At 38.1% G+C, this 71,765-nt stretch overlaps 3 protein-coding genes across 21 annotated transcripts; 1 reads left to right on the top strand and 2 right to left on the bottom strand.

Annotated features, from left to right (window-relative positions):
- Positions 1–11,584: 11,584 nt before the first annotated feature.
- MSANTD4 (Myb/SANT DNA binding domain containing 4 with coiled-coils) lies at positions 11,585–20,990 on the bottom strand. 3 transcript variants are annotated; one of them, XM_051779862.1, is made up of 3 exons: positions 20,891–20,990; positions 15,012–15,639; positions 11,585–13,532 (listed from the first exon to the last, which is right to left on the bottom strand). In XM_051779862.1, the coding sequence occupies exons 2-3, from the start codon at positions 15,471–15,473 to the stop codon at positions 12,957–12,959; spliced, it is 1,038 nt and encodes a 345-aa protein (XP_051635822.1). In that variant the 5' UTR covers positions 15,474–15,639; positions 20,891–20,990; the 3' UTR covers positions 11,585–12,956. The 3 variants fall into 3 exon arrangements, with proteins under 3 accessions (XP_051635822.1, XP_051635823.1, XP_051635824.1); XM_051779863.1 differs by lacking the exon at positions 20,891–20,990 and adding an exon at positions 16,291–20,861; XM_051779864.1 differs by lacking the exon at positions 20,891–20,990 and adding an exon at positions 17,834–20,861.
- A 5,071-nt stretch (positions 20,991–26,061) lies between these two features.
- Positions 26,062–39,766, bottom strand: KBTBD3 (kelch repeat and BTB domain containing 3). Of its 7 annotated transcripts, none has more exons than XM_051779835.1 (4): positions 39,643–39,766; positions 31,816–32,057; positions 27,999–29,073; positions 26,062–26,984 (listed from the first exon to the last, which is right to left on the bottom strand). In XM_051779835.1, the coding sequence occupies exons 2-4, from the start codon at positions 32,037–32,039 to the stop codon at positions 26,919–26,921; spliced, it is 1,365 nt and encodes a 454-aa protein (XP_051635795.1). In that variant the 5' UTR covers positions 32,040–32,057; positions 39,643–39,766; the 3' UTR covers positions 26,062–26,918. The 7 variants fall into 7 exon arrangements, with proteins under 7 accessions (XP_051635795.1, XP_051635789.1, XP_051635790.1 ...); XM_051779829.1 differs by adding an exon at positions 33,139–33,478 and having other exon boundaries at positions 26,062–29,073; positions 39,643–39,757; XM_051779830.1 differs by adding an exon at positions 33,347–33,478 and having other exon boundaries at positions 26,062–29,073; positions 39,643–39,757.
- A 160-nt stretch (positions 39,767–39,926) lies between these two features.
- AASDHPPT (aminoadipate-semialdehyde dehydrogenase-phosphopantetheinyl transferase) lies at positions 39,927–69,555 on the top strand. Of its 11 annotated transcripts, XR_007903240.1 has the most exons (9): positions 39,944–40,184; positions 41,024–41,249; positions 54,193–54,314; positions 55,015–55,176; positions 62,526–62,603; positions 66,521–66,741; positions 68,042–68,125; positions 68,246–68,290; positions 69,030–69,123. XR_007903240.1 is itself a non-coding variant. In XM_051779868.1 (7 exons), exons 1-7 carry the CDS (start codon positions 40,041–40,043, stop codon positions 69,188–69,190), a joined length of 963 nt encoding a protein of 320 aa, XP_051635828.1. In that variant the 5' UTR covers positions 39,938–40,040; the 3' UTR covers positions 69,191–69,549. The 11 variants fall into 11 exon arrangements, 6 of the variants coding, with proteins under 6 accessions (XP_051635831.1, XP_051635834.1, XP_051635828.1 ...); XR_007903239.1 differs by lacking the exon at positions 68,042–68,125 and having other exon boundaries at positions 69,030–69,132; XR_007903238.1 differs by having other exon boundaries at positions 66,521–68,125.
- Positions 69,556–71,765: the final 2,210 nt, after the last annotated feature.

Raw genomic sequence — 71,765 nt, 5'->3', positions numbered from 1 at the left:
TGCTCTTTTCAGAGACTCACAGGTCTACCACTGAGAAGGGAAAATTAGAAAAATCTCATCGGAGGGCACCTCCTGTGCTGGTGCTAGTGCTGGGCTTTAAATGCCACTCAGAACTGACTTAAAGATGTTGAGTGAAAGAAAATCTAGATCCCTTGATGTTTTGTTACAAGTTTTCAGGGGTAATACATGGCTTTTTACAAGGTTAAACACAGCTTTTTTCTGCATGCAGGAATTCAATTCTGTTGTTTTGCCTTCACGTGCTAGAACACTCTACCCTCTGAAATCTAATACAGACATTTCTAGACTTTAATCAAGCTATGTTGTCATGACGTTATCTCAGATAAATTAAACCGACTTATTATTTAAATATCTTTTTGTACAGAAAGGTTTTTTTCGATGTGGAGCCACTCTTGATACGTGTCCTTGGGCCATGTTAGCACGACGCTTTTGTCAGCCCTATTTTATACTCTTAAAAGCTTTGTCAAGCTGAGACCAATTTGGCAGGAAGTCGGGAAACCTCACTGCAGCTCTGTGAGACCCATTCAGATGTGTGCACTTGAAAAGAGAAAGCTCTGCCTTGCCTGTATTCAGCTGTGGATCTGCCTGCTTCTCTCTTTGAGGACGTGGCAGGTTTGCTGTCCCAGCAGCAATCCGAATGAAAAGATGCCCCCATCTGCTGCTACCTTTCCCTCAGAAAGCTGTCAATGAGGGCACCACCCAGACTCCACCATAGCCACCAGTTTTGGATGGACAGTCAGGGAAGAGAAGGATGAAGCTGAGTTCCCACCTGGGACCTCAGGAGAGGTTTTCCCCCCAGAGCTGATCCTGGAGCAACACGACTGGTCAAATCCCACAGACTGCTGGAGAGAGGGCAGCCACAGACTGTTGGAGAGAGGACAAGGTGGGATGAGAGCCCAACCACACTCGGCAGTGAGTTATTATCACATGCTGCAGTGAACATGTGGTGCCTTTTTCCCTGCCTACTCCTCGTGGGCCCACAACCTTGTTCTGTTAATTTCAGTGGGAAATGTGATGAGTAGGTGAATATGTCCTCTAAATTGGTATTTCAAGCAGAAAAGATTAATTTATGTATATTTGATAATTGCTGATGTGTTTCTTAATTTGATTTCTTTTGATGATGATTTCCTATATACCCACACATATACAAACACAAAATAAAGGATAAAAAGTTTTTTGGCTGCTGTGCTTTCTATACACTAGAAGCGTAGTACATAAGGGATTGGTGGGTTGGGTTTGGGTTTGGGGTTTTTTTGTCAAATACATGAGAACTCCTAAAACTTACCAAACAGCCTCTCTTTGAAACTAAAATTTCTTGTATAACCCTGGGAAAAATATTGCACAAGCACTAGCAGGCTGACCCCAGACCACACCAGTAAGTCTTGACATTGGCCTTTATTTACAGAGAATATTACATTTGTTATCATTCTCCTTCAGTCTTTTCATCCTCATTTGTGCTTCTGGAAATAACTGCCTGGTAGTTTGGTGACAAAGCTGTCTGTCCATTTGTAACCCTCTTGGGCAAGTTTGGTGATGTTGTCAAACTTGGGTGCTGATGTATGGGAAGCCACTGAAGAGGTGTGTGCTGAGAATTGATTTGAGTGCTTCTTTCCGCTGCTGACATAAATATTCTCAACTTTTGCAAACCTGTTTGTCCCTGAAGATCCCCATCACCTATGAAACAGCATCTCTCAGGGTTGCAAAGATTGACAGTAGTTCCATTGGAGGTCAAATGTCAATAAGGGAAAAGCTAAAAATGCTAAATCTAAAAACTTCGGAGGCATTTGGTTTTAGTTCTCACAAATACCTTGTTCAAATTTCATTTAATACCTGTTTAAAACAAGTTCCTACCATTTTTCCTCCCTTTGTTCTGCCCCTATTATTTCCCTTCTTCTCTAGCAAAAAAAAAATAAATCTGTATATTGGGCAAAAATTGTCCAGGCAGCCATTGTACCTGAGGTTTGGGAAACCTAAATAGGACACTTCAGTTCTACTCCTTGTGTTACTACACTGGTTTAAAAAAGAATTTAAAATTTCTGTTTGAATTCCAGGTTGATTGAATATAACGAAACAGAGATAAGTCTAGAAAAAATATCTCCAACAAAAATGCAGGATTAATAAGATCAGTGTGAAATTTACATTAGAAAAAACCAAAGACACTGACAGAAAAGAAGCTTGATGGGAAGATAGGAGTTCACCTGAAAATATAGTCTCAAAGCTCTCCATTTGTATCTGTTTGATTTCTGGTATACATTTTTAGCTAAAAAATTAAAATTAAACAATGCCATTAGAAACATGAATGGTAAATACATATATACATAAACTGTATTTGTTACAAATCTGGACCTGCTCACTCTTCTCAGACACTCATCTCCACAGAGCCCCGTAGCCCAGGCCTTTGACAAGAAATATTCTATGCAACCAACCTGAGCAGTTCCATCCCGCCCTTCCAGTTCTGTAATTTCCTTTTCCTTGAGTGCATCACTGATTGTCTGAAAGTCACATCACAAAAGTTCACCGTTAATTTTGGAGGAATGATTTCAGACTAAAATCCATTTGTCTCAGTATCATACAATCAGTTTAAATAACTCAGTACTGTCACTTCTTAACAATGGAACTTGCTTCTTCCTTTCTTTTTTTTCTGTCTCAAAGAGGTGCCATTTTTTTTTCCTTAGGAGACTTTGAATCAGTGCCCTTGATGTCCTCTTGGTCACTAGATAGGAAAAGTGCTTTAAATTTCCTTAGGAGTTACTAGTGTTGTTAATTTGGTCTCTTCCTGAGAGTATCTATGAATTCTCCAACTGTCCTTGCTCTCCACACTTTTCTTCTCTAGTTCCACTTACAGAAGCACAGCGATGGTGGGGAGGCTGTGCAGCAGATGCCAAATGCCCTGCCACAGGACCTGGACCACTTGTGTCACACTGGACAAGACTAATTAGGGAAAACAACCACCTCCTTCCCTCCCCCTGATGAACATCGCCCAACCCAAAAAGTCACGTGTGTCAGATTTGTAGCACGCACCTCAGTAGGTGCACACCCGTACGTACACGTGACAAGTGTTCAACTGCATCTCCCGTGGGCTGAGGGGCAGCTCTTATCCTAGGGACCATGGGGTCCATCTCCATCAGAACCTTTATTCTTCTAAACCTCCTTGGGGTTCTATGCACACGTGCACACACACACAGACACATTGCTGTTCAGGTGTCCATCAGCTGAAGGGCAGTAGAGACACTGTTGAGCTTCCCTTGATGCAGGCAACAGTGAGGAAATTAGCACAGTGCTTCCCAGGAGAAGGGCCACAGCCCCTGACACCATCAGTGCCATGTAGAAGGTTCTGCTGACCCCAAGGGATGGTGGCAGATCATGTCTGGAGGTTGTTCCACTCCCTTTGGCAGTGTCAGAGTTGGTTCAGGAGGAGGCTTTTCAAAGTCTGCTCCACTTGCACTATTTTTGTTTTTCCCCTAACCTCTTTCTGAACTCTTGGATGAAAAGCTCTGAACTGCAGCTCACAGAGATCAATTTCTTTTCCAAAACACTTTTTTTCTACAGGAAATAACTCCCTTCTACAAAAAGAATAAATATATTAACCACTCAGACTTAACAATGCTCATATATCAAAAGAGACAGTGTGAAGAGGGCACAAGGGACTTATTTTCTGAATGAATTTGCTCATCCTGAATAAAAGCTGGCATCTTCTAATAGGCTGAATTTTGTTTTCTGGCAAACAGTCCAGCTAAACTGACAAGCTTTGGAGTACAGCCTCTTAAATAAACAGCCTTGTCTTCTTCTTGTAGAAACATTGCAATTATTATAAACACTGCAGATGGGAAAACAATTTGAAGGAAGGGAAACTGGCAGGCTCCAGGAAGGAGGAGGAGCTGGCACATGCCCTTTGATTCACAGGAAGGGTCCTTTTGTGATAAAAATTAAGTAGGGCAAGTATTTGTGTTCATTTCTGCCTCTGAAAGAACTGATTTCAGAAAATATTTTGTTATCAGGATGATCTATGACAAAAAAATTAGATTATCTACATTGTATATATAAGGTCAGGTATAAATCAGTTCTTAGAAAAGTATGTGACAATGCATATTTGACTTGACAGAAATGCTGTTTCTTCGTCGTGAGACAGCTCAGAGGTTGACGATAACCCTTAGTTTGTCCTTTAAGAGTAAGAGCTTCCCTGGATACCATTTTGGATTATCCCACACTTTTTTCTCTATATTTCTGAGCCAAAAGATCTCTCCAGTCCCAAACTGTAAGAGACACAGTGCTAGTTCTTTTAGTTATAGCCTGCTCTGAGTGATTTAGTCTGCTCTTAGTGCATTATTGCACCAGCCACCAGCCCTAGAGTGGATGATGTGCCAGTGCTCTGGAAGATACCTGCAGGGAGATATGCATGTCTAAAAGCAACTGTACCCTTGCCCACACCCTGTGCAGATCTTGAAAAGCAGCACCCATACAGCAAAAACCAAAAACAGAGATTTTTTTTTTTTAATGTTTTCATTAGATTGGTCCATTATTGTCTCCTGCCCTTAGGTCTGAGATTTTTTTTCTCTACTAAAAGCGATATGAAAGAATAATAACACTTACTTATAGATTTTATTCCTTTCTGTCTTTTGTGCAATTCTTTAAGATTTTGGGCACTTGGAAGTGGACAGTCACACCTCAGTGGGATGCTGAACCTCTTCTCCTCCCCCAGCTGGCCCCTGGGATGCCAAGGTTACTGGACCCTCATACTCCCCATAGGTCTGTGCTGCCCCCAGACACCATCTTGGTTTCACCTCCTAGGCTCTCAGGTTCTCTCCAGAAATCCTGTGGCATGTTCCTCAGGGAGGGATCACCAAGCAGCCCTGTTCTGCAAGTGCTCAAGGCATCAGTGGGCTAAAGAGTTGTTCTTGTCCAGTATATCTGAACCTAGGCATGGTAAAATTAACAATTCATTTTTTCACTCTTGTATATGCAATTTCTCCACTTTTTCTGATGTGTTTTTCCTTTCTTAATGGCTATTTTGATGCAATAGTGCAAAAACATACATACCAGAAGTGAAGTGACTGATCAGTCAATCTGTCTTCATAACATTTCTCCTGAATCCTCTTGGGTGTAGCAGTTTGCTCTGCATGTAAGCAACACGAAGTCTTTCAACTAAAAGATCTTTGTGTTAGTATTAGCATGTGTATAAAATAGTAGTGAAGGTTCCATTTAAAAGGCAGTTGAATACCTGAATCGATAGAAAAGTATATTGGTCCTGGAGAGACAAAAGAGGTGAGGTGCTATTCAGTTCTGTAGCTGCCATTATTCTGGGCTTTCACCCATGTCCCTGGTATTCACTTGCTGACTCTACCTCTGTTCTCCAATTCCAGATCTGTTGCTTTTGTGTTGTTCTTTGATTATTACAGCTGGCCTTCCTTGCATGTCAGTTTTGCTCATCTGTCATGTAGGGGATGCTGGAGGGAACTGCTCTAATGGAAAACCCAAAGTAATGCTGTATTGTTTCTTGCTGAGGAAGGGGAAGAAGCAGTGGAGCCAGGCAGGCAGCCTCTGTCCACCCCGAATGCTCTGTCTGATGCCTAGTTTCCCCCATTCCTTCTCTCTCTACTTTTTAAGTATCAGGTGTTTTAATATCCATTGTCACAGCAGCGTGTACTACCTGTTTTACTAGTCTGGTGCTCCTGTTGGCCTCTGTCCTTGAACTATCTCTGACTAAATGCTGAACCTCAGACCTTTCCCAAAGTTTTAGATACAAAATGACCTTGACAGATTTTTCAGACACATTTGCCTCCTGTGCTTTGGTGAGATGACCAAACCCCCCTCAGGGTACTGGAGAGTGGGTTTCTGAAGTGTTTTTAACTCTTATTTCTGACTAGTGGGCTCTCACTGCTAGTCCATGGAGGAAGGATGATATACAAAAAGGACGGCAGATAGGAAGTCAGATGGGAAAGTCCGAGATGTGGCCCTGAGCAAAAGTCAAAGAGCAATGAAGACAAGGGAATTTTTATAACATAAATAGGAATATTTTCTATTTACGTTCAAAACCTTGGAATAGGTTTTGCCCTCACAGAGTGCAAGTCTATAAAATATGCAACAACATTAACATTGCTTTATTGAACCAAAGCAACAGTCTGTCTGGCCAGAAATTCTGTCCCTGAAATTGGGTCCTACCAGATCCTTCTCAGAAAAGTGTAAACATGTAAACTAGGATCAAGCTTTCCTCTGCTGTAACCTCAGGGCACTAGGATGTCCCTTGTCCCTAAAGGCTATAGCACTCTCAACTCTTACTTGGCGTGGCTGTCCTGGTTGTCTTTTTGACCCATGTTGCACTCTTGCACCCCACATTTGCAATTCCTCCCTTGTTAGAAAAAGGCACTACCTATGTCCTATGACTGTTTGAAAATTGTCCACCACTTCAGAAAATTGTTTGGCTCTAAACACTTCTATGACTGAGCTGAAAATCTTTGGAAATTTCTTTTTACAGGCCTAGTAGTGAGCAGTAATAGTAAGTAAGATCATCATATCATTTCACATAACCCTGGAATAGTTATGAGAAGCAGGCAATGGTTTTCTCCAGTACATTAAACAGGTGACTAAAAGATTTGCAATCCATTAACAGATTAACACACAATAGCTTTCTGTGGAACAATGTCTAATTTATATTCTTCCTGTTTTCCAACCCAAAACTTTAGAAAATGCTTTTCAAGCTTCAATTCTCTCTTTTAAGTTCTCATTTGTGTAATCTCTACCTATCTTGGTGAGATAAATATTAGTCTCAAAAGCAGTATCCAAGTAGCTAGATTGACAGAGGAACAAAATTAAAAATTTGCTTCTTCCTTTAACTCTTATACACTCTATGATGGGGCTATCCATCACAAGTGAGCTATCTCAGGATTGATCACGAATCTGGCACAATGTAATTACTGAACCAAAAGCATTGTATTATATAGCATGAAATGAAATAGCAGCTTTGCCTTCCACATTATGAACCTGTTGACTAATGATGGAGTGTTGCAATTAGAAAATATGGAAGTAGCAAGACAAGGTATTTCACAGTCTGCTAATGTATAGAATAAAACTACTGATAGTGTGAAGCAGGGAAATTAAAAACAATAAAACTGGAACAGAAAATAACAATGGTACTCTTAATAATCTGTAAAAGGAGAGAATGGAAGTGTCCTCTAAAGTAGGTCAAGTTTAAAAGGATTATGTGCAGTGTCTGAAAAGGGCTTCTTCTGGTCTTGTGCCAGTGGACCTATTTTTTTTCTAGTATGTTTTGTGATGGCTGAGAACTGTTGCATTCATTGGCATAGTAAGCATGACCTAGCATCAGGACACTTTGCTTTACGAGATCAGGAAGGAAAAATGAGCTACCTCAGCCCCATTGCCCTTCTTGACTCCCATTGCATGCTGCATGAGAGGCAAATGGCTAGATCGTTGTGTTGCTGCTACATCACCTGGTGATACCTAGCCAAAAGCACCGGTGGTGTAGCTAGTGGTTTGAAAAAATAATTGTTTTGATACAAATTGACTAAAAAAAAAAAAAAAAGAATGAGAGGAAAAGATGAAGTACTATAAGTTGCTCCAAGTCCTTATGGAAAGCGTTCTTCCCTGCCTTTTCCTATTTGCTTGGAGCAAGCATCTTCAAACAAGTTGATTATCTGAAAACAAACAAAGGGTGGGCATTTATTATAAAATGCAATATTTTTTATTTTATTCTCTCTTTAGTTAAAAAACAAACAAACAAACCTGGATTAAACTCTTTCTATAGTCCTAATACCAGCTACAAGCATTCTGAATCCTTGATGCAAAACACCATTGCATGTAGTAGTATTTTTTGACACTCTCTGGCTAATTCACTAATTGATTTTAGCAATAATGGAGAAAAATCAGTCTTTCCTCCTCCCTCTTCTCCCACCTAGCACTTCTGTCAAGGCTCCTGATTGACATGGAGTAGAATTTTTGAGGGTATTTTTGTGTTTGTCAAATATCAGCCCTAGGTCTGACTCCGTCTCCTTGGAGAACTCCACGCCTTTCTGAGGGGAGCTTCTGGGGGAGGATGAGCCAGAGAGGCAGCTGATATCGCTGATGCTTTTTTGTGGCAACTGCATCAACAGTTCTGTGAAAAGCTGAAGAAACACGAGTTGCTAGCTTCTGTTCCCACTTGCAAGGAGGATTTCAGAAACCCTTACTCTCCTGGCTGATGCCTCCCTGAATAGTAAAGACACCTTGAGGTGATGACAATACTAATTTTTAGTGTGAGAGCTTATGAAATCCTAAACATCCCTTATTTGTCTTAATGATAATTTAATAATTTATCTTAATAAATTATTTTATACCTTGTGTACACATTGCTTGCAGCATCTCTTTACATACAATGCAAATTGCTCAAAATGTCCCAGAAATAACAAGACTACTTACTCAAGGGAAAGAAGTTGCCTTTGAATCCTACTGTGCTTTGCCAGCTGTGTCCTGTTGGGAGCATGGCTGCTGTTCATCCTGGGCTGTTCTTGGGGACTGTATTTACAACCTTACCCTATGATCTCCTCTGGCTATCGGTAGAACACTGTTAAGCATTAGCCAGCCTGTCTCCAAACTGCATTGTGAAAACACCTGGATGCACACTGCTTCTTTTCATTAATGTCTTAGCCAGGCACAACTTGGTGGGACCCATGGTTAATAACAGACAGTGAGAAACTCTCTGAGGTAGCTTTTATTTTACCTTTGTTATTTAGTCTTCTGGCTTTAAAATTACAGGCTAGAAACCTCTTCATAGAGTCGTGGACATAATGGCATTTACAAAGGTCTCAGCACGTGTTCCCACTGCAGGACCAGAAATCAGATGGCACACATGGAGTCTGCGAACTGCCGCCTTTGGCAGCAGCTGTGAAGCTGCATGCTGGACCTCAGGCCACTCACCTTCCCTGTTCATAAATTCCCATGGGGGTCACAGAGCCATGAGATCTGACATCAGTGCACCAGAAAAAACCTCAATAAAGCAGCTTAAAATGAAAATGGGATACTTCTCTATCACCAGTTTCACCTGCCTCCCCTCTTACCAGATGTTTGATCTTCACTCCTCTCCTTTTTTTTCTCCAAATACTTTCCTCTTCCTTCAATAGGTGTGGTTTCCCCCTTGTCTTTAACCTCTTCCCAGTCTGGAAAAGTAACTCACTACTTAAAATCACAGGTCCTTATTTTAAGCAGGACTACAAATATCTCTCTCTATCAGAGAAATGAGTTTATTTGTATGTCCTATCTTTGGTAACATTTACATGGTTGAAATCTTGCCCTTAGGCTTTGCTGTCAGGATCCTATGTTGGTGAATCAAGCAATTGAGGTTTAAGAAATTGCAGATTAGTATTTAAAGATACAACATTTAAATTCAAATTATCAGAAAATGACTGCATTTTCATTATTTAAAAAGTAAGCTATAAAATTGATGTATAAAACTCTATAATTTTCTCTAAATTTTATGATGAAACCATATTTTCAATGATTTATCATGATACTTAATTTCATCATTCAGTATTTTCCAAGAGGTTTTCTATAACCAAAGGATGCATCATTTCCCTAGGAGGCTGAATAGTTGTTAGAAAATAATTGCTTATATACTGCACTATTAACATTTGGAGAAGTGTTCAAACTTCTGAAACAATTCAGGATTCAGAAATGGTTCAAGTTTATCTATATATTTTTCCCCGTAACCTTTAATGCTCTTGGGGTGTAACTCTGAAGGTGTCCAATGTAACATACAAACCATTATCCTAATGAATAATTCATACAGTTGGAATAAAACATGAAGACAGAAGTACTGGAATCAAGCAGCAGCTCAACCACCTGTCGAAACAGGAGCCAGATTTGCTCCCTCCAGGTCAGATACTTCTTACAGAGAAAACTGTAGGAAGGTTCTCTCTGTCCTGGTCTGGTATTTCTGGTCACTGCCTCTTGCAGAGCTGGGTATGATGCCCCTTGTTCCTACCCATCTTGTTTGGCAGTGAGAATAGTTATCTAGAAAATTGGTCATCCCAGGATAGAGCAATCATAAAATCCATGTTACCCCACTATCTTGGTCAATGCTCTACGCACTAGAAAATCCTGACAAACCTCCTGAATTCTGCTTCTCTCGTATTTTAAAAGCAAAAGATAAGTAATTTCTCCAAATCACAGAAAGCTATTTTAGTATCAATTTGCTTGATACGTATCAGGGAGCTAAAACTGTCACTTTCATTCAGTGTATTAGATTTCCATGGCAAGGTCTTGGTAGCAGGAGGTGCTACAGTGAGAAGCTGCCAGAAGCTTCCCTCACGTCCGACAGAGCCAATGCCAGCCGGTTCCAACACGGACCCGCCACTGGCCAACGCCGTGTCCATTGGCAACAGGGGTAGTAACTCTGGTATAACATTAATTAGAAACGGGAATAAGCTACCGAGAGAGGAGGGACAATATGTGAGATAAAAAGCCCTGTAGACACCAAGGGCAGTGAAGGCGGAGGAGCAGCAAGTGCTGCAGGCACTGGAATAGAGATTCCCCTGCAGCCTGTGGTGAGGCAGATGTGCCCCTGCAGCCCATAGAGGCACATCATAAAGCAGAGATTCAACTGGAGCCTGTGGAGGAACTCCAAAACAGAGCAGATAGAAGCACCTTAAGGAGGCTGTGACCCTGTGGGAAGCCCACACTGGAGTAGGCTGGCAGGTCCTCCTGGCAGGACCTGTGGCTCCATGTAGAAGAGAGCCCACTCTGGAACTGGTTTGCTGGTAGGACCCTCCAGGGGACCCACACTATAGCAGCCTGTTCCTAAAGGACTGGACCCTGTGAAAGGGACCCATACAGGAGCAGTTCATGAAGAACTGTAGCCTGTGGGAAGGACCCATGTTAGAAAAATTCGTGGAGGACTATCTCTTGTGGGAGGGACCCCATGCTGGAGCAGGGGGAACACTGTGGAGTCCTCCCCCTGAGGAGGAAGGAGTAGCAGAGACAGCATGTGATGAACTGACCAGAGCCCCCATTCCCCTGGACTGCTCAGGGGGAGGAGGTACAGAAAATCAGGTTAAGGCCCAGGAAGAAGGGAAGGCTGTGGAAAAGATGTTTAAAGATTTGGTTTTATTTCTCATTACCCTACTCTTATTTGATTGGTAATAAGCTAATTTCCCCAAGATGAATCTGTTTAGCCTGCAACAGTACTTGAGGAGTGCTCTCTCCCTGTGTTTATCTCAACCCAGGAGTGTTTTGTTATATTTTCTCTACCCTGCCCAGCTGAGGAGGGGAGAGATAGAGCAGTTCTGGGGGGGGGCACCCGGCATCAAGCCACCATCAGCCAACCACATTCAGGAAGAAAAATTTCAGATACACTTCCCCCTGGGGCATTTCTATCTAGCTGGTTGGTGTCTCCTTCCCTTTTCCTTTCTCAAGTAAGTGCTGGTTGATTTAAGTTCAACTCTGAGGGGTCTCATCTCTCTGATTTACTACACAGAGAATACAGGCACCAGCAACTTTGGGGTGCTGCAGTGCTGAGTACCCAGGTTTCTCTTCAGATGTAGCCTTCTCCCTCTGTTAAGAAAGACAGTCTCAAGAGCCATTTTGGAGTGTAGTAGTCAAATTTATTTCCACTGTAGAAGCACACTTGTTTCAGTAATAAAAAAATAACATTTTCTTTGCAGAATAAGAGTAAACCTGTAGTGGTATAAATATATTTACTTGCACAAGAATTCACATAAGTCACTCAACATATATTTAGACTTAGTATTCTCATAATCCTAAATTTCAAATGGAGTCAACAAAAGATAGCTACTTGGAGAAAGATGAGAAATGTGAAGTCTGGCTCAGTTTGGATTTAAACATATATGAAATAATGGAAAGCTTCCTTCCTTGATGTTTTTTCTGTTAAATGAATACATTTCTTATGAAAAATATCGACAGCCTTCAGCACGGATTATTTCTGTTTGTCTAATTAAAATATACTATATGGTGTCAGTCACAGAAGCCTCTTCTGGCTGCCTTGCAGACATGACCTCAGTGCTGGCCAGGTAGAACCAGCAACGAGCATGTCCATGTTCAAGCTCAGTGCTCCTTAGCCTCTGCTCAGCCTGTGTGTCTCCTCTCCTGAGACTCCCATCACCAGCTACTGTCTTTCAACGAACAAACCAGGTATTTCCTTCAGCAGGTCATCACAGACTCACCAGACAGTGATCAATCAGTAAATCCCTGTGCTACACTAAGACAGGTGCTATATTCCATATAGCATTATTAAGAACCTGGTGAAACCAAACATCTAGCTCATAGTAGGTATGGTTGATGTGTAACTTTATCTAGTATGAATACTTAATGCAAAAGAAACAATATTATATTCTGCACTCTCATTCAGTTCAAGCCATGGAACAACAGTACAAACAACTGCAACAAATTTAACTTGCACTTTAACTTCTATAAAACTCTTCAACTCTTTTTCCAATTGTGGGGGCAGGAAAAAAAAAAAAACAAAAAAGGGGAAACTAAGTTTAATGAATCAATCTCATCATGACTCTGTATTACTCTGTTCTGCCTAAATTATACTTCGTTACCATATGGGAAATTGTCAGCACCATGTCCTCACAACATATGTTGATTTATTCCCATCCTTCCTTACTGTTACTACAGTGAAAAACAGCATAAGGTTCAGCCCTGATTCTCCCCAACATGTCTACAAGAGGAGGACACCAAACTAATACAGCACAATACTGGAGACAAGAGAACATAACACTTAGTTCTGATACACTGAAAAGCAACTTCACACATTAACTCACTTATGCAGGCACACGGATATATTGAGCACCATTTTTTTTCAGTTTAACATAATGTTCAACTCTGAACAGAAAAATGTTTAGCCTCTAGGACAGTTTCAGTATTAAGAAAAGAACTACCTCTATTTTAGAAACATCAAACCACTAATGTTGACACTTTAGTTGAGAAGTTCACTGCAAGTGACCCTCTCTCTGAATTCGAAGGCGCTCCTTCTCCACTTGCAAGCGTTCCTTCTCAATCTGCAGCTTCTCTGACTCAAACTTGAGAAACTGCAGCCTCTCTTTCTCTAACTGTAAACGTTCTTTTTCAAGTTTTAACTTTTCAGTTTCTAGATCCAGAGGCTGTATGATAGGTTTTTCTGTTGGGGTGAGGTCATTTTCCAGGGCAGGTTTTTCGGATTGCAGAGTCTCCAGCCTGAGTTTCTCCCATTCAATCTGAAGTCGCTCCTTCTCAATCTGAAGCCTCTCGCGCTCCAAGTCAACGTGCCGCAACCGTTCCTTTTCAATTTGCAGGCGCTCCTTCTCCACTTGCAACCTTTCGGCTTCAATGTCTAGTCGCTGTTTCTCCAGATCCAGCTTTTGCTTCTCCAGATTTATAAGCAAATGAGAATCTTCATAGGCTAGCCTAGCTTGAGCAGAGCTTAGATTTCCAAACTCTTCAATGTGGGGGAAGTCTGGTAGGTCATTTTCCTTTTTTGAATCTGGTAAAACTGATGACAATATTTCTTCCTCTTCCTCAATAGGAAACTGCAGAGGAACATGACAGAAAAGAATTACTCTCCAGTCTTTATGCCGGAATAAATGTGTTACACATGACTGAAAAGAACATATTGTGTTTTTTCATCTTTAAAGCTACTCAGAACTGTTTAACTCGCATGTTGTGAAATAACCATTTTAAATCAGAAAATTTTTCTATCATTGCACAGGTAGAGAAACACACTTTATCTGCAAGTTAATACTTGGTAATGAAAAATGCAAAATCAGTTTGTCAGTGGACATGCAAGAACATACAGAAACACATGGCACAGTTATTACAGATCATTCAGAACTACTGATAGAAAAATGGATCTACGAGACCATATGTTGTTCTTACTTTTCATAGACCTGAGTGACATTTAGGGAAGCCACTAGGAATTTGTTGTGACTAATTATTTATCAGACCAGATGGATTCATAGGCTGTGTGGTAAGTAAGCCAACCCAACCTTCACTAAAGGATTCCATTTTTTATGAAACATTTAACACTGACATTTTTCACATGCTCTTAACCCTTCCAACTCCGTTAAGTGGGTCTATACACAGGACTTTAACCGTTCTGTGTTACCACATTTGCTGTAAAGCTATTTATGATGCAGATGATGAGATGGTTAGGATCACTGCTCTCAGCAGAAGATAGACACTGTTCTTCAGCACTGTCTGACAGTAGTCTCACTACCATTTAACAGCTTCTGCTGATTTTTTCCCAGCACATATACTGACGGAGCTAAGACAGGAGCTGCTTCCCCACCCTTCTCACTTGAGAAGAAAAAAAAAAAGGAAAACTGTTTGAATACCCCTTTTTGAAATGAGAACTATATATTTGTAGAGGCACAGCAAAACTATCCCAACATTTGACTTGACTCCAGCTGGCTGCCTTCCCCAGGACAGTCACAGTACTACTAGGAGTAACAACCTGTCCAGAGAATCCACAATTGCTTGTCAAATTCACACTAAAATTCTGAAAGAGAAGAATGGCCAACTGACTTATTCAAGTAATGGTTTCATCTCCTGGGGGTTCATTTTAAGATCATGCAAACAGTATCCTATTTCTTTCTGTACCTGCAGGTAACATATACTTCCATTTGTTAAAGAAGTGCACTTTTCTTCTCTGTTCATCCATCCAGACAGCCTGAATATTACAATAACCAGTTTCCTTAAAGAGCATATTTTCATTCTACTGACTGAACTAATTCTTATCTGTGACACATACAAATGGAAAATACATGTGCGAAGACATATTCCAGCTTTAGGTATATCAATTCAATAATCAACATCCCAGACCTACACCCAATTCCAAGTTGCTAGATTTGAATACCACCTCTCTGAAATATATTTGTTTCTACAGTTTCTTTAATTCATACATTCAGAAAAAAAAAACAGAAACAGACACTATAAAGAAACACAGTAGCCTTATGCTGAAATGAAACAAAGGCCATATTGCACACAGCTAATGCATGTCAGTCACTCACTTCGAAATTCTGCGGATCCTCCTCTTCCTCTTCTACTTTGATTTCTGTTAAAGATCCACCAGCTTCTCTGAAGTCAGTGATATTCTGCCATTCAAAACTAGATTCAATTGCAAATCCCATTTTCTCATCCATGTCTTCATTGAGAGAGTCATCTAAATTGGATGAAGGAAGGTGAAACCCAGCACCTACTACTTTGATGTTTGCATTCAGACGTTTTCTCTTCATGAGTGCTCTCCAGTCAAGGTATCGCCTTTTCACTTCTGTCCCTGTTCTTTGCTCTCCTTCACCTACAGCATTGACACACTCTGCTATTTCCTCCCAAGCTTTCCGTTTCATCTCATTAATTGTTGTATTAAGTTGCTTTGAAAAGAGTACTTCTCTCCTTTTTCTGATTTCCTTAAGGAGAGTTTGAGTTTCCTGAACACTAAAATTGCTTTTCCTTTTTCTTTTTAATTGTTTCATCTTTTCCAGCTTTAACCTAATAATTTCACCACAGTAGACCACAGAGATGATCTGACACTAGTCAGCTATTAATATAAATAAATTTAGAAGCCAATGAAAGCAGAGCTCAGTTCTCGTGAAGTGAATTTTCTCTTCACTTGTAGTATTTTTCTATTTGTCAGGCTTCCTAAGAGAAAAAGAGCAAACAACATAAATCTCCAAGGTATACACCATAAATTTTCATTTAGCAACTTGACTCCTAAGTCATCATTTAAGGAATACATATTTTGAGCTGACTGTTTATTTAATAAAAGAAAACCATTCTCTTAGACTCTGAATATAAAGTAGCCATAGATACCTTCTCTAATGTCCTATGAATTACACAACCATTAATATATCCATGTCATGAACTGTTATAGTTGATTTGATATTTCCATTACAAAAATACAACTATTTTCCTTCAACTCTTAAGAGTTTTGCCAGTCAGGATTTGCTTAGGACTGAAATTTGACATACACATTTCAGTTTGAATACTAGATTATTTCCAAAAGAAGCTGAAATTGTTATATCATTACTTCAAAATCATCAAGCGTGTAGGAGACTGAAATTTCTGAGACACATTTTAAATGAGACACCATTTCCATAAAAAAGTAGATTAATATGGAAAATGGAAATTTTAGAAGCTCTTCCGACTTATCTTAATCAGAAATAAAATAACTGAAGCAATCCTGTTTAATGTCATAAAATTACTAACTCAAACAAATGTCGTGCATGAGAGATATTTTAACAGTAAACAGATTTAAGAATAAGTCACTACATGCAGCTCTGTCCTTCTTACACTGTAAAACATGTCAGATGCGATGGCAGCTTTAAAGTTCATTCAGTTCTCTGCCCGCAGCAACAGCTGGTCCTGCCCCTGATGCTGAAGAGAACACTAAACCCCATAAATACACCTGACAAAAATGGTTCATGGTCACAGATTGCTTGGTAATGGGTCCAATTTAGGATTATTTTGAACAATCATTTGTACCGTCTTATCTACCACTGTACATAGGTTTAGAAGGCTTTAAACCAAGCAGACCAGGGACTTACCATACAGTCCATACAGTTTCAAGCTGCTGTGTTTGTTCACTGTTCATGCAGTATAGACATTTGTCCACCTGAAGGCAAATGGCTTGCAAACTATATATTCAATTGCTACTGACTGATGGACTTAACTCTTATCCCCCCCCCCAACCCCCTCCCCAAGCTACACAGGATTCTTAACTTACTAAGCATTTTTTCTCCTGTTATTCTCCCTAAACTTGGTTAAAACATACACATCAGCACAACACAACAACTCTCCATTTGGGGGATAATGTAGTGTAGATATTGTTATTCATCTCGTATGCATGGCTGACTGTCAGTAAGTGGCTCACTTGCAATTTTCCATGTCAAGCAACATCTTTTCATATCCAACATGCAAGCATGCTGCCGTCAAGTATTTTTTAAAATGCTGCATTTAGAAAACCGCTTTACTACTTTTCGTCATTACAATACTGTTCTCACTGTCAAGCCACTTACTTCCAATGATTACTAGCTAGCAAATATGCAAAACCAAGTCCCAAGAGGAAATCAATTGTATAGCATGAGCATGTATTAGCATACACCAGTCCCCAGTTCTGCTATGCAGCTACTCAGCACTTTGGACTCCTCAGACTCAAGCAGGAAGCTGCATGTTGCTGTTTAGGATGTGTGAAATATTCTACCCTTCTGAAAATAAAATTCTAGTTGGTTTTGAGAAAAGGGAATTGTTTAAAAAAATAATGTAATGTAGTGCTTTAATGCAGACCCCTAACTTGAAATGACCAGTAGTGAAAAAAATGTTGTCAATTTAGAAAATCAGATTCATACCAGAACACAGCACTGTACCTGCTAAAATTACATAATTTTTTTCTGAGACCTTTTATCTGATCTTTAAGCATATCCCTTAACCTTGATTATTATAAGCTTATCACAAAAAGATATCAAGAAGGCAGAATCATATTTACTTCTCTGTCAGTAAATCAATTTATTTGGTACTTGCTGAGCTTTTCAAATGCAAATTACAGCAGTAGTGCTTTACTGTTATTATTGTAACTGAATTTCTTGACTTATGCATGAAATTCTAAGTTTATCTTGTGTAAAGTCTTTGGCTGTGGGGTTTTTTTAAACCTTTTGATAAGTCACTGAGGAAGTAAATTCTTCAGGAAAGTTACCTGCACACAGAACAAATTTAGAACACTTTTATAATCTTCACCATTTACAAGGCAATTATTCTGGACTGATAAATATATAGTGATTCCTGGTTACTGGGGAATGATCTTCATACTGGCTTTAGAAACACATACATTTGCACTTACCTGTTTTCAAGGTGGGGAGTGTGTGTGAAAGATACAGAGGTATCCATCCTGAGTTGGTCTTCCAGGTATAAAGAATCACATAGAGTACTCAGGTACAACATAAGTTTCACAAGAATGACAGTATTTCTGACTTTAATTTCAGGACATTAAATCTCTGTTTACAAGGTCACACTTATCTCCACTGAAATCAGTAGAATTTCAGGTTTGGTTTTAAGTAATACTTAAGCAAACACTCAAGTACTTTGCTGACTATGGGAAAATGGGTCAAACTTTCCTAAGTACTCGCCAGTTGGGTACATCACACTAAACTCTTGAAAGTACCAGTAGATACTTAATTTTCTCTTAAGATACTTAAACAGCAGACTTTTAATCTCAAGGTATATACTGGCTAAGTCCTTTACTTAGCCCCAGCTATGTGGAAAAGGTTCTGGTCATTCCCAATAACAGGGAACCACAAGATTTTAGAGACTCATATGGTATCTCTAGTTACCTTGGCCCTCCCTAAATTTCTCAAAGTTAGTACAGCAGGCCAATATGGGCACAAACACAGGAAAAAAACCAACACCTCGGTTTTCAAATCAAATTTTCATCATCTTCTAAATATAGTTCTACATGAACACAGAAGATGCAGACAGGCAAGCTTTGTCCTTAGCCCCAGAGAAGGCTGAGAGTTAAAACACACAAATGTCAGGTTACCCTGTGGGTCAGCCTCACTGCTCCTTGTGCCAGTGCTTTCCACCACCTGACTGATCTCCCTAGCCACTCTTCGTGAAGTGTCTAATCTTGGTTTTGGATTTTATGCTATAAGCTAAAGACATGACCTTTAAGAACTACAATACTAACTTGGAAACTACTGGCATCCAATTCCTTTATTAGGTAAAGTTTTATTTTAGACTTTTTTTAATTTTTGCTTGAACAGGTCTGATACAAGCCCTGAATCTCCCAGTGAAACATCAGCAAAACCTATCTGTTTTAAAACACATAACTACTAACTTCCAATAGCAAAGGACATTTTGCCTTTTCTAACTCTTTCCTTTTTAAAAGTACATGGCCTCATTAAGGACAATTCCCATCTTATTAATATAAATGGGTGTTAGCAAATTGTTTTAACAGTGTACTTATTCCCAGGGATGGTTCAAATCCACTGTGGCACTGTGTACCTTTCTGATATATTAACTATAAAGCCTTATTATCTAACTAAACCTGAGGTTTGGGATATTCAATTTTCTGACACTGCTAGATAGTCTCCAGGATATTACTCTTTAATGCAGAAAAATGAACTATTACATGCTCGAAGTACAAAAGAAACAGGAATGGCAATAATCTAGGATTTGTACACATTCTAGATAGCTACCCTACCCCACTTCGAAAAGCTTGATTTACAAAAACATGACATACAGCACTGTCCTGGTTTCAGCTGGGATAGTGCTCTGTTTTGGATTTAGTGTGACAATAATGTTGATAACACATTGATGTGTTGGTTGTTGCTAAGCAGTGCTTAGGCTAAGTCAAGAACTTCTCAGTTTCCTGCGTTCTGCCACTAAGGAGAATTATAAGAAGCTGGGGGGAAACTGCAAATGCAAACTGCATATCTTTACAGTTTGTGCAGAAATGCAAAGTGATGACTAGGAAAAAAAAAAAGAAACAATTCTGATTATACAGTAACAAAGATTTCAAAGGTCTTCCAGAAAAGATGGCAACATGGAGCTACAAGTTTCAGAGTCCTGTCACGCCAGAAGCAGCCCAATGTCACAAAGGTCCTCATCGCTGGACTAAAGAAACATAAACTATTTGTCAGAGTTGAAATGAAACAAGTATTGTAAAACTAAGCTGCAAACTCCCTAAGCAGGCAGAACATACACATACTGAATATCTTTGACATACTTAATGGCAGAGGCATCCACATTCTGCCTCTGTCTTTTCTGTCTCCTTTGTTCACACCTTATTGTCTAAGTGCTAGACCAAAAAAAAAAATTAACCAACCCTCCCAAAATAAACAAGGAAACAAAGAAAAACATCCTTGCATTCACCAGGACCGAAGGACTGCTGCTAGCATCAACAGTCTTAGAAGTATTCTATAGGAAAATCATGACTTTTTTAAACACGATGTCTTGATAGTCCATTTATTTATTTATTTATTTATTTATTTATTTATTTATTTATTTATTTATTTAACTTTCAGGGCTTATGCTTGAATAAAAAAACCAAAGTTTAAATTAGGAGGACCTGCTACTTCTAAGTTTTTTTAAACAAATTCGAGAGTCTGAGTATCTTTGGATACTACAGCCTGGGGATTTCTAGAAAACTTTGTATGTGATTCCCAACAGATGGCTACGTTGACTTGGCGCAACTTAGGGTTTTTAACAGAGAGGCTGACTGCTGGCCAACACATACCCCCCTGCAAAAGCACGCGGTTTGCGCACACGAAAAGGCACGCAGGGGAGGGAACCAACACCACCTAAAAGGACCGTTTAACGAGGCTGAGAGGAGAGAGGCACAGAGAATGAGAGGCAGCTGTATATTCAGGCTAATGAATCCAGAAACTCATCAGGCTGACATTCCCCTTCCTCCGAACCAGTCGCGGCCACGAACGGCACAAAACCGCTCCCCGGCGGGGGGCGCGGTCCGGAGGGACCGGTGCGAGCACAGCCCCGGGTGAGGCGCCAGCTCCGGCCCGGTCCCACCCGAGCGCTGCGGGGAGTGAGGCGGCAACAAAAGAAGGTGGGGGCACGGCTGCCCCAGCCACTGAACCCTGGGGAGCAGCCGGGCCCGCGGCTCCCACCGCAGCCCAGGGTCCCTCAAGACGGCACGGCCGCGCGACTCTCCCGGGAGCAGGAGGAAGACGAGCGGAGCCTCCCCGCGGGGAGAGAAGGCGGAGGACAATCGCCTTGCCGCCCCCAGGGGCCCAGAGCGGCAGAGCCGCACCGCTCTACCCCTACCGAAGGTGCCAGGGCTTGCCCGCACACTGCTGAGGCAGCGGCCGCCCCATCCCCGCCCGGTGCCGCCGCCCGCACCGCCCGCACCGCCCGGTCCCCGGGGGACGTACTCCCCGCTCACCTGCGCCTGGCGCTCCCCGCCGGGCCGCCGGCCCTTTAACGGCCACTGCCCTCCCATTGGGCAAATCGCCTGTCTGTCAGTCTTCTCCGCGCTCCTATTGGCGGATCGTGCCCGCCGCTCTCCCCGCCCCGCCCCGCCGTGACGCGCCGGGCGGGCCGGGATCCCCCCACGTCCCTCCGCCCGCGGGGCCGCGCCGCGCGCCGCACCCGGGCAGCCATTGGCTATAGCCGCCGTCTGTCTTCCGCAGACCGGCTGGTGATTGGCTGCGAGAGGTCACGGCCCGCCTCTCCCCTCAGTTAGAGACCCTCCGCGGGGTCACGGTGAAGTCAGGTGGGCTTGGTTTGGTGTTCCCTCCGCTCCGTCTGAGGGCGTGGCACAGCGAGGGGCTGGCAAGGTGGGGGACGGGGCCTCTCCGCGGGATGTGCGAGGAAAGGAGAGGGTGCGGGTTTGTGTGGCTGGTTTGTGATGCTGCAGTAGTGAGCGAACGTGCAGCAGCCGGTGGTTCATCCCGAACTGCGCGGCTTGTGATTCAAACAGAGAAATAACATTTCTATAGATACTGTAATTAAAGAAGTGAAAATGTTTCGGAAGTGCTGCATATGTAAGCCGCCAGGTCACTGATGTGGCTGAATATACATGCAAAAGGCTTCTGTGGACCTTTCTGGCTTGGGGCTCCTCTGCCACACAAGATGTGTCTGGTCCTTGCCCTCTCTGTTGGATCCCGTTGCCTTGGTCACGTAACCTTCGTGCAGGCTTAAGGCACTACTTTTTGTCTAAAGTTTGCTGCCTTTATTCTGCCTGCTCTGATGTGTGCATGTATTATTTTGCATGTTTGTTAACAATTACTTTCCTCAGTCCTTTCAAACCCAAATATGGGTTGTAATGAGTATTTGGTCTTGTTTACTTTCACTGGAAAGATAGGTTATTTCCTTAATAAAGCTTCAAGTGATCAAAATTGTGATGAAACTACGAATCTCCTTTAAGATGGCATTTTCCAGTTTGTCAACAATTCTGGTATTGAACTTTCTGCAAAATATTTCATAGAAACTAAAGGCTATGAACTTATCAGTTTACTTAGGTAGTGATAGTTTTGCTGCCTTACTTGCCCATTGTGTACTGAAAATAATAAAAAATTAAAAAGGAAAACAGTAAGGAGTAGGGTAGCAAGCCTATGCTACATTGCTGGCATATATAATACAGGGACATTTCTTACTGAGGCCTATGTATGAACTAGGTTTTCATTTCCATTATTATCAGTATTTTGTCAGTGCTCAGAAATGAGATTCAAGTGTGCCCTAAAGGTCTTGCAAGCTACTTCAAACTAGTTTCAGGTGCAAGTATATGGAAAAATGATGGAAAGTGGAAGTCATTAACAATCTGAACCTCTGCCACGTTGCAAAAATAATTAGTCCTAATTACACCTCATTAAGTGTCCTTCTTTTATTGCGAAGCACAAAACCACTAAATATGATTAGTATCCACTAGAATAATTTTCACTAGGAAGCATATGATTTCCTAGAGTACCTATGCACATAATTCTAAATAGCTCTATTTCCTCCCTCTATTGTTACTCCACTATTATGGAGACTGTTGATCACTGGTGAAAAATCTTGATGTATGCTAGGTTCCTCCAACAAAAATCCTTGGACTTCCTTCATTCATGTAGGATATGTCTTGAATTTATGTATGATTTATGTGTACTTTATTCAATTACTAACTTTTGATGACAATAGGAGAAGCCCCACCATATGGCTTATAGTTCAGATGTGAATTGTTCAAGTCCATAGTGAATTCCCTAGTTCTGTAGAACATTCATATGCAATTGTCTTCTCATTGTCCACAGGGTTACACAATCAGAGCTCTCAAATTTGGTCTGTTTATTCCTTCGTTGTTCAATAGAAGCTTTTAACATTGTGAACGCTGTTGGAACACTTTGGAGGTAGCTCCAAATGGCTTTTGCTAGCTGTGGGGCAAAGGCCTTGGAGCACTGGAAGCTAATTTGTATTACTGTAAGTCTATTTTATCTATAGAGATTTGAGGCTTACAGAATTTTAAGTTTTGGAAGAATGCAAGACAACCTAGGGCTCCCTCTCTTTGTATTGATGCCATTTCTGCACCCTTTGCATGTGAATTTTAGACTAAGTAGCTTGTATTTTCCTTTTATTCCATACTTCTAATAGTATGGAAGTCTATTTCAGTAAAACTAAATACCTAATCATTTGCAATACTTAAACTGTTAAAAAGCCCCTGTATTATCAATCTGAGCTGTATGGATCTAATAAAAGAAAAAAACCAAACCCAATTTAAATGAGTACCTTACAATGCTAAACTTGGAACTTTTCAGCATGGGAACAACAACTCATGCAAATGATATACAAATACAAGGTCCAAGGATAATCACAAAACCCCCTCACTGCAGTTTTCATGCATGCTAACTGCATTTTTGCTTATAATCTAACATTCAAAATGTTCTCCATTGGAGAAAAAAAAAAGGGGAGGGAAAAAAAAGGAGTTAACCACATTAGAAACACTGCAGATTCTTAGTATTTTGAAACTGACTGAAAAAAAAAATCAGACTTGAGAAGGATTTGGTTGCTCAGTGCTTTTATTCACAAAAAAACGAACATCTTGGCAAACATGTAGTATCATACTTTCCACATATCAGCAGAGCCCAGGCAGCAGCAAAATAGTAGTGATCTCTATGCTTTATTGGATGTTAGAAGGAAAAAAAGTAAATTGAGCATAATGGTCAAGTATATATAATGTGAAATATATCCTTGTTTTCAGGCTGTTTTAATTAAAATAGATCTTATGCTGCCTCCTGTTGGTCACCTACAAACAGAAACATCTACAATTATACTCCACATTACAAACTGCAGTCAGCACGTTCTACAGCCTATACTTTGCCTACTACCTAATACTAACCAGAGGAGGTAAACAGCTTTCTTCATGGAGTAATACCGTAAATAAGTCTGACCTGGTAAATCTACTCCATTTAGTGCATATAATAAATTTTTAACAGCAATAAACTGACTTACTAAAAATGTATTTTGAATATAGAAAACCAAAAATTAGTAAATAAATAATAATCATCAGGTCTGTGCAAACATAATCAACACCTGAATAATTGATATTTATTTTAACAACTAAACCAGTGTGATAACATTATCAAAGTGCTAAATGTTTTGACAGCATTCTTTAAAAATTAAGATTATCCAATATAATCATCACTGGATATTAAAATCCCACATATAATATATATTATCTCCATGTATATTATACTGGTCATGCTTATAATGTGTTCTGTGACATAAAATAGAATACTATTAGAAATGTTTTGGTTACATCGTTTAAGTGCAAATAGTAGTTATAACTTTACATGCAATTTGTTTTAAACATCTTACTCTATTTCAGTGAGAACATTGGTAATCATTAGTCATCAACTATTTTTTAAGGAAGGTACTTTTTCATAAAGTACTGTGAGCTTTGAAAAGTCAGAAAAGATATAGAAAAACTCGCTTTGTACTGACTTTCTGACCTTTTTTAAATTGCATAACAGCTGTGTAAAGTAGAATTAAAAATCTATTTGATCCAGACCTACAGCAGTTATTCATGCAAATAATCCATATTAGTCAGTGTAGCTGAGTTCATTGAGATTTCTTACATCTTTAGCAATCAATCACAGGGTTTGGAATATAGGCTTTTAATTCTATCAGAAAGCCTTATTTTTAACCATAACTTTCTAATACAGCTTCTTCTGCATTCAATTCTGCTACCAGATTTAATACTTTGTCTGTGGAATTGTGGCAAATGACCTTCTTTCCTTTTGTGAGATCCTTTTGTAGTACAGGCTTCCTTGCCTAACTGAAGAAAACCAGTCTTATTTCACAGTAACTTTTCTGTAAGCAATGCTGGAAAGTAATTGACACTACTACTCTATTTCCTGATCACTGAGTAAAAAAGCTCAACTCCATGTGAAATCCATGAATGATCTGTCAAACTGGGAACTGACATTAGTTCCTGTGCAAGTGTAGTGTAGAATATTAAAGAAGCATGTCTATTTTCCATATTAAGCTTCATTCAGTTTTCACTATCTACACTAATTTATCTCATATGTCATTGCTCTGTCTGATGTCCTATGCTAGAGTCTTAATATATGTAGCAAGTAGCTGGATGGAAGACTGCCAAAAAAAGCTGCTGTAACAAAAAACTTGGGGGAAAGAGTATTACCTGAATTACTGACTGACTCACTTGCTGTTTATGTGATCCAGCAATTTGGTCATGACAGTGGCAATTAAAAAACCCTTGCAATTCTCTAGTCTCTTCCAATTTGCATAGCTATTTATACCCATGTACTATGGGTATAGTATGTTACTTCTGTCATTGCATAAACTGCATACTCACAATACTCAGGTATAAAACCAACACAAATAAACAAGCAAAAGAGAACTGGGCCTTATATTCCGATGTGACAAGCTGCAATAATTAATGGTCAATGAAGTCTCTAAGCTGTGCTGAGTAGCTTTTATTAATACTAACACTACTCTTCTCCTATGTGTCTTATTTTTCTCCTAGAGTTTCAGTAAGCAGGAATAGTATTCTTCCTCTCTCTACTCGATACTACTCAATACATTTGCTTTCTACTAATAAAAAGTTGTGTTCCAATATAAAAATATTTACATTTCCCTAAGATGATTGTAGAGGTTACCTAGCTAATTGTAGTTACAATATGATTTGGAGACTTACTATGCAAAAAGCAAAATAAATGTGGAAGTTGCCTGAAATATTGTAACAAGCAGCTATTTACTTCTACAGAACTGACACGCATCTTAATACAAATGAATTATTGAGTGGAAGGGTTCTTCTCTATTAATATGTTCTCCAAATCTGAATAACTTTAATTTATGTACTCATGAAAATAGTTAAAATGAATGTTATGTAAATTTATAAAGGTATCTGATAACAAATTATAGAATTAACCACAGAATTCCATTGTTTACTGTTTAAAACAAAAGTATGTTCTAGGCAATATTAAGCTTTAAGCATTAATATTGAGCTTGAGTTTTGCCAAAAGTACATGCAGTAGTGATGTGATAATGAACTTGGCACAGTCGTCTCAAGTCATATGAGAGATGTTTCAGATGCCTCACTAAACTTTATTAATTTTTAAACTGCTTGGAAAAGGTATGCTTAGATGTTTAGAACCATTCTGTCTGGCATAGGACAACCTTACTGCTTACATGATATTTATAAGGAACATAAGGGCTCTCAGTGTCTTGAGTACCTAGTACAAAAAGAAAATTCTCAGGCTGTAGAAGATTACAAATGAATTTATGAAACCTAGCTAATTTCACTGTTCTCCTGTCAGAAAGAGGGCCCCCTTTGTAAGCATGAGATCAAATTTACTTCACGATGTATGCCTAGATTAATATTAATACTAAAAGTCCATTACAATTTTAACATTATAATAGATGACTACTGAAAGTTTATCAAGCAATATATTATGCAGTGTTTACTATGTAATATTTTAACACTTAAAATGACCATGAAGTACAAGTGTTTTAATTCATTTAAACCACTCCAGAAGATTTTTTACCTCAGAAATACTATTTACTTTGACTTTTAATACAGGTGTAGTTTTGTAACTTTGTATTTGATGTATGACAAGATACAAACTTCTCCCATAGTTAACCAAAGCAACAACTATAATTTATTTTACAGCTTGCTGCTATAAGCAGCCTGGTGACTGCTTAGTAGGTAGCATTGGAGACTTCAGAGATGGAAGACTTCTGTTAGAAAACATCCTGAAGGGTTTTTTCTTTAGTTAACAACATGACTGAAACAAAGATATCACATGAATCATCCATCCTGTAGAAATCTTGCCCACTCTGCAGTATGTTATTGAAGTTTATCTTGCTACAGGTAATGGGATGGAAACATAAAATAGAGCTACTACTAAGGCACAAGGATGGAGAAAAACGGGTAAAACTGAAGAGCTGAAGTAAGATGATAGCAATTATCAGTCTCTTCAAGTTAGGTACCTGGTTTTAATGCTGTGAAGGTCACTTTGGCTCTTGCCCTTGCTAAGGTCATTCTGATAAGATAAAGTTGACAATTAATTCCTCTTACAGTTTTATGAATATAAAAAATCTAAATAAAACAACAACTAATGTAGATTTCTTTTAAACTTAAGTTACATAGGGCAAACAGTATCACAGTCAATTTTCTCATTTAGCAATTTGTCTACTGGGACAGCTGCGAATATTACAGACATAATGGCACGTATTACACAATGAATTCCTCATGACTATTCTTTTTTGAAAAGTAACATAATTTTCAAAATTATTAATTACAGAGAAGAGTTGTATAGAAAATTAATACTTTCTATATAATAAATAGCATGAATGACATGTTAATGGACTCTTCCAAAAGCAATCCTACAACATATAATTTAAACTGAAGATTTAAACAAACAGGTACATATTTCTCCATCTGTAAATGAATACTTAAAAATCTGTTCTAAAACTTGTGCATTTAAATAGATTCTGTTGATTCAGGAGTTTCAAAATTCTCCAGAGCAAATTGTCAGTACAGGTGACCAAGGGTCCCTATATTTATTAAATTGAATGACCTGACAGTAAAACTCAGTTAAGGCTCTTGGCATTGGTGAAACTTCTTCCCACTCAGACCTACTACTATGGTAAACTTGAACTTCATCTGTGATTTCTTCTGGAGCATAATCACCACCTAGTATATAAATTTTGTCTTCTGTCCCAACTGCCCCTGCATTAAAGCCAGCGCATTCAAAAGATCCTTCCCCTTTCCAAACACAGGTTTCTGGGCAAAAACTGTAGACTTTGTAAGTGGAGAGATCACATATGTACAATGTGCAGTTCACTGGAACAGCTTTGATTAGAGTTGCATGGAAAAACTGCCCAAATTCTGCTACAAGCTCAGACCACTGATCAGTCATGGCATTATACTTAAAGAAACAGTCAAGGGATGGATTAAAGGCATCAGTAATCTCTACTTCTGAGCCAAGGACATAAATTATGTTCTGACATGCACTTGCTTCTGGATAGTAGATACCTCTTGGTAATTGACTTACAGATTTCCAGTCTTTGGAAAGAGGATTATAGGATTCCACATCCAAAAGACTTCGAGTTTCTTGAGCTCCTCTGGTCTTTCCACCTATTACAAAGAGCTGATTTAAGGTTACAACAGATGTGTGCATTGTCCTTGGTTTTTTCATAGCTGACACTATGGAGAATTCATTGCTGACTGGGCAGTAGCACCAGGTTTGGTCAGTGGCATCATGAAACGGTTCAGCAATATGAAGCCTGACAGTCCTGTAACAATTCCCCTTGCATCCTCCGGTTATAAATATTTTTTCTCCATAGCTAGATAAACTTGACCCTGGTAGATCAATCATGTGTGTATGTGGTAGTTCCTTCCATTTATCTGTTTTGATGTTGTAGCAGAATGTATGTCTGTTTTCTCCATCTTCATCAGTTTTATGAACAAATATATATTTTTCTGTTGTTGAAGGACGTGCATCTGGAAACAGTCCACTGAAGTTCTGCACACTTTTAACTGCATCACTGATTATTACTGAGCAATTAGCACTCTTAAGTAAGTGTTCTTCAGAATGCAGAAAGTCCTGCAAAGTCTTTTCAGGTAACTGGTGTAGTCTCACTTTTTTAATCAAATTAGGCAGGTATTTCTGCCGTGTTTCTAAGTTGTGTTTGGTCCACTGGAGGACAGCTTTCAACACTGATTCTTCCTCAGGGACATTTAGCTCATCAGCCTCAAGACATTTTTGTAATATTTCAAAATTCATCTCCAAAAAATCACTTGATCTGAGCAGCAATGAAAAGTGGTGCTGTACAAAATCTAGCGCGTGATCAAACAAGCGGATGGACCCATAACTTTCTGATAGAGAAAGCAACTGTAGGCAATTCACAAGATCAATACTTTTTATTAGAAAGTCACTGCAAGCTTTGGAAAGGAGTGAAACTTGAAGAAATGATGACAGTTGGAAGAGCATTTCCACATTATCATTTGTTATCTCTGTTTTTCCTGTGTAAGCGTAATCAAGAAAAGCTTTCACTGCCTTGGGTGATAGATTACTAATAGTAACATTGCCATCATCTCGTTCTTTCATATTAACTTCAAACATGGCTCTGCAAATAAAATATAGAAGATATACACACGAATTAAAGACTTAGCAAGCAGCAGAGGAGTATAATAAGGTGGGCTGATCTAAAATACGTCTAAAGTATGGAAGTTCTTATAAGAAAGAACAATGCATTTACTTGGTATGTTTGAAGAGAAAAGGAGTCGTGATAAGAACATATTCAAAGTGGTGGCTTAAAAAAATGATAGCTGCACCTGCATTTTGTATGGATTTTCACAGAGAGCAATGAAGTATGCAGCTCTTGGTGTGAGAGAAAATGTGAAATTGTTCAGGATAGCATCAGTTTCAACAGCTTAGGAAAGAAAAGGCTAATTTAAAAAATACAGAGTAAAAAAAGGCCCATGATTCAGGTCATGCACTGTGGTTGAATACATAAAATTAAGTGAAAAAAAGCCTTCCAAATTGCAGCCTGAGCAAATGGCAGGATGGATGATGGGTGCATTCCTTGGAAATAAAAAGTATGTGAGGGGTGAAAAAGGAAAAAAAACATGAGGAAACTTAATTCCTGCTTTAGAGTTGACAGAGATATTTGAGTACAGGCCAATGTCAGAAAAAAATGAGGTTTTGACATAGGATTGCATGACACAATGAAACTGTGCAGAAAGTAGATTGTGACTGAATACAAAGACAATTGAAATTGTGGAATGAATTATTGCTAAGTACATTTGTGGAAATTTTATTACAACTTTAACTACTTTATTCTAAATATGTAATAACATTTAGGTATTTCACACAATCTAACATGGCAAGATAAATTAACTAAAGTTTTTCAAGCAGGAAAGTGCTGGCAACAGAATAGTGCTGCAATATCCCTTGTCCTACCCTAAGCATCAGGGATAGCAATGGCTTCTGAATTTGACAAAAGATGATAGTGGAGGAAGATTCAAATAAATTACCAGATGCTAAGTATAGAATCTGGATTATTAATAGATCATGGATACTTCATGTTAAAAAGAAAGTATTATAGTTCAGTTATACAATAAGTATCTCTATAGTATGGGATTTTTAAAATTGCTTCCTTTTCTGAAGCCAAAGAGAAAAAAACCCAAACTGTGTATAAGCATCTTCTTTGGGAACTAAAAATCTGGTAAAGCAGGAAGATGCTTGACTTCCTGAGCAAGAACATAAAATTACAGTGAGACACCCATGTCCCAAAGACCTTTTTGCATACTAAATGATGACACTTAGAATCCTTTCCTCATTAACCCAAGAGCTATGATATAAATCTCTAATTACAGAGTAAAATAGCAACAGAACAATACCAGTAGGAGAGCAATATAGGCAAAGGCCTTGACTCTGAAAGCTAACAAGTAAGGATCAAAATATTGCTGAATCTTGGGTTTGCACAAGGAAACAAAAATTAGGAGAAGTCCAAAGGCCAAGGAAGACAAAAGGTGTTCTGTTTTAAAACGTATCTAGTGGACTTAAGTACTTTTTCCTCCTTGAAGGTAAAAAATGGGCCTTGCAATCAAGGATGACTTATGAATCTGATGGCTGCTATTATCAACTCTTTGCAGTAGGGAGAGATCTCTCCTACCAAATTTTCATCTGAAGAGCCTGTAGGTAGTGAAAAGGACACATACGTTACCATGTGCATAAGTTCAGTTCTAAAAACTACCACTGGAAGCTATTTCATCCTAATATTTTTTTCTACCAGAGCATCTTTGTGCTGGCAAGCAGTGAAGAAATAAATGCAAGTAGTTCTTTGTGTCAGAGAAAAACCAAATGAGCTGCTACAGGGGAGAAATTGCTCTCTGAAATTTCATCTGATTTCTCCTTTTTTTTCAGTAATTCTAAGCATATCTCTAGCTATCTTCTGTCAGATATGGCAGACTCCCATAGAACATGGGATATTCCAGGACATTTGAAAATAACACTTGTCACCTATGGGTGACCTTGGGCAACTGAATCGAGGACATTAACTCATTTCTAGGAGCCCATTTTTTCTTTGTTAAGAGTATTAGCTTTGTTTTATTTAACACTGTATTCAGAAACAGACTTTCAGTGTTGAATCGCAAGTTTGAGACTCACTAATAAAAAGGCTAGCAAGGTTCTTCATAAATTAATATTCTGTATGTGAATGATCTAGCTGTTCCTTAAGAACATATAGCTTTAAGCACCAGAAGGAAGATCACAGATCCATTTCATGCTGAAAGGCTGAAATCTGTAGTTTAGAAAAAGTACATCTGTTTAAATACATCTGTCTTAACTGAAGACAATCTATAGACCAACCATTCATCTTAGACAAACAAAATGCAGTCCCATTCCAAAACCATGTACAATTCATCCACAATTGCTCAATGGATGTATTTATAATCAACCTGTTATGTTTCACTAGATATGTGTCACAGTACATAGACTGTCCAATACAAAGTCAAACAATATCCTTGCAGACCTTTAAGTACTGATACGGCCAACAGGTAACTCCTAAATATACGTAACTTGTGTCAGTTCTACCCAAGAGCAGAACCACACACTTATGGTATGAAGCTTGTATTTCAGAGTATGGACTCCTGTCTGAATTCACAGAGTCCTTGTGGCACTTTGGAAATACAAACAGATGCACCTGGTGTATCCTTAAAATGATGTTTGAACGCTTTGCTTGAAACTCTGCACACGTATGTAAGTTGTGATTTTTTTTTTTTCTTTGGGGAATTATATTTCTTTCCTCTCCCCCCAGAGAATTTAGAATCTATTTCCTGCAAACTCATGCCAAATTTGGGTTTACCTGAAAAAATCACTGCATGCTGCCAGTACACAACGATGACAGGGAATTATTTCATCTTTCACAACAATTTTAAAATCAAAAAATATATTTTGTTCTCTGAACTTTTGTAGTACTTTTAGAATCTGTTGTCCATGACCTTCAGCCACTAAGGAATTGATTTTATTTTCAGGAACAGAAATCCCATTGCAAATAGGTCTGCTAATGTAATCCCGTTGATTGGCCATGTTTTCTTCAATCTATTCCTGAAATGGAAAAATAAGGAATTGATTCTACAGTCTTATTAAAAAAAACCCAAGCAAAATCAATAGACCATAAAACAAACAAAAAAGTTCCCAATGTTGAATTTAGTTTATAAGTCCTATGCACAGTTAGAAATTTGTGTCATAAGTGACTTTTACACAATACTCCTTTGTAAAATATATACACACAGCATATTTTGAAAAGTAAAATATCTGCCACATATCAAGGAACAACTCTACAAATAATACCCACCTGCAGGAATTTTTCCAGTAAAGTCCACAGGAAGCACATCAAGGAGTGTGATAAAATTTTTAAGGGGCATTTAAGAGAAAGATTAGTCCAGGGTTACCCTCAAAAAAACCCAAACTCTTACAATTTAATGTACAATGAAGTTGGAAAAAGAAAACTTTCTTGCATATTTTAGATTCCAAAAGGCTCATCTTTCTACAGCTTGCAGTGGAAGGGAGATAAAGGCTACCAGACTGCTTCCTACGTGAATTCCCATGAGGCACTCCGGACTGAAATAACAGAATACAAATGAACACCAACAGCCTGGCCGAATCACAGGATTGCTGGGGTTTACCAAATAAGGTCACTTAGAGACACTTTGGTAACAGTACACCTTTGAGTGTTTAGTCAATTGAAACTCATTTTGTCTTGTAGCTCTGGTCTTGCTAGGTAGCTGTATGTTTGCCCACTGTAAGCTTCATTTACAGTGGTGTAAATTAACTGGCTTCAGAACCCATTTAAACTTAAGACAGTGCAATCTCCCTTTCAGCAGCCATGTTTTGGTTCTGGTGAAAATCCCCATCCTGAAGTATACTTTTTTTATGGTGAGTTGGCTTTAACTGTTTTTTACAGTGAAAATATTTTACTTTGTCAACATAAAGAAGCTTTAAACATGAGTATATTTTATTTACACATATTTAAAGAGCTATTTATACGCTGCAGATGCATAAACTGCCCTTACTGCAAATCTGAGTCAAGGTTGCCTATTCTAAAGCTTAAAGAAGCATTGCAAGTTTTATTCCAGGATTTTACTTCCACAGTTCCAATTAAAATTAGCAACAGATAATGGCCCACCTGAATTGACAAGGGGATAAAAAAATTCCAAGCCAAGCTCAGAAACCAGAATACTGGGTTTGGTTTTTGATTTCATGAAAAGGCTTATCTGATAACATGATACATTCAGAGCAAACTAAAGCATCAGGCAGTCTTCCTCATGGGAGGTACTTTCACAGCAGACTGATCTATACTTTATCTAGTCAGGTAGCTCCAACCACAAATAGACCTCCATGTCTCCTGGAATAGAAGAGATCCAGTGATCTTGCTGCCAGCACTGGCACCCGTGCAGCAGGCATCTTCTCCTTCCCATGGCCAGACAATCTCACGTATTCACTCTTTCCATTCTAAGCCTGAGGAACTAGGAAAATACAGAAGAACAAGACCACCATTTATTCTGATAATGTATGGCCTCATAAACCCCCAACTTCAATAAATCATAAAGTAACATTTCTTCTAAACAAAACCTTTTCACAAAATTCTGGAACTGAAAATAGATAGTAGACATCTTTCTCCTTTTATATGTAATTTCTATAACAAGCCTCAACCTACAACTTTTTTTCAGTAGGTAAAATTACCAATTTCAGTAATATTTATCTTTGTATAATGACCACAGTGACATAATACTGTCATCAAGTCCATCTCTGCTATTTTAGGCAAAAAACATCATATAATCACTTTCATAAAAGCAGTCTAAGTTCCAGAAAGTTTTCTTTTACCACACTATTACCACAAAAAAAGACTATCCCAGTACACTGGTGTCGAGACTGAAAACTTCTTAATTACAGAATCAATTTATTAATGCTTACATATATTTGTTCTTCTGTTAAATTGTAATTTGACTTAATTTTCTGTTGTATATTTCTTCACTCTTTTAATTATCAAGAGCATTGATATCTTCTCTCAACTTTCATTAGAGTGAATAATTGTCAAATTTTCCAAGGTCCATTTATAAGACTGAATTTTTGTTTTTCCTTCCTATTTCTTGCAGTTTTCTCTTCATCCACTCTAGTTTGATCTTAAATTTTCTTCACTGATATCAGATTTGTTGTACAATATTATGGTTAAGATCTCATCATTGTCTCACTACTCCAGTTTGCAGGACATCTAGTGCATCCTAATTCTAATCTCTAATAGCAGTGTCTCATTGTTTTATTAAAAGCAAAATTCAGCAGTGTATCTTTAATATTTTTGTCCACTATTCGGTAATGTAGTAATGAATATCGTGCTATGACTTAGCCTAATTCACCCTTGCCTCCATTAAGAAAATACATATTAAAAAAATTCAATTCTCATCTTTTGTGTAGCCAATTCCTGATTTATATGGTAATTTTGGTACTAATTTACCACCCTACTGAATCTGTAAATGATTTTAGAGCCCTCCAAACTATCTTAACAATTCAGCTAAAACTTGGTATGTTAAACGAGGCCAACTAGCATTTATAATTATTTCATACTTTCTTCTACAAAGCTATATGAATTAATCAATAGAGGTTTTTTAATAAATATTTGATCAAGTTACTGACAAAAGGGTAGAAAACATAGAGGGTGCAGACATATGTTGCATAGGTCTGTAGCTCAGGAAAGCTGGGCTACAAGCCTCCTTTTATTTGCTCTATTAACTCCACAGGATTCCAATTTCAAAGCCTGTCTTTATATGGATTAGCACAAACCAAACTCCAGTAGGTGGTCCATTAGAGTTGGGAACTCCTATTTTTGTTTCTTAGCATATGGCTGTGCTGTAGAGCAACCATCCTTCCAGCATCTTCTGTAACACGACACATGAAACCCTGAGCACTGCAGTACGTGACCCAATCATATACCACTTGACAAAGCTCCCCTGCTCACATCCTGGATGTTTACACATCTTACACTCACAAATGCCCCATTAGCTATTAGCCTGGTTTTCTAAAACAAAAAAAAAAAAAACAAAGAGAATCCAAAACAATTCCAAAGCTTAACTCCCTTAATACACTTTCCCTAAGGTTTTTTTTGCTTGAAAGCCACCTCAAACAAGGGGCCAGTTGACCATTACAGTGAAATGCCATAAAAACTTCACAGTTATTAAGGTCAACCCCATATAATACACGATTGGGGGACATATATGTACTTCTCAGAGCTATCTGTGCAGATCTCCAGTTGAGGGGCAGGGCATTCTGAATGCTTGAAAGCTAAGTAGCAAGCAATGGCCAGCCTATGTGTGGCCACAGAGCAGCCTTATGGACAGTAAGCTCATTTTGTTCATTATGGTGGATGAAATCAGGGACCACCCGGGAGCTCTAAGGGAAGAGTATTATAGTCTGTCACAGAATCCACTAATAAGGACCCAAACCTTGTAAGTTCTGCTGTTTACAAGACTCCTCTGTTTTAGAATCATAAAATGGTTTGTGTTGGAAGGGACCTTAAAGATCATCTAGTTCCAACTCCTTGCCCGATTTAACACTGTCCTCTTCCCGAGACGATAAGGGACAGAGGAGTCTAGGACACAATGAGCTCGTTGTCACAGATGCCAGGTAACCACACTGAGAAGTCTGATAAGTCCATAGTCGTGATATGAGATATACACACATTCCTCTTAGTCGTATCTAAGCTATTGGTAAAAAGCTACAAGAAGATGTTTAACTGACATCAACACCATGTGAACAGCTGCCAAAATCACTCACCGATTTTCTAGAGGAATTGTTTTACTTCACCAATGCTAATGATCCCTTTCCAAAGATAGTTAAAGACATAAATTTTTTATGATTTTTCTTTTAGTTGGCACCATCAACAATCCTTCTTAAATGTTCTTACAATTCTGTACGTAGAAGAAATTGAAACGAGTCATTTATTTGCTTATATTTTTCCTTTGACAAGTCCAGGTGCCCTTTTGAGTATCAGTTTAATAACCTAGATATATGTTTAATCCTAGATTATACTAAGAGACTGCAAATACAGCATGTTAAATGCATATAGCAGACCAAAAACATCCAGGACAGACCTTTTCAGAATATCTCATATAGCATACATTAAAATCATAATCACTGCAATCCGCCTCCTAGAAATGGTGCTCACATCCATTCCACCCAATTTGAAAGAGCAAAACAAGCAGAACTGTGAAATGAACTTTGAGCAGAGATGAACTTTTGTTTGCGAATGGTCTGATCAGAACATATCATGTACATATATTCATAAACGCTTCTGCTGAGATTTTGCTAAACCAACAATCAAAATAGCCTTAGCTGCTACAGCTGATAGATAAAATGGTTACAGAAGTTTAAATGTGCCGATGAAGTTGAGAATGGTGGAAGATGTACAATTAATTCTTAGTGAATAACCAAGGAAAATTTATTAAAAAAGGGAGAACGTGTGTAATAAGAATGGAGCACAAACACCTGGATAAGGGTACAGAAAGACACCAGAAAAGGCTTAGACCAAACTGCTTGATCACTTTATAACAGTAAGATAAAAATATACATACAAATACATGTGACTTTTAAAAAGCCCAGGGGATGTTGTTTTGTGAAAGTATTGAGTATACATAAGTATCACACATAGCTAAGTCATCACCTTGTCAGAAAAAACACATTATGGCTGTGCCTGCCTGACAGTAAACACATCCAAACACTTGTAACAGGACTGAAGCTCGACACTGTTTCCAGCACGAAGGACACCAAACTTACATCAGCCACTTAGAAAGTACAAGTACTGTTCTCTGCTCTACCAACACAGCTGGCAATAGGTCTAAACTCAACAACCTTTTTTTGGTACTTTGGTATTTACAAACAATTGTAAAACAATCTGTCTGCTTCATCTGACAGCACAATACAGATGTGCTATGACACCCTTTCACAATTAAAAAAAAATAGTTCTTAATACTTCTTAGCAGGTATCTTCTGAGAAATAAATTGTTCTTCAGTGGAACATTACGTTTGTCACTTGGCCTTCTCCCAACTTGGATAGTATGTCTTACTGGATAACAGGATTTTAAAAAATAGTTAAGAGCTGATATTTTACACCATGATTTATATACCTATGAAGAAGGAAGAGCGATGAAGATGAAAAAATTGTATACATTTCTCTAGAGAAGTTTCAGATTTTTTTTCATACAAAATTTAATTGTACATTAATTTATGTTTTGAAAAGGCCAAGATCAGCATTTTAAAATCTAATATTAAAAATAAGTATTATATTATTAAGTCTACTACATATCCATTAAGATGATTTGCTATTTTCACTCGTTATCCATTCAAAAGGGGTGAAATTAATAATTTGTTAACAAGTTTTAAAGACATCGCTCTGCACTACACATCTAATTTAACATTCACCAAGGTGAGTATGAGTGGAACAGATATCTGAAGGAGTTGGTGACACTTCTAATTGCTGACTAAAAAGACAGGAGTGATTTAAAATGTAACTAAACTATATATACTGAGTAAAAAGTTCTGTACTTTTATATTGTATTAATGTTTTGATTGTCATTGACTGTCTAAGATTGAAAACACTAACAGAATTCCAGGTTCTAGTCTGGAAATTTCAATGCAACTGAGTCTCACAGCTTCTTCATAAATAACTGAACTTCAATGAAAAATAATATTCAGTCAATCATTTTTAGACAATCAAAAAAATGCATGTGACATTCTGAGGCATTTAATCCACAAAAGTGGCATTTATCAATAATACATATTGAGACAGTATTCTCAGACTGAAAGGTGACACAGAGACTTTAAAGCTTTGTGTTCTTTAGAAGTGATTGAAAAAAGACCCAACATGGAAAAAAACCCAGCATGATATCAGTAGGAAGGAAGGAAATGTCACTGGTCCCTGGAAGCATTCCAAAAGTGGGAGATTCCTACTCTGCAGGCAGGGATCATTAAATGCATCTTCTCTTACAAACACATGAATCCATTAAGATAAAGCAATAATCACTTATAAGAACTAAAACTGACTGGATTTTATCCTAAAGCTAAGTTTCTCAAAGTCATCACGTTCCTTTGCAAATTATTTTCTTAGCTAAAAAAGATCAAGAACTGTAATTTTAATTTTCAGAAAAAAACCCTGGAATTAAAATGCCATGCTACACTTCTAATTCTGGCAAAAATAACAACTACAAGCTCCAGAAAAGGAAATCACAATGCTTGAAATGGAAGCTACAGTTTGATATTGGTGAATAGCATTTTCCTAGATTTTTTTTCTTGACAGTGTTAAATCCTTTTCTGCCGTCACTTAACTTTTTCTCTGTCTTTGGATACTACAGATTATGCCATCGATTCCTTCACGAAGTCATGAAGAGAAATGGGAATAATATTTTGAAATATGATAATTACCCTTGATGAAACATATATGTTTTCCTTATGAAACATATTTCTACACAAATGCTACTCCTGTGTTTAAAACGTTTTGCAAAGAGCAACATATACTCAGTTATAACTATGACATATTTTAGGCAGAAAGACTTTCTGGCCCATGTAGAAATAGCACTTTTCCCCCATGACCAGGGAGCTGTGAATTCTAAACAACAGCAACAATAAAAGGAGGATTCTAAGAAATACCTGCAATAATATAATTTTCAATACTTTTGCATCATTTGTACATGGTCAGTATAGAATGGTTGAAGCGTTAAGTATTTCTAAAGGCAAGCAGCAAGAAGAAGGGTTATAAATTTTCAAACAGGCCCTAAATTTTTAGCCATGGTCCAACTTCAGAACCAAAGGGCAAACGAATTTATTACCTTCTGAGGATTTACAGATGGCCTGTAATTGAGGGTACGTGGGAACCCAGTTCTGACAACCATTAGAGCTCTTAGTGCTCTCAAGGAGCACGGGATAGAAGAGGCTTTTGTTCGGACAGATCTTTTGAAGCCAGAACCCAACCAGGATGATGCAGCGCGTTGCATCTGTTGTGGGGACAATCGGCTCCTCTTTTCTGGGCAAGAAAAGGCAGCGAGGCCAGGGCAGGCAGAGGCCACCCCGCTGCGACCGCTCTGCCAGGGGCTGGGACGACTCTCCAGCGGGATGGATGTGCTGATGGCAACATCTCAGCCGGATGCGCCGATGGCAGCGATGGGACACCGGGGGCATCACTTGCCATTGACCGGTCACGGTGCCATCAAGAACCAACGTCCCCCGCCCCACGGCATAAACGCGTCCCTGTCTCGCGCAAAGCCGGGTGCAGTCAGAAGCTACAGGGCAACCACGTTCCTTCTGCCCCGGCCGGGGTTACCGGCCATCCCCAACCTCCTCCTCCCCAAACTCAACCCCGGCCGCCATGGACCCCGCCCCGCCCGCAGGGGGAGGGCGGTGCCGCCAGCGCCACCACTGCGCATGCCCAGGCAGCACGCGCGTGCGCCCCGCGGCGGCTCCGTTCATTCTAAGGGAGGACTAATTCTGACAGGACGCGCGGGATGGGGCAGAGGGTTTCCTTGCTCTCAGGGCGCGACCGCGGGGCCCAGCCGCGGGGTGTGGCGGCCTCCAGCACTGCCACCGCTCCGTAGCCGGCCAAGCGCCAGTCCCCCCTGAGCGCTCCCTCCGAGCAGCGCGCACCCACCTGCAGCCAACACCCGTAGCTCACCGACCGCTCTGGCCCACCCTCCGCTGCAGTCGCACCAACAGATTGGAGCCTTCTGGTGTCATTCTCTCGCTCCTTGCGCTCGGAATGGCTCCCCCGGCCGTCAATCCAGGGCAGAGCCCGCCCATCTCCGAGATTCTTCTAGGCTGGTTCCTCCCTGACGGCACCACGGGTGTAGCTCCGCCGCAGGCACCGCCTTTCCCCTGATAGGCCGGTACCTGGCGCATTCCCCTGTCACTCATGGGGTGCTCTGACATCGGACTGGTCGTGGTGCCTCGAGGGCGGGGCCTTCCGTCCCTCCCGCACGCCGATAGGCTCCCGCCGTGCTCGAGGGGTGGGCCGTGGCGGGGCCGGCTGGGCCGGGGCCGGGAAGGGCCATGGGCAGCGTGCGCTGGGCTTTCCCCTGCGGGGCCTGGCGCCCCCGCCGCCGGGAGTGGCTGCTGGCCGCGCAGCTGGTGCAGCCCGAGGAGAAGGACCGCATCGGCCAGTTTGTCTTTGCTCGCGATGCCAAAGCCGCCTTGGTACATGGGGGCACGGGGACGCGGCTGTCTCTGCAGATTGGGCATTGCCCAGATGTCTGACTCTTTGTAGGAAAACGTGCTCTACAAGGGCATTTCGGGGAAGTAATGCATCGTAAAGTACAAAGCTTGATGCGTAAAGTATGCAGCTCTGCTTCGCCGCGGAGCAAAAAGAGATGTTTGCAGTCTGCTCTCAGTAGTTACTGTGAAAGTCTTCACAAGTTCTGTGTCGGGGTGTCAAGTTAGGAGACAAAATCAGCATACCCTGGGAGACTGTACCTAAGACAGCAGTGTAGTGTGTAAGAGAATAAAGCTATTCTACACGATTCAGGTTTTAAATCTCGCATCAGGATGTGTTAGTGATACAGACCTGCTAATTTGTGTGTAAGAAGTTACCCATCACTTTTCAGCTGCTCAGTATTTCATTTAGTGCCGAAGTAATGGAGTGGCTGTACTGCAAGGAAGGCTTGAGACAATGTTACCGTTCAGGGTGGTGTAAAAATATTTATTTGTGCCATGAAGTATCCTAAGCAAGTAAACAAGGTAGGGAAAGGAACTGTTTTTGTGATTCTTCTAGGCTGGGACTGCTTTTGGGTCTTATGTTGCCTCTGTGCTAATAGTGATAATAAATGTGTTTGATACTCAGGTCTGGTGAACTCGTGCTTTGCAGACACAGGCTTTTATAAAAGGGGGGAATTTAAATTATTCAGCTAAAATACGCTCTTACTTTGTATCAGCAATAATAAAACCATATTTTTCAGGCAGGTGGTTTTCTAGCAACCAGAGGTATTTTGCAGATAGCATAATAGTTCTGTATGAATCACTTCCATTTTATTTCACAGGCTGGTCGCCTGCTGATGCGGAAATTAATTGCAGAAAAGATGTGCATACCTTGGAATGAAGTACGCTTGCAAAGGACATCGAAAGGAAAACCTTTCCTGGCCAATACCATAGTCAGTATCAATTCGAATTACAACTTCAATATCTCTCATCAAGGAGATTATGCAGTCCTTGCAGCTGAGCCTGAGCTTCAAGTGGGCATTGATATAATGAAGACTAATTTACCAGGTAATGCATTATTCTGACCAAAACAGATTCTGTAGTGTTTGAGTACTGAACATTTTCACATTTCCCAAAGAAGTAATCTGTGTCCTAGAAATTTAGTGTAATTAGAAAAGAGAGTGTATTTGGGTTTTTTTAAAATTGTTATATGCATTCCTCATTGTTTATTTCTGTTATGACAAATATAAATCTATTTCCCATTTAGAAAAGCAGGACCCTGGAAAAGTAAAGTCATGAATTGTGCTATGATACTGGCAGGATCAGCATCTGCAGATATGTTAATTATGGATTTTCTGTCTCTTAGGTAGAAGCAGGGATGACTTTCCAAGTAGTGACAGTGGGAAATTTTTTTTTCTTAGTAGAATCACCTGAAACTCCTTTTTTATTGCTATGCTATGAATATGTAACACTGACTTTACCAGTATTGTTTTCTCTGATAGTTCCACTGAGTGGTGCTCTTGTTCTGCAGTTGCTGAGTCCATTAGATTTCAGAAGGTGAATCCACTATAAATCTCTTTCTCTGGAACAGCTACAAGGACAAAGATTTCCCTATGTGCAAAGTACATTACAGTAGGTTTGTTTGGTTATTTTTCAAATGCTTGTTTAAATACAAAGTACTTTATTTTGTGATGTTATCCAACAGAATCTTGATTGAGGTCTCCACTATTCTAGTTCTTGTATTCCTTTATTGCTCCACCAGTGAAGATGCAAAATCTGCAGTGCAGATATACAAGAGAGTATCATGCAGCTGCAAATTTTGAGAATTCTGCTATTTAATTGTGTGCTAGTATGTAACAAGGAGTCCTGGTGCACATAAATATTTTATACAACTACTTAATCCATGCTATCTGTTTTTGTTTTACTTGTGAACAATAAGAAGCCTCCTCTTTCCATATTACTTCTACTTCATTATTAAAATCTGAAAAATGAAACTACTAGAAGATGCAGACTTCTTCAGAGGTAAAGGTGGGCCATAAGAAAAACTATTCTTAGCACTGCAAATAGAGGCAGTTCTACAAAAGTTGCTCACCTTTTTTCAAGGAGATAAAAGTTTATCACTTTTTTCCTTTTATTCAGATACTGAACTAAATACTGTAGTGATGGTAGAAAATATCCTCTTTAGGTATTTAGCTTCCTTAGGTATTGTATGCTTTTGCCTTTTCATTATCTGGCATGTTATTGTTGTAGATTTAAATCAGTCTTTCAGTTTACTTGTTTTTGAATAATTACTGAGAACAGTGATTATTTTCTTCTCTTCAGATCAGTTGAAGAGGGACTCTTGAGTCATTTGGGAACAGGCACACTGTAGTACTGTAGGTTTATTAGTAGAAGTATTTGTGCACATTTTTTGACCAGAGAATTAATGCATGTGAAATTATTTTAAGCCTTTCACCAAAGGAAAGGAGAAGGATTCTCACAGTACTACTAATTCCTGTGGAAAAACTCAGCTTGTGTTTGATTTTTAACTTATGGAAAAGAAATTTTGCAACAAGTGTCAACAATGGTTTAAGTGGGATGTTGATTTACCAGTCACTTAAACTTTGCAAAGTAGAACATTTTCAGAGACTTAGGAAATAATTATAGCTTAATAAAAATTGCCTGGAGCACTTAAAAAAAGTTTGGATTCTTAGGTTCAAGAGCTTTCTTGCTGTGCAAGTGAATTTCTCTTCAGTAATGCAATTTTTTAGCTTAGATGGATTGCAAAGGTAAATAAACTAACAATTCGTTCTCTATCTTTCATAATCAGCCTGCAATTTTTCTTACCTATCACATTAAAGTTACTTTGTTCTGGACATGTCTAATCTCAATGTTCTTCCAGAATTAAGTATTTTACAGAGATAAAAATCAACTTTTCTCATTGATATTTTGGTTTTATGTTAGGCTTGCATATTAAAAGACACAAAACAGTAAATTTTCTGTATGTGAATTTTACAGAAAAATTCATTTGATCTAAAAATACTCCATGCTCTTTTAAGGAAGTAGTCTATTATATGCAAACACATGATTGACTTTTCTCTGAGGCAGATAAATATAAACAGAACTTGACTCATTTTTCTCTTTTTATTCTCATTATTTCATCATTGAGATGAGATAATGCAAGAGATGATAGAGGTTCTCAAATGAGAGATGTGTCACACACGAATTGGGATATCTAAGTACCACACAAAGAAGCTAAATACCATGCTTCAGTCTAGCTAAGGGAGGAAAGCTGTCTCTCTCTCTGTCCAGACAGTTAAAAGCTTTATGCTGTTTGTTTTGGTAGCCATAAGCTAAAGTGAGAGTTAGGCACACCTACATCATAGTTAACATACTTGGCATGTCTTTTAGGTAGCAACCATGCTCAATTTTTTGAACTTGCAATGCTTTTTTAATTGCTACTTTTCATTTTTTTCAATAGGAATTTCCTAACCTAGGAAGAAGTGCCAAAGCAGATTGTTCTTTGCAGTGCTTTTGCCCTTACAGTGCCTTAACTTTACCTTAAACCAAATTTTATCTGGTTTTGTTTTTATTGTTGTATTTCAGTAAATCTCATAGTGGCAATCAGCATCTAATCTTTTGCTGCAAGACATAATCACCAAATTCTTAGTGAATGCTACAGCTTTAGATATGTAGATGCCCTGTTTGGGATGAAGAAATTAACAAAGGATTCAGTTTAAATGTTACTTCTAATTGTTCAAAGAAGTCAGAATTTATAAATATGTAAGCGCATAATTTTTCGATGTGAAGGAGTGTTAAAACAGCTGATATTGTTGTGGAGCTAAAGAATCATAGTGGTCATATGCACTTACACTGAGTAAACAGGGAGGCATTTCTTTGTTCTTGTTCTGTTTGAAACTGGGAAGAAACAGCCATTTTAAGCATACTCTTAAAGAATACCTATTACATTATAGCAGTTTCATTATTGTCCTTTATTTAGTCACATTTCTAACGCTGTTTTAACCTGAAATTGCGTCATTTTGTAATTAATGAGACACCAATGCTTGATAAACTGTGAAAGAAAAATTTGTTATTCTGATTAAATCTCCTCTTTAAGGAAAAATAATCTTTTCTTTTTTTTCTGAAGAAACCATCTTAATCCTTTATGAGTCTTTCTTTAATAACAAAACATAAAACCATTTGGATTAAAATATAAACAGATAGGAAAATGTGGAACAGTAAAAATAAACGTGTGTAGAGTATATATGTTTAAAATAAGGAATAAATTAGCAATAAAGAAAGCAAAAAAAATTTAAAATAGGTGATTTTAGTAAAAATAAGAGGTGGAACAAAGAGCAAATATAAGAATGCTTGTCTGATTGTTTTTGGGTTTTGGTGTTGTGGGGTTATTTTCCCTTCTGCACACTGAATTTAAAATAATCACAGTTTATTCCTTAGCTGGTCTTTTGGGAAATTAAGTTATACATTCACAATGAGGTGTTAAGTAGAATAGAATTTATTTTTTTAAGAGAACTAAAAGTACGTCTCAGCCTGCACTAGTGACAGTTAGCTTTGGCTTTCCAAATTAAGAAAGTTTAGCAGAAAAATGTGACATGAGGGCTAAAATTAAGTAATTACTATGTAGGTATTAAAAATGTGCTTTTTGAGGAGTTTTTTGCTAACGTACCCATTTCCAATAGCTTCAGCTCTACAGATACATATTTTGTTGCAAGAGTTGAAAAATAGAAAAAGTCTTTGTTCTGTGTAGTCAAAAGCTTATTTGGGTGTCATCTCTGCAAGTATTACAGTTTGGAGCTCATATTGATGTCAAGGTTGGGAGACAATGTTTTAGAGACAGACTTGAGATTTTTAAACTAACTTATGAGATGATAGAAACTTATCTTAAATATTTCACATCTTTCCTCAGTAACTGTAAATAAAATAGCCTCAGCTGCATTTCCCTGATGTATTTCTTCCCTAAGAAAAATTCTGATTTTCAACAGGGCAAATGATTTTATATTTCCTCAATAAAGATGACAGGTTACTGTTGTCACATCAGGCTTTCAGGAAAGTTTAGGACCAGGAGACTTCTACTACTTCCATGAGTAGCTGTTTGCTTGCCATTTATTGGGTTGGTGCTGTGAATTCTAGGTGTTCATGGCTGTTATGTGCTATGTTGCATTTTAATGGAAAATCCAATTTTTTAGGGCATTAAAACATTATTACTTGTCCTGTCCGTTCATCAGACTTGTTGGGTTTTGTATTAAATATGTGTATCTTCCTTTTGTTCTTCCCTAGTAAAAACCAATTTAATAACAGTAAAGCAAACACTTAGAGATAGTATCCACAAGACTAGACATAACTGATAGAGGTGAATGGACTATTGAAGTTCATCAGTTTTTCAGCTGTGGGCCACCCTCTGCTTTTGCCATGTTGCAGCACATTTATCTTCCTCTTATATCTTTGCTTAAACCTTCTGGGTGGATAAAAGATGGCTCCTGCTTTGGCGAAGTTGATTTGTGTGTTGGTAGGGGAAAGGATGTGGGGGAACAGCTTGCCAGTGACTAGCTGACTGCTGTCTCTTCTCAGTGGAATGACTAAACAAAGCAAAACATGCTGGATTTAGCTGTCAAGTGGGACAGTCTTTCAGCTGCTGGCAAGCCAAACAAATGGGTTTATAAGATTTGGGGGTTTTGTTTTGTTTTGTTTTGTTTTTTTAAAGAATGTGCTTAGTGGTCACTTTCACTGATATTGATTGATTCCCAAATTTAAAACACTAATACCTTTTCTGTCATCTTGTGGGATTTTTTGGACTTTGTTTGGGGAAATGGGGGAGGGATAGTATACAAACAGAGGTGGGGAAGTTTTAAGTGTGAAAATGATAAGGGACATTTTTACTTCATCTGACAGTGAGATTTGTGTTCTGGGACAGGATTCTGTGCAGTGTCCCAGTTTCTGCCATTACAAGGAACCCTGTTGTTCAGTGGATTCATTACTGCAGTAGGATATCATGGTGTAGAAGGACATAGTCCTAGAATATGGGATTTCTCATCAGACTTCTTCAGAGAAACCAGCTCAGTTTGAATCAGCTTGTGCTTTCTAAGGTCTCACAGCCTTCCCAGGAGGGGAACAAACTGCATTAGTCAGATCAAGGAGGTGTTAGAAAGTGTGGATCATGTAGTGAAATTCATATGGAAGATGAAGATGACTTAGGTACTGAGAATTGGCTTTCCCCCTCCCAGTTTTGTCGAGTATAACATTTTGTATAACAATTACCAAATGGATTCCAGTGCACCCTCATGTACTGTGGTGATACTGTTTTTTTAAAGATGAGACTGCTCTCCCTATAAGGACACTTTCACTGAAGCACCTACCTTTTCTACCTTTTCCTGCTTGATAAACTCAAAGGAAAATTTGATACTGTGATTAAATATAATTTTTTTTTTGCTTTGTCTGTTTTTTTTTGAATAATAAATTGTAGTGAGTGGTAGGTTTTCTTTAAAATGTTAATTTTTAAGCAAAGGATTAATTACCAAAGGTTTTTGTCAGTGTAATCTTTCTGAATGTACAGAAAGGCCCTTAGTATGTTATGGCATAAAATGTAATATCTGAGAGTTCTGGTAGTACTACTGTACTGTAAGGTTATAGATGCTCAGATATATATGTGGGAGCTCTTGCACTAGCAACGTTTTTGTTGTCTTTGGAGTATCAGAAGATGTAGTTAGGAAAATGTTGTGTTCCTAAATGTCTGTAACTTTTAAAGACATCTCAGCATGTTTGACTTTTTTGATTTTTCCAATTACATCTGTAGTTGGGTCCTCACAACTTGCTTTATAAAAGTACATTTTTATGTTTATAGATTTTGGAATTTTTTGCGAATTTTTAGTGTGATGCATCATAAGTGTTGGAAGGAAGAAGAGTTCCTGCTGTTCTGACAGTGAAATGATTGCTTTAACTGTTTGATAAGTTCTGTAATGGAAAACTCATTAAATACCATTTTCATGGGGTAATTTACCTTTTTGCTGAAATATTCTGGCTACCCAGAACTCCGTTAGCTGTGGAAAGCCCTTAAGCAAGTAAAAGGTATAATCATTGACAAAGGCAAGTTAAGAATAGGTTTCTTATATTATTACTGCTCATTACTATTTTTGCTATTACTGTTTAGTTATAAGTACATTTCATTAAAAGAATTTGGGGTTCCTGAATTATCTTAGTGATTAAGACCCTGTGTATTTTAAACACTTTTATTTTCTCTACTCAGAAGCAAGCTAAAACCATGAGCTTGCACCCAGGTGTGTTTATGTCTGCAAGCTCTTCAATGGCAAGTATATATTACAGTTGAATGTTTGGAATAGAAAGAGCATGTAAAAGTATGCTGGAGTCTGAACGAAATTTGAGAGCATCTGGCTTTTTTTATATATATTTTCAGAACAAATGACAAAAAGCGTAAATATGTTGCGGATCATACACTACTTGTCTGTAAATTGATCAGATATGAGGTATCCAGTTAACAACTTGTGACTTTTCTTCATGGTTTTTTTATCCAAGTCATAGCTGTGTCAAAACAGTTATTTCTCCAGTGAAGTTTTGGAGGTAGGGCTATCTAAGCCATTATGACACTGTTTTCTTTGGTTTGGCACTGAGTATCAAGGCAGCTTGCTTAAACGTTCATCACTGCTGTTAGACTCCACTACAGTAATATGATTGAAACCTTAGCAGTTTCTCTAATATAGAAAAGACTTAATAATTCTAACTGCAGAGAAAATATCAAACATTATCAAATTATTTCAGTCTCCTTATGACTTTTCCATTTTTACAATCTGGGAAATGTTGAGTAATTCATAGGAAGCAATATCAGATTTTTGGCCATTTTAAAGTTAATGCTGTTTCTCTGAGGTACACCAAGGTAGTACATGTCAGTAGTTACGTGACGAGAATGAATGTTTAACATACATATCATTCGGAGAATTGCAGGATATTGGTAGGAAGTGTAGAGGTCAGAGAATATAAATCCAATTTCCAGTTCACAGTAAAGCTGCATGAGCTAATAGGTTGAAAAAATATGCTTTGTTAATATTCTATCTGGTTCTTCTAAGTTAGTGATTTAGTTACTTAATTATTTACCCAGTGTCAAACACCTCTACTAGGGTTAGTGGGTATTAAAAGACAATTAGGGCTTGGGCATCTGTTGTAGAAAAAATGTTATCTCTGTATCAGTAGTTCACTTTGATTTCCTTTAGAGATAGTAAAATAAGATCAAATATGGCTTGTGTCTACACCTAAAGTACTGCCAGACCAGGAGTCCAGGGCTTGAAACATTCGTCTGATACAGTTTGTTAGTTTGCAAGATTCGTAGCTAGCCTGCGTGTTTCCTGTTGTTAAGTAGATTGATCTGTTCCTGCTTCAGTTCTTCATTTTGCTAGGTAGTACGTGGCACACTGCCACTTTGCCTATTTGCCATCTGAAAGTAAAACAGGTATTGATTAGATATTAGTTCTTGATCACTGACCTGTTTCTTCTATGCAGTTTGAGGCAGTGAGGAGGCTGTTAGCGTTCTGGGGGGTTGTACTGTATTTTTTGGTTTGAGTGCTTGTTTGGGTTTGTTTTTCTTTTTTTGATTTGTTTTTTTCAGGGGGTTAGTGGATCAATGAAGTGGCAGTGGTAGCTTTTAGATCTGAATTTCCATAGTTTGGGATATAGATCACAGTATAAGCTAGATAGTTTTTGACACTAACAATTTGAACCAATTGTGACCCAAACACTTTGAAAAATGTAAACCTGGTAAAAACCGAATTGGAGACAATCTACTCTTTTCACTATTTTTGAGAAGGCATGTCATGATTTTAATACCTTTGGGTGCAAGTTCGTACCCTGCCTTTAAATGCACATTGTATTACCAAAACAGTCCTATGATTGACCTGATGTTTGTTAACAGTGTAAACAAAATAGTATGAAGATTTCTATATTAGCCCCCTGAATAGCAGTCTTTACTGTTAATAGCATCATAATTTACATGGATCTTATTTCTGATTGTCTTTTATCCTCCTACAAATGCAACTTGTTTGGCTTCTTTAGCAGGTAGAGAAATGGGGGAAATTAGCCTGTATTTATGTACTATTTCTAAAGCACATACGAATACAGAACTAGAGAACATAGTATGTTTTGTTACTTTTCACTCCTGCATCTTTTTAAAATCAATCTTTTATATCCGATCTAAGGTTTTGCTGTTCTAAAGGGAAAATGCAAAGCAGATTTTTTTTTGCCCAGTCTTTAAAAAAAATTGATAAAATACCCAGTTCTCATTGCAGTAGAAAAGGTGACATTATGTATTCCAATGTAAATAGTTATTGCAGAAAATCCAAAATGCACACACATATACACGCATATGAACATGCTCATTTATTTGTATATAGCATGTTTACTTTCCAGGCTTAATATTGGATTCTTTTTCCTGTATCAGTCAATATTTCCCCTCCTCGCTCTTCCTGAAATTTTCCCAAGCATTGCATGCTTTTAATTCAATGAAGAAACTTAACTTTTGGGTTAGATTTTTTTGTTTTTTAATGCATAGAAGGCAATTTTTGAAAGACTACTCAGCTTATATTCTTAGAGATCTAATGTGCTTAAAAGTTTATTAACAGGGAATAATAGGTAAGCAATCGCCTTCACAACTGTGTTAATTTTACATTTAACTTTTCTGGGAACTACTTTCCCAGAACTACTTTCGTTTCAGATGTGCATTAGGATGTGATAGGAGTGTGAGGCTTAAATGTTTGTGGATTAAAGAAATTGAATGAAAATATGATTTGGTCTCAAAGATAAAACTTTTAGCTTGTCTTGTGAATATCAAAGTAATTTGGACACCAACTGTAGGAGTTGGTCAGAGATTTGCTGTGTGTCATTTCTCTGTTGGCTAACGTTCCCTAAAAAGTAAGTTAATGAGTGTTATGGGAAGGAGGCAGTGCTAAACATTCCAGGGAAAAAGTGCTTTTTAAAATTAGGCCACTGAATAGCTAAACCATCCAGTCAATTTTGTCTAATGCAAATGAAAGTACAGGTTTGTATTTCTTAGGCAATTAGATACTGGGAGAAATTTTTGTTGGTTAACTGAATATTATGAAAGGAAGCTGTAGTATGTTTTGGTTACATTTATTAGAGTTCTCTTCAGCAAGATGATCCAATGTAAAAACAAAAACTGGTTCCAGTATTCAGAGCACACATACTCAAGTGTAAAGTTTACAGTAGGCTAGAAAAATGCTTTTAGAATATTAACTCTTATAATCAAATGCGAAAAAAAAATCCGCAGCAGTTTGTGTGAAGGTAAGAAAATAAGTGAATTATAAAAGCATATACAAATGAAAATGTGTTTAAAAATCAGCAAGGGCAATAAAATTGTGCTCAGCATTTAAAAGAGTTTGTTTCTCAGTTTGTATTGAAAAAAAGCTATGTAGATTTTGAAGAGTTCTGTTTCTTGGCACAGGTAAGTAAGAAGTATTTATTTAAGACATGAGTTTATTTTCTGAAACAAGTTGATAAATAGGAGGTACTTTAGAAATATAAATTTAAAACCAAGTGAATAATTGCTATATGGAAGTTGTTCCCATTCTTTGAAAGAAAGTTTTTGTAACCTGTGGCAAGTACATTTGAGGCAGCTTTTTTGTTGTTGCTTTGTTGTTTTTTTTTTTTTTAAATCAAACTAGAAGCAAAATAGCATTTGAATGGAAACTTTCTACTTCTTCTAGTTTTGTCTCCATCATACCTGCCAGGTATGATTACATATGACATGGTAAAATTGAAGGGGTTGAGTGAAGGGACCACCAAGGTGATTAGAGGGTTGGGGAACTTGACCTATATAGAAATGCTGATGGAGCTGTGTTTGTTTGACCTGACGAGGGGAAAGTTCTTAGGAGGGGAATCTAACCAAAGTATGCCTGAAAGGTAACTGTAAAGATGATTTACATAATTGTCTTCATGAGCATGAACAGTAACAGGGCAAAAGACAACAACCTCAGGTTGATTCAGGGGGAATTACATCTCTATAGAACAGTTCTTCACCATGAGAACAGTAAAGCACTGGACTAAGTTCCCCAGAGAAGAGGTGAAATGCTCTGCTTGATAGGGCCCTGGGTAACCCAGCATGAGGCTCTGGTTTTCAACAGGTCAGACTAGGTGATCTCCAAAGATCTTTTTCAACCTAAATTTTCCTCATAATTCTGTGAATCTTTCTCTGATACTTAAGCGAAGATGGAGAAGTGGACTAGGCAGGCTGCAGTACTGCTAGTAATTTATGGAGAATAGTAGTCCAAGGTCCTCTGATCCATTCCTCAGAGCAAAGCAACTGTATTGCAGTAAGGAGACAGGAGGGGAGTGCACTGAAGGACAAAGTGGTGCCTGAGCTTTTCAGAGGAAGAATGTGACAAACGGCTGGAGTGGATGGGAAAGTGGACTTACTATGTAGGTCTGAACAAAGTGTCAAGAAGAGTAGCTGAACAGTTGAAGAAACCTTTTGAAAAAAGAAGTCAAATAATGAGGGGGAAAAAAACCCAGTAGCATATGGGCTTGATATACACTTAGTGTACTAAACAGTTCAAGTCTCAAATGTATTCACTATGCGTGATAAAGTTTAGATGGCAGGACTGACAATGCAGGAGCCTTTATATGCCTCTGGGTGCTGAAGGTAGTGTGGATAGTCTTGGATGGTTTTCTCAGGTAGTGTGAATAGCCGTGGATTATTGAAAGCAGGAGAGCTCTGAAAATGATGAAGGAGGAAAGGTACATCAGGACATTCTGGAATGTTTTATAGTTTGAATCACAAGAAGAGGCTGGAACCTTACCACTGTTGTCTTACATACTCCAGAAAAGAAGAGAATAGAAAAAAAAGTGGATTGTTTGGAGCAGGTATTAACACAGTTATTTGATTCTAAAATCACAATTATTGAGGCCATGTTACTGAGAACACAGCTGCGTTGGGCAGGGCACATCTCCAGGATGAAGGACCACCGCCTCCCTAAGATCCTGCTTTATGGTGAACTTGCCACCAGCTGCCGCAAGAGAGGAGCCCTGAAGAAAAGATACAAGGACTCCCTGAAACAACAACTCAGCCTTGACCATACTGATCATCATCACTGGTCTACTCTGGCCTCCAATCAGGAGACCTGGAGACACACCATCTATAACGCTGCTGATGTTTTTGAGAACACACGCAGGATCACCCTTGAGGAGAAAAGACAACGCAGAAAGAATCGTGCCTTGCACAACATACCACCTAAGGAGTCTTTCTGCTGTGCCTTTTGCAACCGGACATGCCTGTCTCGCATTGGCCTTTTTAGCCACCAACGCGCTTGTAACAAACATGGGTAGAGCCCTTCCCAAATCTTCGTTCGCGAAGCCTGGCCATGATGATGATGATTCTAAAATGGGCCATATAAACACAGATGAAAGAAAATACATTTCTCCAAGTTCAACAGATTTTTTTGTGATTTTTCATTGTTTCAGGGAAGTGGGATCGTGTAAGATGGATATGGCATTTGTCTTGGTAATTCATCAAAGCATACTTAGCATTGTGGTTGCTTTTCTCTCTCCAGAGAGAAACGTTAGTTCTGCCCTTAGATTGTTCTGAATCATTCCATTAGCTGACTACTGCAACTGTAAACAAAATTTCAGTCTTAAGATGTTTTCTTCACTTTATAAATGCAATTGAGGGCATCTCTAAAATGTCACTGCTATGTCTTGTGTGATGTCTGTCAGGTAACACTTTGCAGTGTGATTTGGAAATTGTGAGAAAACCTGAATGTTCAGATCAATTATTACTGCTGTCAATACCTGTTTTTATTTAGTGCTTAGATATCTATAGAAGGCAACCACTTTATAGAGAAGGGTTAATACCCTTATCTTTGGTTTAAGATGGCAAACATTAGTGTAGGGAAAGAAAGTGCCTTGCCAATAGTCAACTCACAGAATTACTGGCACAGGTGTAATTAGGATCTGCCCCTTTTTTAAGCCATTATCTAGTGATGGGTTCTTAAAAGTAGTGTGGTATTAGGAGGGCTGGCTGTTTTTTAGGTTAAATATGACTAATATTTTTTTTTTAATAAGAAAATTGAAACAAATTTTTTGATAGGTTATGCAATAAGCGGGACTGTCTCTATCCAGACTTTTATTATCCCTACTAAAGAAAATAGATTGTTTTCTGCCATTGTCTTTTTAGCCAGCAGTAAGCCCAAGTGGACAGATTGCATGGTATGCTAATTAATATAGGCTCTTGGGTGAGTAGCCAAGCATGTAATGAGGTTCATAACTTCCAGTGTATTATAGAAATGCCATTGATCAACATAACCGCACTAATGTCTTCTACACTAGTGGGGAAAAGTGAGATAGCCCCTGAGGAAGCTTAAATTTAATCTAAGGATTTGAGGTTTAGTGGTTTGAGGTTGGGTTTTTTAGGGGGGATTTTTCTTTTTCCTTGGTATATATCTTACTGTTATTATGGGCACCCCTGTACCCCCATTTTCCTTGCAGAATAAATCCAATCCAAAAGGCTTAATATGTATGTGATAACTTTGGGAGACTATATTCTACAAGTGCTTAAAAAAGGGTTTCTTTGGTATCACAGCATCCTAGGGCAGAAGGCAGAATTGATGAATTTTGACAAACAGCATGCTGTTTTATAAAATATTACTAGATCAAGCTGTGATATGCCAGAGACTGTATATGCTACTTTTGTAACTAATATAATATTTTTATATGTATGTAAAATCAAACAGGTAAAATACTTTACTTTTTAGAGAATGCTAGAAATACATAATTTCACATTTTTATACAGCAATTCTGCTATTGAAATGTTTTTTTTCGTACTATGTCCTGAAAAATCATCAGCTTGCTGCTTTGAGGCTATATAAATTCAAGTTGTAGAGCAGAGTTGGTTCATAAATGTTTTCTTATGAATTTTTTCTAGTGCAATAACAAGGTAATCCATTTGCTTATTATTGCTACTCTATTAAAATTTCTGTAAATATTTCTGTCTAATTTATAGGTAGTAGCTCAGTTCCAAATTTCTTTCACATCATGAAGCGACAGTTTACTGAGACAGAGTGGGATGTAATCAAGTCTATGAGTAATGACTGGATGCAGCTGGATATGTTTTATCGGCACTGGGTAAGACTTTTTTCCCTATTTATACTCTGCAAACATGCACATTTTTTTGATATAATTTATTATTTTCATCATAGTAAAAATGTTACTTTTTATAGTTGCATAGAATCATAGAATGGTTTAGGTTGGAAAAGACCTCTAAGATCATCAAATCCACTGCTAAACCATGTCCCTAAATACCACCTCTACCCATCTTTTAAAAACTCCAGGGATGATGACTCAACCACTTCTCTGAACATCCTGTCCCAGTGCTTCAAAACCTATTCAGGGAAGAAGTTTTTCCTAATATCTAGTCTAAACTTCCTGGTGCTACTTGATACCATTTCATGTGAAGATAAAAATAATTTTGATATTTTAATGATTTTTTTTTTAATATCAGAATAACTTTGACAACCATAGTACAGCTGACATTTCTAGGATTTATTACTAGTTTTAAACACATAGCTAGAACAAGGTAGAGGGTTCATATCTGTATGTGCCACTGGGTAATTCCAGTTTCATGTTTATTGTAATGCAGAAAGTTAGGCTGGGTATTAACAATGTTGATAACTTTTTCTCTTGATAATTGCATCAGTCTACCCTCACGTTTAGAGTAGTATAAGTCTTAAATTTATTTTGTCTACCATTTGTAGTCAGATGTAATGTTTCTAGAACAGTTTGAAAACAGTCATTACAAATAAAATACACTTATTGTGTCTTTTAGGCCTTAAAGGAAAGCTTCTTAAAGGCTGTTGGAGTTGGAATTGGCTTTAACTTGCAAAGAATTGAGTTTAATGTATCCCCATTGCAGCTGGAAGTAGGGCAGGTGTATAAGGAGACAAAAATGCTTCTGGATGGAGAAAAAGAAGAGGAGTGGACATTTGAGGTAAGGGATACGTTTTCACTAGTGATAAACAGTCTTGACTCCCTATGGTTCCATTGTATATTTGATTTTTTTTTTTAGTTGCCACTTCACACCTTTACTCTACATAAACCCAGTGAGCCATGTATAAATCAAAACTTAGGTTATAAAACTGCAGCAATTTAAGGTATTTTTAATGATTGCAAAAACACCCCATAGATATATTCATTATAATGGCTTTTTATTTTTCCTGTTCCTGGAATATGTTTCTTGCACTCTATGAAATTCATCCTAGGGTCTGCAGGAAGTCCACTGAAACATATTCAGACCTGTCTTCTTGAACAGTGTCTAGGACTTTAAAGGTCTTCATCAGTTGGTGTAGAATAGGCCTAGTGATTAAGCAACTCCATTAGTGTTTAGGTTAGATGTTTGAAATGAAGGAGGCGTCTTCAGTTCCACCGGGTTCTTATTTCTTGTCCATACAAAAATGTGTTTTTGTGAGTTTGAAGTGGGTGCTGTCTGTGGAAGTGGACAGATGAAAAAACTTACTTTTGCTTAATTGGAACATCAGTTTGGGTTCAATCTTCTATCTGAGTGTTGGGATTTGGGCTTTTGTTTTTCTTCTTCAAAGTTATTGAGGCTTATCACTAAAACATCTATCCTGTTAGATTTGATAGGAAATTACTGGTATAATCTAAGATAGTTTAAAGGATATATAGAGAAACAACTGATAGGGTCATAGTTTAGTGCTGGACATGGCAGTGCTGGGTTAACAGTTGGACTTGCTGATCTTAAAGGTGTTTTCCAGCCTAAACGATTCTGATTTTATACAACGACTTCAAATTATTTAATTACCCTAAGAAACCGAGCTTTAAAAACAAATCACAATGCCGTTTCTCTATGCCCCAGAGGCATGTTCATTTAACCACTTCAAGGAAGAAATGGAAAAAACAGAAAGTGCACTTTTTAGCAAGAGTATTCAGTTTCAAATACACATTTACATTTTGAAAATATCTATGTTGTTGGAGACAACTGTTCCAGTAGAGGTGTCTGAATGACAGATTTCTTCTGTACACTTGTTTAGTACACAAACTACGTGTACCCTATGCATGTGGTATAAAAGAATGAATGTACCAGTAATGTTTAACTTGTACTCCAAGTTTATCTCTTCACAGCTCATTCCATTCAGCATTCCAATCCACTTTTGGTTTTGCATTATTTTATAAGTCTATCCATACTAAATCAGCCCTCTTACTCAATTTCTCTATAGTATGGCAATATCAGTATGTCATGAAATTCACTAGTTGGAATTATACACTGGGAAAAGAAAATCTTGGGAAAGACTGTGACACATCTTGTACTAGAATGCTTTCTGTATTATTGCGGCATAGCTCTTTAGGTTGATTTCTATAACTCCTAATTTTGGTCTTTGACAACATGCCTGTGGTTGATTGACTCAAATAGCATGATGATGATGTAGATAGCTCCCTGTAATACTTAAATGCTTTCTAATTATTTGATTTTTCCTTAGTACTTAGTAATTACTGCTGGAAGATTCATGTAACTTTTTTTGAGGAATGTCTCCACTTCTGCACTTGCCCTCCTGCTTCCCAAGAGCAAAGCCTTATAATGAGGCAAATTGTGGTGTTTCAAAGAAAGGGCTTAATATCAAGTTTCATTTAAATACGAGCTCAATTGGGATGTGATTTTATTTAAATATCAACATTTATTAAAATGAAATAAAAAAAAATCCGTTACCAATCCCCAGCCTAAAATTAAGCATCACTTTACTTCTTTGTCTTTTCTCAAGTTTCTTTTAATGTCGGGTCCATTTTCTTACTCAGAAAAGTCCTCTTCTGATTCTCTATTTGCCCTTGAGCCAGATTCTTGAAATAACTTGTTAATCGAAAACACTAAGTTTTGAGAAATCTGAGAGTCACCCAGGAGCAGACATTAAGAATCATTTGTAAGATTGCATATTACTGATACAGTATTTTCATTGGGTTCCCTCTTGTACTGAGTTTGCTTGAGGGAGCTTTTCTATCAAATAAAAAAAAATAGTGATATCACTTTTACTTTTCAGATCTGCCTATATCTTTATGATAGGAGATGATCAAAGAGAGCTAGACACTGTTTAAAATTAAAATTTTCCCATGTTTTGGATTGTCTCATTTCAGTTTTAGACAATCTCATTTACCAAAAACGGAAGAGAGAAACAAAGGGGATTTTATCCATTTAAATTACACCAAATATTTTGAAATCTCCTTCAGAAAGTATGATATGGTTTGAAGCTGGCTCCCTGCCAAGTCTCCAAACCTCACCACAAGAAGTCCCCCACCACAAACCTCAGGAAGAAGAGGAAAAAAAAAAACCAAGAGAACTGAAGCAAGGGAGAGACAGCTAAAGCAATATATAAAAATATATTTACACTTATATTACAGTTAAATGCAATTGAAATATATATACAATTTCAAAAGGGAAAGGGAAGGGGGAAGGGAAAAAAAGAACACAAACAAAATAAAATATACACGATCAATAGCCCAAGATCTAGCAACTAAAAGAATTAGCAAAAGAATATCTCACTACTCTCCTCGGGACAACAGAAAGTCGCGCTGGAATGACCGCCGGCAACCTCCGTCTCCCAAGGTCGGCAAGGCCTTACCAGGCCTCACTCCCCAACATGGCAGACTCAACAGCAGGGAACCTGCACCTCCAATCTGCCGTAAGGAAAGAGGCCGAAGGCCTCTCCTCCTTTCTTCTAATACCCCGGCTTACGTAAAAATCATAGGGAATACTGGGTAAATCTGGACACTTCCTTGGTTACAAACTGGTCACCAAGGAAGGCCCAGACTAAACTACCACAAAGTACTGTGTCATGTGAAAAAAGACAACTTAAATGCATAAAGACTAGAAAAAGATCCACCACCTTATACTTATCATGCCTAAAAGGTCAAAAGAAATACTAATGAATCAGAACAAATCAAAGTTGACACTGTTCAGACACCCTGTCACTATTCACAGTCAGAGCAAAGCCAATTCATATTGGAGATAGCATTTTCTGTGAACATTCTAAAAGACAGATTTATTGCATTGTGAGTCCAAATGAACTGCTTTGTTATGTAGTTTATGTTTGTGGGCCCTTTACCACAGGTTTAGTTTTGCTCTAAGTGTCTTTACCCTCCACTCCTTATATATTTCTGAGCTTGGATGGAAGGTAGTAGCTCAGAAACAGCCTCTTCTTGTTTGATCTTGATGGAATGATTTACCTTTAGGCACTTGTTTGCAAATAGTACTCCAGAGATTGCTACGCAGATTCCCTTCAAAACCATTTTGGAAGGAGTAGGAGAAAAAATACTGTAAAATTTCATTTTAAAACATCAATTTAATTTTAAGATATGTCTACTATGTGTATTAAATATGCTTTAATCATATAGACAGTGTATGCTTTCCTCATTTTAAAAAGGTGAACTTGTTTAGCAATAATTAAAAAGATAACTAGCCAAGTGAAGAGTGATAACAGTATTTGTGTCAGGGTGTTAATTTAGGATGGAGTCATTATGATGATGATAGTTATAATGGGTAATTCTGTATGCTCCATTTACTTCCATTGAAAAAAATAAACTTAAAGATTTGTCCTGGTTTCATCTCAAATAGAGTTAATTTTCTTCCTAGTAGCCAGCATAGTACTGTGTTTTGAATTTAGGATAAGAACAGTGTTGATAACACACTGACACACTAGGTAAAGAACTCTTTAGTTCCTCATAATGCTCTACCAGTGAGGAGGCTCTGTAGTGTTAGCTGCCTGCTGGGTTAAACCACAACAAGAATGAAGTAGTAGTTAATTTCAGTAAAAGTGAAAGAAGTTGATTGAAAACAATTATGACAAGTTTTATAATTAAAAGATATAAACATAAGTTTATTTTGTGTATATATATATTTATATTTATATATATATATATATATATATGTCTTATATGTGGAAACATATATTGGCACAGGAACAGATTGCCCAGAGGAGTTGGGCAGTTTTTAAACCTAAAAGTGTTTAAGGCCAGGTTGAATGGGACCCTGAGCAACTTGGTCTAGTGGAAGGTGTCCCTGCTCATGGCATGGGTATTGGAGCGAGATGACCTTTAAGGTCCCTTCCAGTATAAGACATTCTGTGAAAAAAAAAAATCCTAATTATTGATTTGCAAATGTTAAATGTATTCATGACTCTTTCCATCCCAGTTGTATACAGTTGTTAAGGAAGAATGGCTGGAGAGCATTTTCAGAAATCTATATTAAAGAAGAATCTTAAATGAAATACAAAACATTTCTGTTTTGGTACCTACCTCAATTTTGGATACAACTAGCTTATGAAGGAAACACGCATTTTATCCTAAACCTTGCTTTGGGATTAAGAGTCGCTTGGCATCACTGCTGCTGCACAAATAATTGTTTGCATTTTTTCACAGCAAATATTTGCTTGGTTTGTTTCTGTGCAAATACATTACTTCCAGAACATGAATTTCAAAGAGAGATTACCTGGGTCAATTTGAAACATATTTAGTAATTGCTGGTGTGCAACTGTAGTTAGCATCTTTCACCTTCAGTAAGAGAAGTTAATCCTGTTGCATTATCAGGAATAAATAGGAATAGAAAGTTTTATTTCTAAGACTAGCTAATCCGCCTGGATTCACGCAGCTATCAGTTTTGCTGTCTGGGAAGGTACAGTTTCCTCATAAGCTGTCTGTTGTTGAGTGAATTCATAATGATTTGAATCCCAGACACATCATTCCACCACGTCTTTGAAATGAGATCATTATAAGTCTCGGTTGCCTGTAGCTTGAACAGCTCTAGTAAGAGAGCTGTTCTGTGCAGATAAAAACAAATTTTCCTCCATTATATGTTTTCTGGTTTATAGAGAGGAATCTTAACAAAACGAACTCTCTACCTCAAAGGAATTCTGTACGATTGTCCTCTTTTTGTTTTCTCATCTATTTCCATTTAAGATATTAATTTTATAAGCTGGTATAGCAGTATCTCCAGGGAGGCAAGCAGATCTGCTGCTTCAGTATGTTTCATTAACTCTGTAGCTTAAGGTTTTTGCTGGCCACTAGTAGACAGATGAAGGACATGGTTTGTTGTGTTTTATTGCAAGATGCTGAAAATTCTTTCGTGACCACAGAGGATACGGGAAATAAATGAGCTGGAACCTTTTAAATTCACTGTTCATTGAGCAGGGTCTCTTCAGGGAATGGTCTATCTAAAGAGTCACTGCCTGTTAAACACAACTTTGAACTGAGAAAACATTATTAACAATGTGTAAAATACTATCTATAATATGTTTTTAGTTACTCGAATAAGAAGTAATACGTAAGTTGACTTCACAAAAGGAAAATTCAGTGTGTTTAACTTAAAGCCATAACACCGTTGTTTGTAGACTTCTGACTACAGGTGTAAACCAGTGCTGAATGTGCTGTACTGTGTTCTCTGTTCTGATCTGTCTTTAACCTCTTGAACAAGAAAAAAAGGAAAAAAAATTGAAAGAAGGGGGGAAATGAAGTGATAAAAAAGCCGATGTAGTAATTTTTCCATCTAGACAAACACAAAACACTACTAGCCTAGAACTGTATAAATGATTTAGGAACACCTGACTGAGCATCTAATTTTCATAGTCTTTTTTATTTTCTATGAAGTTCCAGAAATGCGCACTCTGTGTACAAATGGTTATATTTCATCAAACCTCCGAAGTAGCATTCTTTATTTTCATTCTTTTATTTTCAGTTTTGTTCCCTAGTAAAGGAACGGAAAACCCAGTAAAATACTTCGTAGTGAATACATCTGTAGCTCTTGCAGTCATGGGAAATACTGCTTATGCTGTAGGTTTGTTAGTGTTTCTTGTGATCATTAAATATTTTTCCTAATCTAGGCAGAATTGAAACAGTCATTTTCTTTCTAGCACTTTGCAGGAAGGTAAAACAACATGAGCTCAATGTTTTGTGTTTAAGTAGATGAGGGTTAAAAAGTTCACAGCTAAAGCTGTCAAATAGGCACAGTTTTGGTGCTGAAGAGATCAAAGTAAAAACATAGCTCTACTTCCTCACCAGCACCTCTCTGCCAAGGCTCCCATGTTTGCCAGAACAGTCTTCCAACTTTGCAGCTGTACTGCTGCTACACATGACTGGAGCAGCTGCTGTCTTAGCTGAGCTGGGCTGAGTAGATTTGAGCTATCTTGGCACTTTTTTATATATAGGGCTGTTTGGGAATCATGGAAATGGTATCCTGGCAAATGAAATATTAGAAAATTCTGTATAGTAGATGAACTGTAGAGAAGCCTAATGCAGACTGACAGCATTGTTTTAAAAGACATTTTGCTTAGATTAAAAGGGGAAAAAACAGGGCAACCAACAACCTGTCAGAGGAAATAGGACATCATGATATTTGCTTTATATTATAATATAGTGCAGTTAGAATGTTTCCCAAGGAAGCCAAAACTGGAGATTCACGCTTACATCCCAGGAGAATATTTCAATGACTAGCTGATTTTCAGATTAATGGTGATATCTAAATCATTCACTTTTCTAGGTAAAATTCTTGTTATTCTTGATTTCTGTTTTAGAAAGTCTGGCAGAAATTATTTGAAAACTTTTGGATAAAAGAGCAAGAAAAATTTTATTTCCTCCCGTTATATATTTTTAAAAAAGCCAATGGAATTATGACTTGACTATAAAATAAGCATTATTCAGAAAGAGTATATAGAAGGGTTTGGGGTTTTTTTTCTGAAATTATTTGTTTAGGGTGAATTATTAGCCTTTGTAGAGGAAAACACTTTCAAGTAAAACTATTAAGTAAGTAAAAACTCTGTCACTAAATATATAGTTCGGTATCTAAAAACGTTGAGAAAAATTGATTTGTATTTATACATATCAGTGCTCAGACTGTGTGTCAGGAATTTAAAGTTGTGCTCTTACGTGCTGTCTGAAGCCAAGAGTAAGAGAGTCATTGGTTTAAGTTTACAGTTAAATCATTGTTTTTCAGAATACCTTCCAGGAGTTCAGTTCATCTCATTGGAAAATGGATAGCTAAGATGGGTTATATGGTTTGTCACTTAGAAGGGACCAGTAAAGGAATGCTCAGGTCACAAACTTGAATATAAATATCTACAAATGGGTGAGGTGATGATAATCAGTTCAGCCCTGCTAACTTTTTAATGTATCAGCATCACTGAGCTCTCCAAGACTGCTGAAAACTACTATTGTTTTTTGAATGTTATTATTTTAAATTATGGTCTGCTATTGTTCTGAACCATAATCTAAACATTTATATAGTCTTTGCTGAAAACAGACTAAAGAAAATGCATTTACATTGCCATTTTTTATCTTTACTAGGAAACCCGGTTTGATGACCATCATCATGTTGCAGTGGCACTCGGGAAACAGACGGGATTTCTGCAAAAGGATTCTGGTGTAAGAAATTATGAAACAGTTTCAGGTCTTGTTAATCATCTGAACATAAACTTATTCTTATGCTGTAGCTAAAAATGTGTTATCTCAGATTTAGGGCCAAGGAAAATGCTTATCTTAAGCACAGTTTTAACCAGAACCAAGCAGTATTACTGAACTGTTTCCTGTAGTTATATTGTGTCTATTTCAGGAGAGGTCTGGGAAGGAGAAATGCTTTCAGAGGACAGCAACAGATAATGTCAGATCTGGAATGCAGTGATCAGTGTGTTCATTCAAGAGAAGATTAAGTGATTTTTGTCACAGCCTACTAATACTCATGTGGGAAAGGTGGTCTTCACAGAGGGAAATGGAGACAGTGAACCAATCTGAACTTGCTAAGCTTGTATGACACCTCACCAAGTTGATTTTAATGGGGGACTGTCAGTGCATGTATCCTGGAGCAGATCCATTGCTGAAACACCATTATGACAAGATAACCCTTGAGACAAGCAACAGCAACCAACAGATGGGAAGAACAGCAGTGTTAGTCTTCATTCCATGTGGTGTCTATTGAGAGAAGGAACAAAGCTACTTAAAAGCTTTTCAGGATTTTCTGTGCAATTTAACAAAGATCTCAGTCATAAAATAGCAATAAAAGTCAAAATTAAGGGAGAGACAGACTGGCAAGTTGTAGCTGAAATAGCCAGACAATCAGAAAAGGAGAGTGTGACAAATTGCCGGACTTTTTCTGTGGTGTTTTAATTGCTCACAAGAAAATGGGTTAGTTGTTTTCTGTTATTTAGATACAAAGGTTCTACCAGGAACTAGAAAAAACGTAGTGTAGGAATGGATAAAAGTATAAAAGTGGTAATGCACACATCTGTCATGGTAATAAAGTCTGTCTGTGTTCATGAATAACACAAAGAGGCAGACCTTTTAACTAGTATTGGATAGGTTAAAAAGAAAAAAGAGGTATAAGCTGCCTTTGGGGTTTTACTGTATTAAATCAGTGTACAAATACTATTTTAAGAAAATACGTTCAGTCTGCTAGACAGGACATACTTAAGTTCCCAGTAGGATGGCATATCATTCTTCTGACAGGAATAATGATAAATGCAGTCTGAGGTAAAAAGAAGATGGCCATTATTTATAAAGACAGCTACCTAAGTATTCTACAAAAATCCAGGATTTTTAAGTGTTGACCTTCACCACCACTGTCACATACCTTGGAGTTATCATAGGAAGAATAGTAATGATATCAAGAATTATGATGAAAAATCTTTGAATCAAGAGAAGTCTCAAAGGCGTGATTGTCCACTGACTATAAATTTCTGATGGCCTGAATTTCAATATCTCAATTCACTGAAAAAGGGTCGTTTTAAGCAGGACTAGTAAGCATCCTATGACTCCCCAAAATAAAAATTAAGTGAAAATTTATATACTATTGCATTGTACCTTTTTAGGTCTCCTCCTAACAGGAACATGAAGGAAATGAAAATTACCTTCTCTCTATGTAACAGAACTGTAAAAAATTATTTTGTTTTAAATTTCTTGCTAGATGTGTTGAGAGAAGAAGTTGTTCATCCTTGTTAAATTGTTCCAGGATGTCAGTGTTTGAGTTCGTTCCCCCTCTGCAATCACAGGAATAAGTCATTATGTCCTGTTTGCAGAACATGTACATTCAGCTTTCTTCCTGTACTGATAGCAAGTACCTACAATTCACAGGAAAGATCAATCGTTACATTAATGTACTATAGTGAAAAATCTCTAGTGTGAAGAATCTTTACAAAGTGTCTGCTAGTGACTGCTATATGCTTTAAGAAACAGAACATGTATCTGCACTGTTTACTGAGATCTAGACAGTTAATCTGTGGCAAATCTCAATGAAAGAGATTATTCTTTATAATTCCTATGTAGGCTATAAAATATCTTTTTGTCTGTCACTTGCTAAATTTCACAAGATTTGAGATTAATTCAGTCAGAACACACTTGCCTTCAGACAAGCATGCGCTGAAGTTCAAACTATATCTGTTAACATCTTGGCTCTGAGGCTTAGTTCATGTTTGCTGTGCATCTGTGATGTCACTTACATGGCTCTAGGCACAGTTCCTGCAGCATTACCTCATCTCCAAAATGTCAGATGAACAGGAATGTCTCAACACTATGTCATTTGTGTAAGGACATAAAGTGACAGCCAGCTCAATAACTTCTGGTTTCAGTCTGTATTGACAACTTAGAGTTTTACTGTACTGTTACAATAAGCAAAACCCATTTTGTTGTCTCTGCATTTATTCCTAGCAGTAGCTTACTGCTCAAACACTGAAATGGAGAGTAGACCTTTTTACGCTTTTACCTATTTACTGGCCCACCTTCATTGATGTGACAGAAAGGGACAACAAAATCCTCAAAATAGACCTTAGATGGGATCATCTGCAGCACTGGTACATGGCAAGAAAAGGCCTACAAAGTACAATTATGAACACATTCCCCAACCCTTCTCCAGGAACTCAACATGCTGGGGTCCCTTTACAGTGCCTGTACACTAGTCCAAACAATATGAGGAATAAAGTATCATCTCTGGAAAGGTGGCAGAGCAGCTAATTCTGGAAACCATTTCCAGACACAGCAAGGACAAAGAAATCATCAGCACTGGTCAGCATAGCTTCACCAGGAGAAAGTCATGGTTAGTAAACTTCTGCAATGAAATGACCGACCTGATAGGTGAGGAGAGGGCAGTGGATATTGTCCACCTATGTTTTGGTACTTTCTACCTCTGGCACTGCCTCTCAGAAGATCCTCCTGGAGCAAATGTTGATATGTGTACTGGGTGAGCAGGCAGTAGGTGTATTGAAAACGGGCTGAACAGCTGGGGCCAGAGCACAGTGATAGTGGCAGAAGGTGTGGTTGGAGGCCAATAACTAATGATGTGCTCCAGTGATCAAAACTGGGCCCAATCCCATTTAACACCTTCATTAATGAAACTGGATGATGGTGTAGTGCGTCCTCAACAGGTTTGCTGGTGACACCAAATGGGGAGGAGTGGCTGATATGCCAGTGGGTCATGCTGCCACACCAGAGGGACTTGGATAGGCTTAGGCTGCGTCAGACATGAGTCAGTTTGTGTGATGTACAGAGTACTCCCACTGCAGAGGAGCCCTGCTGAATTTTATCAAATATTAAACATTAAGAATATGTTGTTTGAGCAAATGTCAATTTAGAAGAATCAACCGTATTTATGTTGGATTCATGCAAGCTGTACTATTTGCCCTGCTGTCTGGGAACAACTTCACTTGGAGAAGGCATATACAGCAGGCTGCACAGTAACATGTGCTCAAAAAAACCCCAAATCTTTTTTTCTTTGAAACATGATTTTTCTCGGAGCGATGAAACTAACATGGAAACCATGACACTCTCATCTCCAATATCTCGGTCTGCATTTAATGTGGAATAACATGGGGAATGGCGAGTTAGTTGTGACTGCTTTAGTTCTTGAGTAGCATTTGAGTTTGAGAGAGGCATGCACAACCATGAGGATCACTGGTATTAAAAAGAGCATGAATAGGCACACCTCTAGTGGAATAAATCCTCATGTAATTGTCTCAAATAATCATATCTGGTGGAGAATGAAGTGCAGTCTGTTTGATGGTGATCTTTGTCTTTCTTTTTACTGGATTTAAACACTCACAGCATTCTATAGCCCTCGTTCTGTCAGTTTCGTGAACTTGATTGTGAAGGAAAAACTTGATTTTTCTGTGTGGCCTGTCAAATGCTTCTGTTAGTTAATGCATAGCCTAAATTAGGGGCAGTGACACTAGTCTCAAATGCAGAATATTTCCTTTCTTCTTCAGTAAGCAGTGTGTAGTTTAAACTGGACAGATAATTTTACAGGAAGGAAATTAATGCTTATTGATTTGTGTTATGCTAATATGTGTTTCCTTTAGGTACGTTCCATGGAGCCTAACCCACCACAGTTTACGTTACTGACTTTTGAAGATTTAGTTGCATCTGGTATTCCAGTTGCACCTGAGGATTCTGCATATTGGGACAACTTTTGTTCAAAGCAGGAGAGTCCAGTGCACCAGAGTTCACATTCAAGAGAAAAATGCTTATAAGAAAAAGAAAATTGTTGAAGATTTTGTACTGTTATTCTGCATAATTCCAAGTATGGGAATAAGTGCACGTGTGTAGATGAAGTGTGTTTTTCATTATTTAAATTAACAACCTGATTTCCACCTTTTCAAAATTGATGCTTTATCAGAATCTTAAGGAAGATACAAGTTTCCTTGCTTAAGGAATTCTGAGTGAAAAGCCTAAGGTGGCCACATGCTTTTTTGCATCTCCTTGACAGTAGTTCTCACACTTTGATAAATATCCATGCTAGGAACAGAAAGCAGACCTACAATAATGTTGTTCATTAGTCAACAAGTGTTCAGTATATAATAATGTGTTTCCATACTTCATTTATGCTGAAGCTTAAATTATGATACTACTTTTTCTCTTATAAATATAATGGGTTTATTCTCAGATGAATGAATAAAACCAGAAAAACTGGTACAAATGAACTGCAAATATGGGGTGAGATGAATAGAGAAATTTCAGATCTAGATTTCTGGAGATAAAGGAATAAATTTCCTATTAGAGATTAGTTATTTCTGCATAGAATCAGTGTCTCCAAACAGAATTTTTCTGTCATTGGAAAGAGTTTTAAAAGTATTAATGAAATTATTTATAATATCATGTTTGCATCCAAGGAGAGGACAAACCAATTTTATTAAATTAGAAAATTGCACTTGGTTTGCTTGCCAGGAATATGATAGTTTTCAGAGCTGTATCTAAATAGAAAGGTTACAAAACCAAAGGTGTTTGTTTTGGTTAGTTTTCCATGAAGTAAAATCATAGTTTCCGGTGATTCAGACAAAATCATGTAGAAGATTGCAGTTACTCACATTATGATTTTTTCCAAGTCTTTAATTTACACTGAACTATTTGAAAAGTAAGACTAATCTTTTTAATCTTAGATAGCAATGAGATTAGTTGATGGCAATGACTTGTGAAAAGCCACTTGAGTCATGTTGTTTCATGTCAGTGCAAGTGGACAGAATTGTTACACTTCCTTTTACTGCTGTGAGAAAGAGCAGCTGGATAGTTGTGGAACTACCAGCTAAAAGCATGCTGCTAAAAGACAAGCAGGACATTCCGACTCCTTATGAATATGAATGATCCTTCTTGAAGTCATCAGAAATTTTTCTGGGCATCTGTGGTGTGGAGGCCCATCTTGAAACAAGTGCTGTTTGTGTGTACAGATAAATTAATCTCACAGTTCTAAGATTAATGTTTGGGGTTTTTTTATATTTCACCATTACACTTTTCACTGTTATAAACATAATTGAGCCGTATATCCAGAAATGGCCATAACACTGACTTCCTTGCATTTCCTCACAATACGATCTTAATGGCTACAGAGTTCTCTGCCATTTTAGAAATACTGGTCCAGCACAGCTCCAGCTTCCCGCACTAGTTCAAGTTCTTGGCCCAGTCCAGTGCAGGTGAGCTGACCTTTGCTGTCTCCCATCATTCTTCTGCAAGAAGTGTCCCAGTTACATCTAGAAGCCTTCAGGCCTTTATGTTCTCCAGAGCTCCATTCCTTCATCTGTTTTGTTTTCTAGGTACTGTCCTTGGCATGACCATACTACATACCTGGGTCCTAGAGGGTAAGAAGCTGCAAAATCACAAGCTCTGCACTACATGAGCCTTTTCCAGCAGGGTCTTGGCTAGGTAGTCTTTTTCACTGTGGAACAGGATTGCCCAACCTTCCTGTTTCTCAAAGTAGAGATTTAGATCACATCTGCTGGCCTAGGCTGTGTATCAACACAGTGTTTTCTGAGAAGTACTTGTTAATGGTCTCTGATCTAAAAATAGTTTTAAAAGTTTTGGTCTTCAGTGAAAAAATTGTCCAAAGGGAATAAATGTGGTTTAGTTTGGACCCTGAGACTAGCTCAGTCTGGTTAGAACATGGTGCTAATAACACCATGGTTGTGGGTTCAGGCCCTGTACAGGCCATTCACTCTGTGATCCTGGTGGGTCCCTTCCAACTGAGAATATTGTGTGCCTCTGTGATTATATTACCGTGCTCAAACCTTTTTGTATCTTGCATCAAAATCGTCAGAGTGGATTAGGAACTTCAGGGGGCATAACTGTGTTCAAGACAATTTGCAGTTATGTGACAAGAGACTGGTGCCATTTGATATGAAAATCTGTAACTTTGGAAAGTGGATCATGAGAATTCACTCCTAGCCTTTTACAGAATCTGTAAACTTACACAAGATGCATATTGTTACTATCTTATGGGATCAAATGCACTGATGTGCTATCTTAGACAAGAAATCATAGATGCTGCAACAGAAGTAGTGTATATATGATTGTAATATACATATTTTTGGTAAAATCCAGGCAACAGCTCAACTTTAAACAACCATCTTGACCCGAGACACTGCAATAAAGCAATGATTGGCAAAGAAGATAGAAAGGAAAAGATAGTTATACAAGTCAACAGACTACCTCTTTGTTGGAGCTTTACAAGATTATGGTACTGCATTTTACAAAGAAGATAAGTGGTTCTTGGTTCAGAATTGATACAACCAATTCTAAAAGAGCCTGTCCTCCTTAACTGCTGGCTAATTCTGCAGATGTCTAGACATCCTGGTATGTACTTCATTATCCTCCAGAATACAGATAGTTTGGCTTGCTCCACTCTGTATAGAAAACAAAAGCATGAAAATAAATTCTCAAGAGAGAAAACAATTTAAAAATGTTTTGTTTTTTCTTCAGAAAGTCACTTTTTGTAAGATATTATTTTCTTGTGGTGTACATGCAGTTTTTTATGGCCAGATGCTAAATATGAATCCTGTTTCTTCTAAGATTTATAGTTTCTTAACTAAAATAAAAAGTGGGTTACTTTGTGTTTATGTTGTCTATTTGTGGTTATTTTTTTTTATCTCACTGTTATTTAGATCCAGACATAGGTGAGATTACTGAAACACGTGTCTTCCAGTCCTTTGCTATTTTGCAAACAATTCGTGGGACAAAACTGTATATTCTTAATAACATCCTTTGGATGAATCATGATTCAGAGGTCTGGATCAGCTGTCCACTCCTTGGCTCCTTCTACAATTTTAATTTCATAATGTGCAGCGCAGTTTCTTGGCATAACTGTGACAGAATTCTATGTTGGAGTGAGTGTCTCATCATTTGGTCGAAATTGCAGTAGTGTGAAGCTTAATGCTCGTAAGGAAGATACACATTTTCAAGTACAAGGCTACAGTGCTGCACAGTGTTGCTTACACATGTAAGGAGATATCTGAAGATTTGGTTTTTAATTATGATGTAGAACACAAAAGTTCTTTAGGCTGTAGTGGGAGCTTCACACAGAAAAAGAACTTTTACTTGCACAGTGATGTAAACAGGAAGAAAATGGGTATTTCAGTTGAAATGCATGTTTTGTTCTCCAACACGTAAAGTACTTAAAAGGTTGGCCATACTTCCTTTTTAGATACATCCTAGGGATTTAGATGTGCCTGTTGACATCTGGAGCAGGCTTTGGGCAGAAAGCTAACACCAAGACTCCCAGCAGATGCAATTCCAGACTTCTGGCAGTGCCAGAACTTGGAAAGGCAGATGGAGCTTTGCTAAATAGTAATGTTCTTATGAATGGCAAAGCTGTAAAGAGTTTGGTTGAGGGCTTATTTCAGGTTCGTGTTTTTAGGCTTTCAGTATTGTAGATGTACAAATGTCTCACTTTGAATTTGGTAGTTACCTCATAAACTTATTCAGGCATTTAAGTCTAGTCCGATATTTGATAAGGGCTCTGAGATTTTCATTGCAAACTTGCCTTTTTTGTTAAAACGTCTGAATTAGCTGGTGCATCAATTTCGTCCTGTTTCTGTGTGTGTTGGTGTACCTGTGCTGTGCCCTCAGTACCACAGGACCTGTAACGCATCTGAAGTTCCTTTTGATGTCATAAGGTCCATTTGGTTTTTCTTATTTTCCTAATTTTATAAGCTTTATAAGTAAAATAGTAGAAGTAGGTTTTAGAAGCTGCAGCACTTATTCCTCACCCTTTAGCACCCTTTAGTTTACACATTCCTCAACCCTCTCACCCCATTCTATGTTCCATATCAATCCTATCCCTGAATTCCAGTAGAAAATGTTTAATCTTTTGTCAAGGCAAGGCCTATGCTGTTTAGAGAACACTTATATCTTGACCCAAACCACAGAACACGGTCAGGAACTAGGTGACCGTGTACCCTTTGTGCTCTGAAGAAGGTGAAGATGATGACGAAAAACCCCCAGACCCAATTCCCAAGGGGTGGACCAGAGCAAAGGCTACGGGGTGGAAACACTTGGGATTGGACAGATAGTATTATAAATTGTAACACCTGAACACGGCCGGCACGCATGTCTTGTAACATCTATGCCTAGGCACAAATTAAACCCTTTTCTTACCTCATCCTCAATTAACTGCTCCGGAGGTTTTTTTTCCTCAGCACCATGAGGCATCACTTTTGCGGCAACAACTTTCAGTGGGGCTAGTCCCAGTGTGATGAAAATTCCTGCTGGCAGGTTGGTGATGCTGAGCTGAGAAGAAAATGTTTTGGTTCTATTACCAAACTCTAGTAAATTAAAGGAAAATATGAATATGGGAGTTATATGTTAAGACTTTAACGTTGTACTGAAAATAATTAGTAAATGTAAAAGGCAAAGTGTGTTAATGCTAACTTTTAGCTCACAGAAAGAAGTTCTTAGTTCTGCTTTGCTCTAAAGTCTCAAAGCAGCTGAAATTATTTCAATCCGTTTAACTCGGTTTCTTTTTTTCGCCTCAAGGTTAAATAGTAGTATCCATATTACACACTTCAGAGTTCCTGTTAAGATTTCCCAACTATCTTGTGAGTTGCCCGTGTCGCGGAACCTTAATGTTTCCAGCCTTGGTTCATCGTTCTAAAAAATTTCTTTCCTTTAATCTTGAAATAGGTCGAAGTTGACTTAAGTAGCCAGTTACACACATTTAATCCATGTGAATCTGTGATGAGAGACAGAAAGCAGGAACTTAGCCTGCCCCTGAATTTACATACAGGTCAGCCACTTGCCCATTCTCCTGCTCGACCATGCCCTGTGTGTCCAGCACCCTGT

The sequence above is a fragment of the Manacus candei genome, unplaced genomic scaffold (assembly GCF_025592945.1).
Source record: "Manacus candei isolate 608988 ecotype Guabito, Panama unplaced genomic scaffold, ASM2559294v1 h1tg000014l, whole genome shotgun sequence".
NCBI lineage: Eukaryota > Metazoa > Chordata > Aves > Passeriformes > Pipridae > Manacus > Manacus candei.
The sequence above is the reverse complement of the archived record's forward strand: the minus strand, read 5'-3'. Positions and strand labels throughout refer to the sequence as shown.

Bases quoted from the DNA above. Each gene is read 5' to 3' on its own strand.
- KBTBD3 (XM_051779828.1), bottom strand. From the start codon at position 32,039: ATGGCCAATCAACGGGATTACATTAGCAGACCTATTTGCAATGGGATT. The intron at 29,074-31,815 runs GTAAACCCAAAT...TTTTATTTGCAG, and splicing joins GCATGCAGTGATTTTTTCAG to AGCCATGTTTGAAGTTAATA.
- AASDHPPT (XM_051779868.1), top strand. From the start codon at position 40,041: ATGGGCAGCGTGCGCTGGGCTTTCCCCTGCGGGGCCTGGCGCCCCCGC. The intron at 40,185-41,023 runs GTACATGGGGGC...TTTATTTCACAG, and splicing joins GCGATGCCAAAGCCGCCTTG to GCTGGTCGCCTGCTGATGCG. The intron at 55,177-62,525 runs GTAAGGGATACG...TATCTTTACTAG, and splicing joins AAGAGGAGTGGACATTTGAG to GAAACCCGGTTTGATGACCA.
- MSANTD4 (XM_051779862.1), bottom strand. From the start codon at position 15,473: ATGAAACAATTAAAAAGAAAAAGGAAAAGCAATTTTAGTGTTCAGGAA. The intron at 13,533-15,011 runs GTGAGTGACTGA...GTTCCTCTGCAG, and splicing joins AGGATCCGCAGAATTTCGAA to TTTCCTATTGAGGAAGAGGA.